Below are 72,089 nucleotides of genomic sequence, written 5' to 3' on the forward strand. Positions count from 1 at the left end.
TAGTTCAGGAGTGAGAAGGAGAGGAGGAAATAGAGTTGGAGAATGTAAATTTTTAGTTTGAGAAAATTGGGATTGACGAGAATGAGATGGAGCAGGCACTTGAAGGTGCTCTTGATAAGAGACTTGAATATTTTCTTAGCAGAGGGGACAGAGCCAGAGCAGAGGAAGAAAATGAAGCTAACTAGGAGATTCATCGAGGTCCAAGGAGACTGTAGAGGTGGGATCATATGCCTGAGGAGAGGAATTAAGTTATTCAAGGAGGAGCATGTTTTCCTGAGGGACAGCAGGAAAGACAGGTGAAAGCTACTGAGATATTTTGAGGCAGTGACAGGAGAACTGAAAGAGTTTTCAGTGGATTATTTTGATATTCTCAGGACACTTCATGAGAATTAAAGAAAAGATGGAATTAGAAGTTTGGGAAAATCAACAAGACCTTCCTGTAGAAAACAGGGAAAGAGTCCAGTAAGGGTGAATACATTTATCATGCTGTGTTGAAAGATCCAGCTGAGGTTGGACTAGAAATATCCACATTCATAGTTTGAAATGGTGATAGTTGGTTTCATTTAGCTACACTCATCAGATCAGAATGAAGAAGCTGTGTGGTTGATTTGATCTAGGGGTGGGTATCAGTGAAGCAGTCAGTGTATGGGGAAGGCCATTATTATGACTGTCAGAATTGCCTAGGTTGAGGACAGGAGTGGGGGTGATGAGTGAGTTGGGGTTTACCAAAGCAAGTTACCAATGTCACTAATGAATGATGAGACATCTCCTGGGAAATTCATGATAATAACAAGGATGTGAAAAAGGTATAGTAATCAGATGGCCTCATCTCTGAGGAAGTAGGGGTGCTGGAAGGGACATTATTGAACAGGGGCTTTAAATAGAAATGGGAGAACAGGAGAATGCCAAAGTGACTATGCTGGAAACAGAGGCCAAAGACACAGACACAGTGGTATAAATATACAGATATATAGTCAATGAGTGGGTCTTTACAGTGCAGTTACATTCAAGGCTCATTCATAGCTTCTCTCCCCCATTTATTGAACAACTGACATCCAGGCTTCTGACATCTGGGCCCAGCCATGAGGAAATCAGGCTAGGTATGGAGGGTGGAACATTTGTTCAATTAGCAAATATTGATTAAAGGCACCAGGTTCTCAGCATTGCCTACTGGCTGAAGATTCAAGGAGGAAAAAAGTATGGATCCTGCCTGTAAGAAGCTCATGGTTAAATCTTGGGCATGTGTTTATGTGCTATAGATTCTCAGCTTTACAAAGATTATGAGGGGAAACTGGAACCTCCTAACAGTAAATCTCTTTCCTACCAAATAACTGGAGTTGGAGATTGAGGTAGGGTTGGGAGAATGCAAGTGAAGAAAGTCTGACTATGTTAGTAAAATTTTGGAATTAAAGAAGCATTTTCTAAAACAAGAATTTTATTACTTTCAAGTAACATAGTATGAAACTTAGACTTATGAATTTCCCAGCAAAGCCGCTGGTTAATTTAATTGATATGAGAATGAAGTTAATTGGGCCTACCAGCACTAGGTGAAAACACTGCTCATAGGTATAAGGAGAATTTCATGGATGGAAATACCCTAAGGAGTAGGGTGGTCAGGCATTCTGTATATACATTCTGTATATCCTGTTAATGGTTTTGTACTGCTTCCTCTACTGGCTTTCTCAGGGCACTGTTAGTGTCTCAAATTCAGCTTTTTTTCAATAAATTATAAAAATTCAGCAGTTAGAGCTATTTATCAAATTTATCTGGGCATCTTGTACTTTTATTTGCTATATTTGGTGGCCCTACTAAAGAGTCATTCAACCCCTACCACCTTCCATTCTTCAGCCTGCTCTGTAGAGTCTCTGCCAAGGCAAGTGGGCATCCACCCCAATGGACATTTCTGGTCCCAGGGATTTCCCAGCATTGAACACAATCTGTCTTCCTGAAATGTTTACCTGCTGCCTCTCACATCACTCTTTGAGACCATATAGAACAAATCGAATCCTTTTTTCCTTAAAGAAGTTCAAATATTGAATTCACTTTGTTGGAGACCACTTTGTGTTACAAACTTCCTATGAACTAAAACCAGTGGTGTGCTGGTAAACTGGATTTAAAAAAAAAAACCCAAAACAAAAAACAAAACTCTAATTTGTGGGATATGCTGTTTTCTGTAGTGAAAATACTCCTATATGACAGCATGACCAATTTCAAACTGCCAAAGTGAAGTCATTGATCTCAGAGTTGGGAAGTGATACATACTTTCTACACTTGAGATCTGTATGAACTAGATCCAGCACACCAATCCCTAAGTTTTCTTTTTATTAACATATTCTTCTGCTTAATTATATTTCACTCTGCTTGGACATTGGATTGTTGATGTTGGTGTTTTGAGGAAAAGAATTCTACAAACATACTGCAGGTAGATTTGATAAGAAGAGGTGACAGATGGCTTTGGAGAATGAAGGAGAGAGTGATAACCAGATAACTCCCAGATTACTGGGTATTGCTACTAATCGAGATAGAAAGAGTAGGTTCAGGGAGGAAAGGTAACTAATTTATACCATCATGAGCAAATATTTATTGAGCACTAATCCATGTCAGGCACAGGCACTTCTGGGTGCTGAGAACCAATACAAGAGAGAATACCACAAATAAAAATCCTTGCTCCTGTGGAGATGACATTTTATCCCATTAAAATTGGCCCCTTGAAGGAAACCTGTGGAAATCTCTTTGGATCCTGAATCTTCTGCCAAGTAACTCCTCTATCCTTTCCAACTTCAAGCCACTAGTACATTTGATAAAGGCCTTTTGAGCACCTTATACCACACCATTAGAAGAAACCTCCTTCCAAATTGATTCCGTATGCTGTCAACCCTTGTAGGAAGCCTTCCCTGATGCTTCTTGCTTCCTCCTTCCCTCCAAATCCAGGTAACTCTATTCCCATAGCAACCCCTGGAGTCATTAGACGTAACCTTGTAATATGTATCTCTTTACTTCCCCACTACATTGTAAATTTCCAGAGGTTGCTTTCTTAGCCAGTTCCATCTTAAATAGATGAAGCAGAGCTATCCATCAGCTTAGCCTTTATCTGAAGTAGCAAAGTCCAAACTAAATACACTTTTAATTTAGAACATTCATTTAAACCAAAGTCACTTTACTTTACATTAATATTTTCCCTCTTATTACATTAAAATAAAACCCCAAACAAAAATATAGCCCCTAAAATCTGTCCTTCAGGAATTTAATTCTAAGTACATACACACAGTTTTTTTAAAAAAAATTATAAAAGTAGTGCTTTTGAACTTCCTAAAATGACTTTATTCATTATTTTTCATTTGGCTTACATGCATGGAGGAGAAATGATAATTAAATGATGGCCCCAAGGCCAAATATTTACTTGGAAAAGAAAGAACACAAACACATCAATTGATGTCATATGTCAGTCATCCCATGACCAACTAGGAGAGAGAATGGCTTTGGTCTAGACACTGGCATCCAGTAGAAATCATCTCTAGAAACTGTTTCATCTTTATTCCTGCTGGTAATGTAGCATGGTGTTCTCTAGGCAAGTTACATCTGCACATGGCAAATCTACAGGACTCTAAAGGGGGTTATTTGAATATTTCTTTGTTTATAGTAAGTGGTTTCAGTAGGACCTGTGAGTTTGCTTAGGTTTTCTGAAGATACCAGAATCGAAGCCTTATACATTCCTTTTGTCCTCAGAACAGATATCACACCCACACTTTCAACATTCCAATAAGTTTTTTTATTTTAATATTTTATTTCTTTTTTTAAAACATCTTTATTGGAGTATAATTGCTTTACAATGGTGTGTTAGTTTCTGCTTTATAACAAGGTGAATCAGTTATACATATATACATGTTCCCATATCTCTTCCCTCTTGCGTCTCCCTCTCTCCCACCCTCCATATACCACCCCTCTAGGTGGTCACAAAGCACCGAGCTGATCTCCCTGTGCTATGCGGTTGCTTCCCACTAGCCATTCTGACTGGTGTGAGAGGATATCTCATTGTAGTTTTGATTTGCATTTCTCTAATGATTAATGATGTTGAGCATTCTTTCATGTGTTTGTTGGCCATCTGTATATCTTCTTTAGAGAAATGTCTATTTAGGTCTTCTGCCCATTTTTGGATTGGGTTGTTTGTTTTTTTGTTATTGAGCCACATGAGCTGCTTGTAAATTTTGGAGATTAATCTTTTGTCAGTTTCTTCATTTGCAAATATTTTCTCCCATTCTGAGGGTTGTACTTTGGTCTTATTTATGGTTTCCTTCACTGTGCAAAAGCTTTTAAGTTTCATTAGGTCCCATTTGTTTAGTTTTGTTTTTATTTCCATTTCTCTAGGAGGTGAGTCAAAAAGGATCTTGCTGTGATTTATGTCATAGAGTGTTCTGCCTATGTTTTCCTCTAATAGTTTATAGTTTTTGGCCTTACATTTAGGTCTTTAATCCATTTTGAGTTTATTTTTGTGTATGGTGTTAGGGAGTGTTCTAATTTCATACTTTTACATGTACCTGTACAGTTTTCCCAGCACCACTTACTGAAGAGGCTGTCTTTTCTCCACTGTATATTCTTGCCTCCTTTATCAAAGATAAGGTTACCATATGTGCGTGGGTTTATCTCTGGGCTTTCTATACTGTTCCATTGATCTATATTTCTGTTTTTGTGCCAGTACCATACTGTCTTGTTTCCTGGAGCTTTGTAGTATAGTCTGAAGTCAGGGAGCCTGATTCTTCCAGCTGCATTTTTCGTTCTCAAGATTGCTTTGGCTATTCGGCGGGGTCTTTTTTGTTTCCATACAAATTGTGAAATCTTTTGTTTTAGTTCTGTGAAAAATGCCAGTAGTAGTTTGATAGGGACTGCATTGAACCTGTAGATTGCTTTGGGTAGTAGAGTCATTTTCACAATGTTGATTCTTCCTATCCAAGATCATGGTATATCTCTCCATCTATTTGTATCATCTTTAATGTCTTTCATCAGTGCCTTATAATTTTCTGCATACAGGTCTTTTGTCTCCTTAGGTAGGTTTATTCCTAAATACTCAATACATCTTTCCTGGGAGATATTCAGAACATTCTTACATTTCTTTTTTTTTAATTTATTTATTTTATTAATTTATTTTTGTCCACCTTGGGTTTTCATTGCTGCGCGCAGGCTTCCTCTAGTTGCGGAGGGGGGGGCTACTCTTCATTATGGTGTGTGGGCTTCTCATTGCTGTGGCTTCTCCCGTTGTGGAGCATGGGCTCTAAGCAAGTGGGCTTCAGTAGCTGTGGCACGTGGGCTCAGTAGTTGTGGCACGTGGGCTGTAGAGTGCAGGTTCAGTAGCTGTGGTGCACGGGCTTAGTTGCTCAGTGGCACGTGGGATCTTCCTGGGCCAGGGCCTGAACCCATGTCCCCTGCATTGGCAGGTGGACTCCCAACCACTGCACCACCAGGGAAGCCCCCATTCTTACATTTCTAATTTTGTTCCAGTTTGATATGTGTTCCCCGAATTGCAATTCTTTGATCCCAAGTAAATGTTTTCTGCTTCATTACTGCCTCCTGGGTTTATGTAGGTTGACAAGGTTTATGGCAAGTAGGAGCAGGGCCAGGTAAAGAGGTAGGAGTTGCCTGAAGTTGAGGTCTCTGAAACATACAATTATCACCCCAAACCTATTTCCCCCAAAGATGGGGTTGAAACCAGTTTATATTCTCAAAGCACCAACCGTCTGGAGAAAGGGTATTCTGCCCTCTCTGCAGAGCTCTGTGTGCACCCTAATCCATAGCATCCTCAGTACCTTCATGGTTGCTCATGGCACACTCTGTGGACCAGTCTTGGGAGATCACAGGGGCAACCAGCTCAGCAAACTTTGTCAGAGGGCAGCTGGGGGTGCAGCCAGGCAGCGTGAGGGGATGTGGTTCATGCTGCGTCTCATTCCGATAGTACATTTCTATGAAGTACTCCCTGGTGAAGGAAGGTAGAGGAACAGGAGGAAAGACCTCTGTTAGTTCTGTGTTGTTGAACTTCCATTGAATTTCTTTCTACTTAGCCTGTACCATGTCAGCTGAAGGACTAGTGGAAGAATTTATGGGAAAGAGTAGATATTAGCCAATTTAGCTGTGGGAAGAGGGGGACTGGGGCAGGTGAGCCAGATTGGGAGGGTGGAAATGGGAGGGCTGGTTTGTTAGATGACCAGGGGCATGCGAGGCAGGGACCGGGATGCTTAGTCAGAGAAGGGGCTGAGGGGCAATGGTTGGGGGAGTTGGGGGTGATTTGGTGAACCTTCAAGTAAGAAGTGGGGCGCAGGTGGGTTGTTGGGTTTTCTTTCTCCTATTCTCTCTCTTTCATGCTTCACATTTGCTCTTTCCTTTTCTTTTTCCTCTCTCAATATTTCTTTCAGTCTTCCCCCTGAATTAATGTATCTTCCCTCTCCTTAACCAGGCCAGAAACATGGAACTGAATAATATATAACATATGTGCTTGAATATATAGCAAGACTTATAAAAATGATACCTCAGAAGGAGGGGGTGGGTGTGTATTCAAGTCCTTACATTTGCTCGTGTTGAGGAGGGCTCTCTCACCACTTTATTTAAAAAAAAAATACACTGTTTAGGGAAGGACCACTGGCCCAAACCAACCTTGTAAAGCTAGTACAAGCTGCCTATGGAAGTCATTTGCCAAAGAGACAGGAGAGAAATTCAAGTATAGTAACCTCACAACTGCAACTTTTGGATGTTGTTATAAACAAGCCTTTCAAATAAATCACTTTAAGAAACCATATAAACAGTAGTAACCACAAATATTCATTTATATGTTTCTAAAAACTTCCCTAATATTATATGAATGAGCACTTATATCTTGGAATAACTTTTTCAATGACAGTATCCTTTATATCATGATAATATGTCAAAGATGACTAACAGTCAATCAAAATTCATGATTCTCTTTACATAGAATAAAGTTACAGCTGAGAAGTGAGTACGCTTCCCAGACTCCCTTGCAGTCAGTAGGCACCAAGTGACTAATTTTAGCTAGTATCGTAGAATGTAAGTAGAAGTGACATATGCCCCTTCGGGGCTGAGGTGCTTGCTAAGCAGATTGTCTTCTCCACCCTCTCATTCTTTCCTACGAGCTCTCTGCAGGTGAGCACAGCACTCTTGAAGACTGTAGGTCCAAAAGATGGAATCCTGGGTCCCCAAATCACCATATGTGAATCACACCATGGATGAGTCACTTCCTATTGGCCAGGAACATCTGCATTGGACTGTTAGATGAATGAGAATGAAATCTCCATTGAGTTAAGCTTCTGAGATTTGAGGTTCATCTGTACAGCAGCCAAAATTACCCTTATTAATTAATATATTTGGAAAACATTTTTAGGGGACTCAAAATTGGCTCCGGTGGTAAAGACACAAGTAAAGGTGCATACAAAGAGTTTGAATAAAAGTGTTTCATAAAATATGAAAGTGAGAAGAAGCACTATTTAACTTAGTGAATTATTTTATATAGTATATGATTTTAAGTTTATGTACGTAACCAAAAATGGAATAGTTTTAGAATATATTTAGCTATCTTTTGTGTGTGTGTGTGTGTGTGTTACGCGGGCCTCTCACTGTTGTGGCCTCTCCCGTTGCGGAGCACAGGCTCTGGACGCGCAGGCTCAGCGGCCACGGCTCACGGGCCCAGCCGCTCCGCGGCATGTGGGATCTTCCCGAACCGGGGCACGAACCCGCGCCCCCTGCATCAGCAGGCGGACTCTCAACCACTGCGCCACCAGGGAAGCCCTATTTAGCTATCTTATCTACAAACTTAAAAGTTTGTATGTTTAAGGTGGATAAAAATCTAAAAATTCTCTTTTTCTCTCTTTATTTTCTCATAGGGATAAAGTGGAATCACCTTACACAGAGGATCCCCTAATTTGCTGGTATATACATATGCCTATATTTGTTAACTTGGGTTCTCCTTGTTCCTAATCTATAAGCAAGCAAGTTTAACTTTTGATACTCCTCTGGAGTGTTAAAAAAAATCTTAATATAACAACAAACTTGACTTCTGCCTGTGAGTGACAGTTGGTTACTTTTTTTTCTGTTGTTCAGTGTCTCTTAGTTGAAAAATACCCCACACTTAATTCATAATATGGATTTATTCAAGGTGGTGAGAGAATGATTCAGTGGGACAAAATGCTTCAGTGACCTAAATAAAAGCAGGCTCAGGACTACCGGGTACAGAAATCAGAGAGGAGGGAGGCTCGAGGAAAGTGGGTAGTTTCTTTTGTCTTATCCCGAAGAGACAGAGCCTACTCCTAGAGCTGATCCTGGAATTTTCACTGGATTTATTAACTCTGTGCCTGAAGCCAGTATTGACAGAGCACTTGTCCACAGTCTTCTCATTCCCATTTTCAGCTCTGTTTGGATTTTCTCCATGTTATGGGATTTGTCTCTCCATTCTGACTCTAGATATTTGAGAGCAAAACTTGCTAAGACCACATTTCAGTTCTATTTCATTGTGCTTGGCACCCAGTTAGAGGTTCAACAAAGGATGAACTTACCTTTCCCTAACTGTGCAGAACTCACTTTCTTTGTAAGCAGTGAAGATCTTGGTAGAGAATAGGTCTCTGTGTTGCTATTTTCCTACTCTACAAATTCAGGTGGCCAGAAACCTATAGCCAGGACTACAATTTGCAAAAAGAAATGCAGGGTGCCTTGTTTAAAAATTATTAAGAATTTCAGAATGGCGACACTGGGTCATTAAACCAAGCACGGGCTCTTCTGAGCACAAGGCCCTGTGTAATTGTAGTCAAGATCGTCCTGACTGCGGCTATGGTGAATGCCGTAAGGGGAGAGCAAAATGCACCTCCCCAGCTAATCCTGAAACAAAAATTTGGAGTCCCTGCCCTAACTTAGCCCCTGCCTTGTTCTTATTCCATCAATAATATTCAAGAGGTCTCTTCCTCCCAACGAGAATGCCGGTGTCACAGCAGGTACAAATTTTTGGTATGACCTTGGCTATAGTGACCAATTCTTCCTGGTTTGCCCTGGTTTTAACAATGAAACTTACATGTTCTGGGAACCTCTCCAGTTCTGGGTAAACTAGGACACTTGGTCTCTCTAAACTTGGCCTTTCTAGTGGGCTTGAGCCAAGCCTTGGTCAGCTGGGGAGGGCCACACCAGATTGCAAAGTGGTGAACACTGAGCAGATGTTGTACTTTAAGAATCCTACCTGACGGATATGTATTGCCAGAAGCTGCATGGATATGTGTTTGACATCTTTAATTGAAAGAACATTATTTATAACCATCAACAAACTTAATTTTTCTCTTGGCATCTTTTACCAGCTTGTGTTTTCCAAGAGAACAGTGTAATGTCCTCATCCTTCTTAGAATACCTTAATCTTTTTTAAAAAATGTAATTTCTGTCACTTAGGGTGGTTCTTTCAAATTTTTCGTCTACTGTGTCTGTACATTATTTCCCAATAAAGGTCGTCATGAAAACAAAGAAAACGGAGGTCATGACTAAGCAAAGATAGTGTTACTCACCACCATTCTTCCCTCTGAATATAAAACCAAACCAACCAGACAGACAAAACAACTCTTAAGTCAGTAACAACAATAATGATAACAAAATCTAGGATCCAGTGATATTAATTTTGAAAAACACCTCTTAGACACTTACCCCTTATCAAAGTACAATTCCGTCAAGTGGCAGGACGCATGGGGAGGAAGGATTCCGTTGTAAACATCTAGCGCCATCTGTAGGGCACTCACAGTAGTGTCATGCTACAGAGATTTGAAACAAACATTTTTGATCTTTATCTCTGGTTCAAATTTACAGTCAACAGACGTGTATCAAGTATTTGTAGAGCACCATGATGGTTTCTGATTCAATTAAATTGTCCATACCTCCAATGACTTAAGAAGTAGAGAGGTAAAGGACAAATTTTGATTGTGCATCTACTGGGTGCTAGGCAGTGAGATTTACATACATATAATTATTTCCTTTCAAAAGATGAAGAAACTGAAACCCAAAGGAATTAAGTTACTTGGGTGGAATTCCCTGGCTTTCCAGTGGTTAGGACTGTGCACTTTCACTGCTGAGGGCCCGGGTTCAATCCCTGGTAGGGGAACTAAGATCCCACAAACCTCATGGCATGTCCAAAAAAAAAAAAAAAGAAAAGAAAAAAAAAAAGAAATTTAGTAACTGGCTTTATGCCATATATCTCCAAAGTGAAAGAAAGTAAAATCCGAGCCAAGCCTTCTGATTTTGTCCTATGCCTTCCCCAGTAGAACATCTCTCTCTTTTAGCCTGTTTCATTGATTTTCATTAAATTTTAAAATAATTTGGCATATATTAATGCTAGATTATATATTTTTTTAGAGATTAGCATCATCTGTGATTTTAAAGTTGGGGAAGAATATATGAAGTTACAAATGTTTAGACAGAATAAAATGTAAGGAAGTAGAGTGTGTAGCTTAAAAAGAATTGTTAAAGGTTTATCTCAGAATAGCTGGAAGGCATGAGACTGGTTTTCAGCCCCAGTTTTGCCACCTATTAGTTATCTAATCTTAAGAAATCCTCAATTTTCATATCTACAAAATGGGCATAACATTTGGTTGCCTAAACTCTATGGCAGCATATACATACTCAAAGGGGTTAGAACTGATTTACTAGAGAAAAAGAAGAAAAAAGGAGTGACAGATTTATGACTTGCCAAAAGTCACACAAGTTAGAACTGGAAACCAGATTAGAAACTAGAAACCCTGAAAGAATCAATTAACTTCAGGCCTGCCTTTATCAAAGAAGCACTGCATTCTGTTCCCTCCATGAGCTCGTTCTCTAGTCTATACCATTTAGAACCCCAGATGATAGACTGCCTGTATCTTTAATAATCTCTTCCATCTTCTTGCAGAATGAAACCATGGCTTTCTCCAGCCAGACCACATCTAAGAAATCCTCTGTCCTGCAGAAGTGGATGGGAGACCGACTTATCCCTCCCTGTCCTGTTTCCCTGCTCATCCCAGACTCAAGGGACACCCATTTCAGTGCATAGTACATCTCTAGACTTCTCCCCCAACAATGCCTCTTTCCCTGGCTCCTGCTCCGAGATGGATGCCTTCTCCAAGATCTCTCTCTCTTTCCTTTCTACACCCAACTGTAGCTCTGACTTCAAGTTGTAGATTTCCTTCCCTTTCCTTCTTATATCCCCTTTACTATCTGAAGTTTCCTCTTGGATGCAGCTGGCATTTCAAACCCAACTGCCTAATGGTATATTCATCTGACCCATGACCACCTCTATTAATGGTTCCACCCTCCTTCCAGTCATTGAGACTTGAAACATTTACCTTCATCTGTGGCTTAGCTTCCAGATCATTGCCCTCCGCCCACATTCCAATTCATCACCAAGTCTGTACACTCAGCTTTCCTTGTAATTCTCCTATCACTTTCCCTCTCCTGTTTCTGTTATGGTTTTAGTTTGGAACAGAAGTGATGTTTCCCTTCTCTGAGGCACCAAAGCACTGGCTTGTATGACACTGCGATTCTGCTTTGCATGGTATTTATGTGCTTACTTTTCTTCTTGTCAGTATTGAACTGTAAATTCCTTGAGAGCCAGAATTATGTATTTAATTTTAAAGAATTTGAACAGGGAAATGATGATGAAGAAGATGAAGGCCCCTCCTGAAAGAACTCACACACTTGAATAAACAGATGCTGAATGGGAACAAAATACTTACTGCAGAATATATAATGAGTTTTCTGTGGTTCAATGGCTGAGTTGCACTCTTCATGTGATAGAGGATTTCTTTGACCAGGACACCTTAAAGAAGATAGATCAACAATTGAGCTGAACCAAATATGGGCTTATATTTTAGTTCATAAGCTTTTTGCTCATTCATACAGAGATTCTCTCTGCCAGGATTCTTAAGACTTAAGAAGAGAGGGCAAGAACTCATTTTGGTGGAGCATCTGCTGTGTGCTAATAGTGTGATTTGTATACATTATTTCACTGAATCCTGACTTCTATCCCCATTTATAAGTGAGGAAGCTGAGGCTCAGAGCCATTAAGTGACTCACTCAGCTGGGGAAGGAGAGCTGGATTGGCATGTTAGGACTTTAGTGTACCAGATTTTGTTAAAACTCAAGTTAGGAGGTTGATGAACTTGGAATTTCAGACAGGTTTTTACAGATAGTTGTTAGCCATTGCTCTTGTCCAGGGCAGGTCTGAAATCACAGGGTGGCATGCACCTCTCTGTCTTCATCCCTCTGGCAGCCACACCTGTGAGAGGCCAGGGGAGAAAGCAGCTCTCTGGATGTCTGCAAGGGTGCAGACTGTCTTCTGTGGACCATTGCTCCAGGTTACTCTGGGTGTCACTATTAGGGGGGCAGCCAGCACTTTTAGTTTTCATCTAAGGGCTCCATCTGTCATCAATAGAGGAAAGCTTTTGCCCTTTGCATTTGTTGCTCCTGAGGTGGTAAAAGGCACACAGACACAGCACAGAGTCTCCATCCCATCAGCAGACACTGGGGCTGAGGATACCTCGTGGTGCAGGTGCTGTCCTGAGGACGTGCTGCCCCAGGGGCTTCCACACCATCCACCGAGGACTCCTTGTGTCTCTGTTGGTCATCTCTCTACAGTGCATGTGGTGTCCTCACTTAAGGATGACCAGTTTTCTTTTGTAATGAGCAGGGCATTGATGTTAACAAAAGATTATGATCCCAGACTCTGTGGTCCACTCAGCAAATCACGCACTGAGCAGCTACGATGGGTGAATCAGACATGGTCCCTGTCCTCAAAAAGCTCATAAAACAGTGAGAAGAGACTGTCTATTGGTCTGTGTACCAATAAGCACAATAAAAGAGGGAGGTGATCTGCTCTTTCCGTGGGTGCTAGGGCTTCCTTGACTAGGAATAGAGGGAACTATAGGCTGCACTTCCCACAGGTCTGCACCTTTCTGCTTCAGGGAAGGTTGCCTTCTGGGAGCCCTTCAGAGCTTAGGCTTGATCTTCGGGCCACGATGGAACTAAACTCTGTGGCCGAGTTTCTGGGAGTCATGACAGCCACCTTCAATCAGCAACTTGTCCCTTGTCAGCAGGTGCCTTTGCAGCAGCTTTCAGTGTTGATGACGGAATAGATCAGCTCTTGGTTCTGGGGTGCTTGTGCAACTTGTCCCAGGAGAAAATAGGGGTAACTATCATAATAATCCACAGGCTCTGGCATGCCAATAGTCATGGTATTTTCTTGTTTGTTTGGTTGGTTTTTTTTTTTTTTGCGGTATGTGGGCCACTGTTGTGGCCTCTCCCATTGCGGAGCACAGGCTCCAGACACGCAGGCTCAGCTGCCATGGCTCACGGGCCCAGCTCCTCCGTGGCATGTGGGATCTTCCTGGACCGGGGCACGAACCCGTGTCCCCTGCATCGGCAGGCGGACTCTCAACCACTGCTTCACCAGGGAAGCCCACTAGTCATGTTTTATAGGAGGGGAAGCTGAGGCTCAGAGAGGTTCAGCAACTTGTCCAAGATCATACAACTTGTAAGTAGAGGGGCTGAGTTTCACTGAACTCAGCATGTCCAGCTTCAAAACCTTGGTCTTAATTATTAGGCCTCACTGTAGCTGGCTTCTAAGTTCCCTGGTGCATCATTTATTAAATCTGCATACATTAGACAGAATATTATTGATTTGAAGACATAAACTTCACTTCTGTCACTATTGGGCTATATCAGGAGTTGGCAAACTTGTTCTATAAAGGGCCAGTAGTATATGCTTTAGGCTCCGTGGGCCAGGTGTTCTGTCACAACCATTCATTCTCAAGTGGAAGCACAAAAGCAGCCAAAGATACTACCTAAATGCATGAGTGTGGCTGAGCTTCAACAGCATTTTATTTACAAAAAATAGGCAGCAGCCTGGATTTGGCCTGCAGGCTGTTGCCTGCCGACATCTGATCTATAGCAAGAAGCAATTTGCATTAACACAAACAGGACCAGCCATATATTCCTAAATTAGCCTTAGGAATTAGCCTAGAGATTTTCTTGTGTGTATGGGGGTGTGTTGTGGGGGAAGGCAATGGGAGCAGGATATTACTGAACAGTGTCACCCTTGAAACCAAGTGATGGAACAGAAGTTTTGGCAAAGGTAAGAAGATGCCAGTCAAAGTCCTGATGTTCCCTTGTGACTCTGTCTCCCAGACTGTACATGCTTTCTCTGCAGGGTTGGGTTCAGGTGCTTCATAACAAGCGTGTAGTTGACAAATCTCTCTTGCCTTGCCAGATCTGAACAATATGCTGAGCTTGTGTCTTGGCAGGAATCACTAAGGAAACAATTTCCTGGCTTATCAATAGCACTGGGCTTCCCCTAGAAAATAGGACAGGTATGCATATGAGTGCCAGTCCTTATAGAGTCCAAGACCCAGAGACCACCTTAGGGAAGGACTCTGATAGACAAATCTAGTTTAGTGAACTCATCAGATGGGGAAACTGAGACCCAGAGAGGGGAAGTGACTTCCTCAAAATGCAATCTCTAGTAGCCAAGGGAAAAAAGTAAAGGAAATATGAAGCAAGCTGCTGGGAAAACCCCCATCTTATATTCGGATACAGGCCCCTGCATTTATTAACAGATTCTAGTCAACCCCTACCTGGCTTTCCCTGCCCTTTTCTTCACCATCTCCTACATCTAGAGAAGTGCTTCTGAAACTTTATTGTACATGTGAGGTATCTAGGGATTTCATTAAAATGCAGATTCAGATTCAGCTAGTCTGGGGTGGGGCCTAGGATTCTGCATTTCTTTCTAGGGGCTTGGCGATGCTGACGTTGCTGGTCCATGGACTGCATCTTTAGTAGTGAGGGGATGAATTCCTGAGCCCATCATGACTAGGTTGGGGAAATGAAGAATCTTGTCTCTACCATCTGATGCATTTGGCCACCATACTGCTGGTTCCTGCTGGTTCAGGAATGAGATCTGGTGCTTATGTGGCCAATGAGGCCCAACTTTCACCCTCTGCATCCTTTGTTGTTTGGTACGTAGGATTGAGTTGGGTCTTGGGCTCTGTTCCTACACACAGTCTGTGTCCTGCCTGCTAATTTTTCCTAAGACACCAGATTCCATCTATGACTCATCTCTGGATGCTCTCCCATCCCCAGGGTCTGGGTCTTGTGGTTCATGTCCTCAGCACAGAGTGAGGACTTGTACATTCTCATCAAGTCTCTCTCTGCACTGTGCAACCAGCGCTCTGTAACAGCAGGTCTGCAACACTATTACATCATTCATGACCACTGCCCTAAATTATTTGTCCCAAGGTACTTTGTTCACCTCATATGAAATTACTCCCAACCATACTGACTTCATACCTCATTAGCTGTTCTAGTTACAGCTTACTTCACTCTTTATATGAGCTTTTGTAGCTATAATTGACTCCTCTCCTGGCTGGTGACTTGAATTCTTTCTCTAGCTCTGCAGCCCTGAGTGAACATCCTCCCAGTCTGCTCCAACCCCCAGGATGCTTTGTCTCTGTATTCTCCTGGGGGTCTGCTGAACTTGTCCAACCTCATGGTGAATAGTGTCTGGCAATTGTTGGAGTCCTGATGTGATTGTACTGTTTTCTTCAAAGTCTCTAGAGTATATGACTCAGAACATCTCCTGTGACTTAAATTTTCTTCATTGTTATGACAGCCTGGCATAATAGACGTCTTTCTCTCCATCTTTAGTTTTAATGTCTACATTAACAACACAGGTTCAGACCTGTCATATCCTCAGGGGTCTTGGCCTGCCACTCAGCTGCCCTCAGAGCCTCAGCATTTATCCCCATCCTGCCTGATCTTGGCTTCTTTCTTCGACCCATCTATCCTGATTACAAGGGCTGGGCTCCTTCATTATGATTAGATGTCCTGTTCTACAGAGGGCCAAATCCAGCTGAGAAGAGGCATCATTGAGAAGCAAACATCTTTCAACACCAATGGAAAAATTTAAGCTGTGTCATAAGCTTGTCAATTGCAATAGGTATTAATCTACAGGGCATAATTAGCCTGCAAAGTAAACTGTATTGACTTTAACAGTGGCTACCGCCAAGGGTTTTAGGAAAACAGGCCACTTTTGCTACACCTCCCACTTGAAAAATTCACCCTATAGGCCACCAGACACAATTGATTTTTATGTGTCTCAGATATAAAATCCATGATTCTTTGATCTGGAAAGGATGAAAAGTATCATTTAGCTTTAGCCCAAAGCTTCTGTTTTCCAGACGGGAAAACTAAGGCTCAGAGTGGGTAATATTAATGATCATAAAAACACATAATGTTTGATAGTGTATTATGTATCAGGTGTTATTTGTGGTAAGCCTTTGGAATACATACATTCATTTTAATCCTTACTACTAAAGAAGTGGGTATTATTATTATCCCCAATTTGCAGAATGGAAACTGGTACAGGGGTGATTACGTGTCTAATTCAAGGTCACATAACTTATTAACGGTGGGACCAGGACTCAGACCCAGATCACTTAACCACAATGCTTCTCTCATTTTTAAAATACTTACCCCCCTGCAGTCTAGATTTCTCTTTCTGCCTGTGAATTCCATAGAGGGACAGGAGGGACAATTCTGATATTTCTTTCAACTTAGTCATGGTGTCCTCTGTGGCCCAGGAGGGTAAAGTGAAATTGTGAACACCCTGTAGCAAAGACAAAGGAAGAAAATGTATATTTTTATTTCTGACTGTCCTCTGTATTGACTTTTTAATCCCCCTTCCCCCACAAAAAGTACTGAGTCCAGCCTTTCTTGGGAGAGAGGGAGATTTCATGAAAGAGGAGACCAAAGTGAAGTAGCCTACAGAAGAATTAAGTGAGAGAGAAGTAAAAAAAAAAAAAAAAAAGTAATGTGGCCACAACTTGGAATAGCTCAGATCAAACTGTAGTAAGGGAAAAAAAAACCCAAGACTTGAACCAGAAAGTGGGTTATTGTTTTTATTGAAGACTCTTTTATAAGACTAACAAATCTTCCTTGAAACAGATGCTGATGATAAAGTGAAAATATTGGGAATGTCGCGTGTGCTTGGGTCAATGAACTCTAACATAGAGGGGTGCAAACTGTGTCATTTGCTATCAAGATGGAACTATGAAAGTAATTCTCGTCCCCAGACACTCACAATGACCTCAAAATCAGAGGTGTATAGGAGTCTTGTGGCTGGTCAGAATTTTGCCCCAAGATTCAGTGAACTGGCTGGGAAAACAGGATTATAGAGTTTTCCTTTTGGCCAGCAGGTGGAGAATGGTGATTGAGAAAAACATCATGAAGCCCTGAAAAAATAGTAATTTATCTAACTAAAAAGCTTATTTCACATGCATTGTATAGCAAAAGAGAAATTCTTTCCTGATAAAGCAATTTTAATAGCCTGGCTTAAAGTTAGCTTGCTTATTTCTACATACAGAAATCAGGTAATTTTTTTTCTTCTTCTTTCTGTACAACACTATTGCTATTTTCATTAAAGTCTATTTAATGAAGTGGAGCCCAGCGTTCCTGAGTGACTGAAAAATAAGTTAAGTGGTAAGGCACAGAAAAAGCAATTTTGCCTAAATTTTCTTTTTTTTTTAAGATTTTTTTTGATGTGAACCAGTTTTAAAGTCTTTATTGAATTTCTTACAATATTACTTCTGTTTTATGTTTTGGTTTTTTGGCCATGAGTCATGTGGGATCTTACTTCTCCAACCAGGGATAAAACCCACACTTCCTGCATTGGAAGGCAAAGTCTTAACCACTGGACCACCAGGGAAGTCACTGCTTATAATTTTCTAAAGGGTGTATACATAAATAAGAGAGAGAAGAAGTCAGAATTTTCAAGTTAATATAAAGAAGTCTTGACTTATGTTTCAATGTCAAAGGAAGTCTAAATAATACATCTGTATAAAAGCAAAAGAAAATGTATTCATCTGTTTCAAAATAGGCATAAATCATAAAATCAGATGGTAAGTTAATCTTTGATATTTTTTCTTTTACCTCACAAAATAAAGGGTCGTAGACTTTACTCCAAATTCCAAAAAGGTCCTGGTCATGGTATCCTGTAAATTTTGGCAAGATTTCTATAAAATCCTGAAACACACACAGAGGGAAAAAATTTTTACACCAGGGTTTCTCGACTTGGGCATTATCGATATTTGGGCTGGATAATTCTTTGCTGTGGGGCTGCCCTGTGCACTGTAGGATGCTCAGCAGCATCCCTGGCCTCTACCCACTAGATGCCACATCATCCCTAGTCCCTCAGTTGCAACAACCCAAAATGTCTCCAGACATTGACAAAGGGTCCCTGTGAGGCAAACTTGCCCCCATTGAGAACTGCTGTTCTTCACATGAAAGTGCACCAGTAATACTGGCTAAGTGCACCAAAGATTTTTACAAATGCTAATTGATCATTTCTTATTATTACATTAAAAATGTGGGCACCTGCTGGCTTACTGCCACATGTTCCTGGTTTGTCCTGGAATCAGACTGAAGTGCACTGCATCAAATTCATCTTGGAAGTAGGTGAAGTATAACTCACATGTAAATGAGTGGAAGGTGAGAAGGGAAAGCATGTCTCAGACCAAAGCACCCCAGGAAGACACAACAGAAACTGGGTCTGGTATCTGGCTATAAATGTGGGATTTGGATGGGATGCAAACATTTCTCTAGGTTCTGTATTATTTTTGGATTGTCATGGTAATGAGACCCATTGGTCAGCTGTCTGCATGATGAATTGGTAGCAATTTCTGGGAAGCCTTTGGAAGATACTGTTTGTCTGATGAATAAATTTTCTAGGAAAATATAATTTGCTAATATTAACCCAAATGGATTTCCATAAAATAAACAGAAATAATTATTAAAGAGCCCACAACCTCCCCCAACAAAACAGAACAAAACAAAACAAAAGCTCCATGGCCAGGTAATTTTATTGGGAAATTCTACCAAGCTTTGTGCTATTTTAACTGACCTGGAGCATAATAAGAGAAAGAAAACTTCCAAAAAATTTGTATAAGCATTGATACTGACAAAGACTGACCAGAAAAGAAAACTATTGTCCAAAGTTACTTTGAATATCCGTGTAAAACGTCTAGGTAAAATATTAACAGATAATTCAATATCATACTAAAACAAGGGGGGCTTGAATCTAGACATGTAAAGATAGTTCAATAATAGTAAATCTATAAATATAATTAATCTTATTAATTGATCCAAGAGAAAAATAACTTGATTTTACTAAAAATGTTGAAAAGACCTTTAAAAAAATTAAACACCAATATTGACAAAAACACTCAAGAAAATAGGAAAGATAGCTAATTCCTTAACTTGATAAAAGTATGTCTATTTGGTCCAAAAGCCAGAATGCTTAATAGGGAAATACTTCTAAAATCAGGAGTAAGACAAGGATACCCACTACCAATACTATTATGTAATAATGGACTGTAAGTACTGGCCAGTACAAATAGGCAAAATAAATCAGAGGTATAAATATTGGAAAAGTAGACGTAAGCCATGATTTTTCTGCAGATCTTATAAGCCTGGAACAAACTTAACAAAAAATATAAAGACCTATATGAAGAAAACCTTAAAACAATCTTGACGATAAGAACAAATAGGAAAATGTATCATGTTCTTGGAAAGGAAGACTCAACAAATTTGCAACAAAGTTGCAAATTCTCCCTAAGTTAATTTATATATTTAATATAACCCCAACAGAAACACTGAAAAGTTAAATGAAAACATACCCATGAAAACTCAGAAAAAGTAGAGAATGAGGGAGAGAATATGTAATATGCTTTAAATATTAAAGCATATAAAATTTGTAATAATTATAACTGTGGTTTTGGCTAATAAAATGAAAGAATAATTAAAAAGAAAAAAATTCTAGAAATAGACCTTATACATATGGGAATTTTAATATGTAACAGCTCAAATTAGTGGGGAAAAGATGAACTACTCAATAAACAGTGATAGAGCAATTAGGTAATATTCTGGAAAAAACTTCAGCAGGATACATACCTCACACGTAACACCAGTATAAACTGTAAATGGGTCCAATATGTAAATGTAAAAATGAAGCTATAGTAGAATTATAAGAAAGCATTGCAGACTTCCTTTATAACCAAGGAGTGGCTAAGGCTTTTCTAAATATGACTACAAATATACAAACCATAGATGGCTATATCAGCACACTTACAACCATGTGGCAAAAACGCTGTAAACAAATCAATAGGCAAACAATAAAAAGAGGGCCATTTGTATCCCAGGAAAAAAAAAAGTTAAGAGAGAGAAAGCTCCTAAAACTTTATAAAAAGAAGAAAACCAATAACCCAAAAGAAAAATGGTGAAGGGATATGAACAGAATAGGAAATACAAATGGCTTTTAACTAGACGAAGATACCCAAAGCTCACTCATCGTAAGAGAAAAGTACTACAGCACAGTGTTCTATAATAGTAATGATACTGATCTTTCTTGTCTCATTCCTGATTTTGGAGGGAATGCTTCTAGTGATACCATCTTTCACTTACAGATTGGCAAATATCCTCATAGTTGTCTACACACTGTTCGGAAGGCTGTGGAGAAACAGGCACTCTTATGTATTTCTGATGGGAGTAGAAATTGGTATAACCTGATTGAAGGGTAATTTGATAATATTCAAATTGTCCCAGAATTTCCACTATTTCTGCATACCACTAAATAACACATTTTTTAACCTTATAAGGATGCAGCCTCTTTTGGAATTCCTCTGATTTCAAAGTCTTCCTCTCAAGTTCTTGAAAACGAGAGCAGTTCCTGAAAGGCAGGTATAGCAACTGAGGAAAAAGAGAAATCGTAAATTTTGTATTAGTCAAAAGAACTAAAGAAGCTGCAGCCATTAGGTATAAAGTGACCTGAGTAAAAGATTCAAATGTGTTTTGAGCTGCATGGAATTCTAAAATTGAGGAAAAAGAGATCAATGATCGTCTGGTCTTAAATAGTAGGATATATACCCAGAACTCAAAATCTATCTTTTTCATTTCATGAACTTGCCTAAATAGAACTGTGCTATTGGTAAATATTCACACTTCCCGTTTTTTCCTGTGAAATGATAACAATTATCTTGCTTCCTTCCAGACCTCTTTCATTTCTAGCACTAGATGTACATCTATGTGCATGCGTGCACACACATACACACACACAAACACAAACACAAGTACAGAGAAGTGAATTAGAGGTTCCAGAAAGAATCTTAAGAGATCGATTCACTGAAATACGTTCTTGCAAAGTTGCAGACTGTTAAAATAAGGGAACATGATAAACACATAGAAAAATATATTTGAAAACCTATTATGAGGACAAAATAATCATCCAAAAATGAGTTTAAATTTGACAATCTTTTGTAGTTTTAATTATAATCTATAGGCTGGTGACTCCCAAGTTCATTTTGTTGCTCTTACTTTCCATCTGAGCTAGTCTTGTATTTTCAGCCTTTGGTGGATATCACCAGTTGGATGTTCTCTTCATCCTCAAATTTGACATGTACAAACCTGAACTCCACTTCTTCATTTTTAACAATTTCCTTTTTGTAATCTCTCTACTTTTGCCAATGACGAAATTTATCATCCTGCTTCATAGACTAATCACTTTTGCCTGTCTACTTTCAAAACACAGTTGACCTTGAACAATGCAGAGGTTATGGCGGTTAACCCACACACAGTTGAAAATCTGAGTGTAGCTTCACAGTCTGTATCCACTGTTCTGCATCTGGAGGAGTCGACCAACTGGGGATCATGTAGTACTGTAGTACGAATTTATTGAAAAAATTCACATATAAGTGGACCCGTGTAGTTGAAACCCTCGTTGATCAAGAGACAACTGTATATCCAAAATAGACCCCTTTTCTTTACTTTCATTGTCCCCTCCCAGTCCAGACCACCATAATCTGTGTTTCAACTACTGTAAGAGCTTCCTATGTGATCAATTTGCATCACAATTCATCCTCCACACAGCAACTACACTAATCCTTTGTATTTTATTTTTGTAAATGCTAGTATCAGTATTTTAAAACCATCAATCAGATCATGCCATTCTGTAGTTTATAACTTTCACTGGCTTTCCATTTTACTAGGAATAAAATCCAAACTCATGCCCTAGTGACCTTTTTGTCCTGCCTTCCTACTGCTGCCCCCTCACTCACTCCTCTCCAGCAACACTGGGGGCCTTCTTGCTGTCCCCTGAACACACAGGCTGGGGGTCTCTGTGTTCCCTGCCTGAGACACTCCCCCCACTCCAGCTCTTCTAGACATCCTGCCCAGCCACTATCACATTACCTTGTTTTATTGCCTTCAAGGAACTCACTGCCATTTGAAATTATTGTATTTATTTTCTTCTTTATCATCCTATCATTCCTATAAAATATAAACTCGAGGATATCCAGAGTCTTGTCTATCTTGTTCACTGCTGAGCTGTCAAAGCCTAGAACAGGGTCTGGCATATTAGTACCTACTCAAAAACCATTTTATTTTTGTAAGTTGCTTCCTTGTGTGTCGCCTTGTCTTCTGTGTCGCCTTGTCTTACCTCGCCTTCCTTCCCCTGATGTCTTTACCATCTAATTTCAGGCCTTCACGTCCTCACTCCTGCATGACTTCAACAGTTGTTTTCAGAGAGCTCAGTATTTTCCCTCCAAGCCACTGTCAGACAAATGCCCCAAAGCACTGCTCATTGTGTGTGTGCACAGTACTGAGGGAGGTACACAGTTTTTCTATGTCCCCTGCTTTACATCTAAATTTCCCACCCTGGCTTTCACAATTTTCCACAGGAGAAATGACACTGTTGAGGGGAAAAGCACAGAACTATTAATTTAAAGGTCTAGGTTTTAATGAATTACTTAACCTTTCTAGACTTTCGTTTTCTCATCTCACATATTGAAAGAATCAGGCTGAAAATGTAATAATCACCTAACCGTCTGTCCAGAATTTTGCAGGTTACAAAGTCATTTCCTTTTCTTAACTGAGGTGTTTTTCACAAATCCCTGTGAAGAATTTAGGTGGGTACTGTTGTTCCCATTTTACAGAAAAGGAAACTGAGGTGCAGGGAAGTTACTCAAGGTCAAGTATCTGAAGTGGTAGGTGGCTCTCAGACTCAGGTTTTCCCAGCTCTAAATTCAGCCCTCCATCTACATCACGCTGCCTTTGTCTCAAGATTCCTTCTGGCTATTAAATTTGGATTCTCTAACCTGTGCCCGACCACTTATTCAGTCTTATTTTCATTCTTTCTAAATATGAACTCTGAACATAGACGGACAAGCACTCTACCTTGACTCAAAGCTAAGCTTTTGGGCTGTGCTGCTCTCCTTTCCTACCCTCCTCCAAGATCTGGTTCAAGTTCTCACTCTGTCCATGAAGACTTGAATGACTGCCCTGTGGTAGCTCCGAGTATGTCTTATTCTCTGAATTCCTCCAGCATGTGCAGCTTGTTCTTGAAATCGTTGTCCTCCACTTGCATTGTATTCTACACACTTCACAAGTGTGAATATTTTTTCATCAAATGGATTATAAATTAGGGAAGAAAACTGGCCTCATATTTCTCTTCTATTTCTGTATAGCAGTTAGCAAAGTTCTAGGAATAACTTTGGTTGATTGATTGATTTTGTTAAATTTTCTAGTTGATGTTAGAGAGAATTGTTTTCATCTTAGTAGGTAGCAGGAAGCCACAGGTAGACAATCTTACTTGTTTCTTTCTCCCTCTTCCTCACTCTCCCTGTTTTTCTTCCTCTTCTAATAGCACCTGCATTCTCTTTACTATGTAATTTAATCATTATCTTTCAAGATTAAAGGTTAAACAGCTACCCTGGTCTATATTGGCTAAATTTGGTGCTTCCTTCCAGTCTTTGTAGAAAAGGCTGTGGTCAAAGTGAAATTTTTTCTTTTTGGAAGAAAATATTCACAAGCTCCTAAGAACACTGATAATCATAATGATTCCTTCTGATTCTTTGATGGAAAGAGGCATAAATAAATCATCCTATCTTTTCAGGAAACAGCAGAAAATTTGACTGGAGTAGATTTACTTAGAGTGAGGTTGACCGGGTTAAGCTCTTTCTACAAAGCAAGTGGGAAAAATTCTTAAGTCACCAGTTTTGGCAATTGTCAAATTTCTTGGTAACCCACCCCAGAGCTCTCTGAGCAACATTCTAGGTCTGGTAGTCATGCTAAGCCTCAGTCATAAAGAGAGGAGATGGTCATGTTATAATGTGACTGCAGGGGAATTAGGAAGGGTTCCTTGTCCCAAACTATTTCCTTCACACAGTCCTAAATTCCACATCCGGAAGATTAGTTAGACTTATTTATTACTATTTTAAAAAATAGCAATACCTCTGAAAAGATAAAAGAGTTCTTGGTCAGTCCCACCTAGTGTAAATAAATTTGAGAGTTTCTCTCAAACAACCTCATTTAGGCAACTTGGTTTATGGTACTTGTTCTCAGACTTGGCTGTCCACTAGAATCATCTAGGGAGATTTTTTAAAAATATTGATGCCTGGGTCCCACCTTCAGAGATTCTGATTTATTATGGCATGTGCCCGGGGCATCAGGATTTTAAAAAATTTCCAGGTGATTCTAACAGGCAGCTAACTTTGAGAACCACTAGTTTACACTAAAGGAAACTGCTCTGGAATGAGATCAGCCTGGTTCTAGTCTCAGTAGTGATGTTTATCAGCTGTGTGACTTTGGATCTATTTTGTTTGACTTCTCGAGCACTTTTTTCCCTGGCTGGAAAAGAAGGACAATAATATTGTCCATTCAAGATTGTTATGAAAGGTAAATATGATGACACATATAGCGTGTTGGGCACTAATTACATAATCAGATCTTTCTTTTTTACCCTGCCTAGGAATGGGGATTGCCAAAAGTTGAAAGACTAGCAAAACAAAGTGGATAATAAAGCTCTAAAGAGAAATTCTGTTCCTACTCCCTTCTGTTAGGACTTTCTATGTCCTTTGCACCTTTATTTAGGAAAGAATTAAGACTGCACAGCCCATGAAGTGTCCAGACTCCCAACTCCACAAGTCCTGAGCAGCCTGCCTTCCTTCTTCCAGAACCAATGAAATCCCCGTTTTCCATAATACTGACCCGATCTTCAGAAACCGGGACTGTGTGCACTGGGATGGGCTGCCAGGGTAGGCTGGGATTCCAGACGCTGATACCTTCTGGGGGAAATAGGGCTGCAAGGTTTGTCATAGCACTCATCAAAGCCCGGTCAATATCCGTGCTTCGAACAAAAACCTAGAGTGGGAAAATCAAAGGAGAATCCAATAGAGAGGAACTGCGGGTTTTTTTTTTCCTGTGGAGCTAATAGTGTATTTCAGAAAGGGCAGAACACCTACACCAAAATATTAGCAGACACTGTGGTAGCATCATGATCATAATACCTATTATGGAAGAGATAATATTATGAGCATGCCATGGCATAAAGCAACCTGGTATGCCAACAGCTGAATTGACAAAAGAGACCAATCAAGTGGTGGCTACTTGCCAAACCTAAGTATTTACTGTAGGTGTCCATGTTGAACTTACTTATATTCATACATTTTTTTTAAGGAGTACATTTGTAAACAAGACATCTGACTTTTATAAGTTCCTTGAGAAACAGGGAATTTTTACAAATACATTATGCTAAACTATTTCAAGGGGCAAGGTTCCCACTATTAGCTTCCCAACTTACCTGTTCATGTTTATAGGACTTGTTCAAGAATTTTTCATATCGTTTCCTTATATATTGTCCAAGTTCATAATGCTGCTCCATGCCCAGCTATGGGAACAAATAAAAGCAAAAATTAGTGAAAGTAAGTTCTGTGAAGCTATGTGTCGATCAAAACAGGCAATTCTATACAATTTTCCTACAATTACTAGTCACTAGGGGTGACTTGATCATGATCAGAAATTGTTGAGGCTAAGCATTAGTGCTTCTCTTTCCACAATCAAAACACATTTTACACTTTTTAGATCCCAGGTAACTGTGCAAAACACTTTCCCAGATATGAGTAAAGTAGTTATATGGTTTCAATAATGTAACAATCCCACAGAGTTTCCCATGAGACTCATCAGTAACTTGGTGAAATCCAACCAACCTGAGTGAGTTGGCCAAATCCTTGTGGCCATGAGGATTCCTTAATGGGGTCGTTAGGAAAGGTTTCGATGGGACTTCGGTCTCCATGCCTAAAAACCTGAAAATAGATTGAGGTAGTAATGTTACAAACTTAACTTAGGTGTTTTGCCTCTGCTCATAATGATAGATTTTTCTTCTAAACCTCTGGTTCTCCACCTTGGCTATTCATTGGAATCACCTGGAGAGTTTTAAAAAAATTCTGAGGACTGGATCCCACCCCTTGTGATTCTAGTTTAATTAGTTTGGGATGCATCAGGGCATTAGGATTTTAAAGACCTCCCCAAGTAAATCTCAGGTTAAGAACTGCTGTTCTAAGTTCAGTAACACGTTCTAAAGGCTCATCATCTTGTTATTCACATTACATGAAACACAGGAAAACTGTTAGTGAACTGTTATTGTTTCAGGTAATGTGAATAACAAGAGGATGAGCCATTAGCAGTCAGGCGACCCACGCATGGAGACCGGTTGACACATCAGACAGGACAAGAAGGAACACAAAGCTTAGCAAGATCACTTTATTGTCGAAAAACTCTGATGAGAAGTATTCCTTCCTGAATTATGATTACAGTAATAATAGTGTTAACATTTTGACATATCATAATAGTGGCTTTAAAATGCTACATACAATTTGTGACCATCTTGAGCCAATGATTTATTAGTTTTTAGGAGGTTAGAGATAAAGGACTTGCCAGTGGAAGATTAAAAAAATCTAATTTTCAACAATTTAAGATCCTACTGAATTTGTATGCATGTCATCATGCTTTTTTTTTAACACCTTTATTAGAGTATAATTGTTTTACAATGCTATGTTAGTTTCTGCTTTATAACAAAGTGAATCAGCTATACATATACATATATCCCCATATCTCCTCACTCTTGCATTTCCCTCCCACCCTCCCTATCCCACCCCTCTCGGTGGTCACAAAGAACCTAGCTGATCTCCCTGTGCTATGCAGCTGCTTCCCACTAGCTTTCGGTTTTACATTTGGTAGTGTATATATGTCCATGCCACTCTCGCACTTGGTCCCAGCTTACCCTTCCCCCTCCCCATGTCCTCAAGTCCATTCTCTACATCTGCATCTTTATTCCTGTCCTGCCCATAGGTTCTTCAGAACCTTTTTTTCTTTAGATTCTATATATATGTGTTAGCATATGGTATTTGTTTTTCTCTTTCTGACTTACTTCACTCTGTATGACACCTCACTCAGTTTCGTTTCTTTTTATGGCTGAGTAATATTCCATTGTATATATGTGCCACATCTTCTTTATCCATTCATCTGTCGATGCATACTTAGGTAGCTTCCATGTCCTGGCTATTGTAAATAGAGCTGCAATGAACATTGTGGTACACGACTCTTTTTGAATTATGGTTTTCTCAGGGTATATGCCCAGTAGTAGGATTGCCGGGTCACATGGTAGTTCTATTTGTAGTTTTTTAAGGAGCCTCCATACTGTTCTCCACAGTAGCTGTATCAATTTACATTCCTACCAACAGTGAAAGAGGGTTCCCTTTTCTCCACACCCTCTCCAGCATTTATTGTTGGTAGTTTTTTTTTTTTTTTGCGGTATGCGGGCCTGTCGCTGTTGTGGCCTCTCCCGTTGCAGAGCACAGGCTCTGGACGCTCAGGCTCAGCGGCCATGGCTCACGGGTCCAACCACTCCACGGCATGTGGGATCTTCCCGGACCGGGGCACGAACCCGTGTCCCCTGCATCGGCAGGCGGACTCTCAACCACTGCGCCACCAGGGAAGACCTGTTGGTAGATTTTTTGATGATGGCCATTTCAGACTGGTGTGAGGTGATACCTCATTGTAGTTTTGATTTGCATTGCTCTAATGACTAGTGATGTTGAGCATCCTTTCATGATTTTTTGGCAATTTGTGTATCTTCTTTGGAGGAGTATCTGTTTAGGTCTTCTGCCCATTTTTGGATTGGGTTGTTTGTTCTTTTCATATTGAGCTGCATGAGCTGCTTGTAAATTTTGGAAATTAATCCTTTGTGAGTTGCTTCATTTGCAAATATTTTCTCCCATTCTGAGGCTTGTCTTTTCATCTTGTTTATGGTTTCCTTTGTTGTGCAAAAGCTTTTAAGTTTCATTAGGTCCCATATGTTTATTTTTGTTTTTCTTTCCATTTCTCTAGGATGTGGGTCAAAAAGGATCTTGCTGTGATTTATGTCATAGGGTGTTCTGCCTATGTTTTCCTCTTAAGAGTTTTAGCATGTTGCCTTACATTTAGGTCTTTAATCAATTTGAGTTTACCCCAGGAATGCAAGGATTCTTCAATATATGCAAATCAATCAACATGATAGACCATATTGACAAACTGAAGGAGAAAAACCATATGATCATCTCAATAGATGCAGAGAAAGCTTTTGGCTTGTCCTCACGGTGAGCCTCAGCCGCCCCCCCACCTCTGCAGGAGACCCTCCAACACTAGCAGTTTCCTTTACACAAGTTGGAAAGATGACTACTCCCCAAATTACAGCTAAAACCATATGACAGCTTGCTCAATCATCTTCAGTCTCCATTGCCTACCAATATACATCAGAAATACATCTACACATGGAACAACTCCTACAGAACACCTACTGAAAGCTGGCAGAAGACCTCAGACCTTCCAAAAGGCAAGAAACTCCCCACATACCTGGGTAGGGCCAAAGAAAAAAGAATAAACAGAGACAAAAGAATAGGGATGGGACTTGCACAAGTGGGAGGGAGCTGTGAAGGAGGAAAGGTTTACACACTGCGAAGGCCCTTCACGGGCGGAGACTGCGGGTGGCGGAGGGGGGATTTTCAGAGCTGCGGAGTAGAGCACAGCAACAGGGGTGCGGAGGGCAAAGTAGAGAGATTCCCGCACAGAGGATCAGTGCCGACTGGCACTCACCAGCCCGAGAGGCTTGTCTGCTCACCAGCCGGGGCAGGCGGGGCTGGGAGCCGAGGCTTGGGCTTCAGTCGGAGCGCAAGGAGAGGACTGGCAGCGTGAACGCAGCCTGAAGGGGTTAGTGCACCACGGCTAGCTGGGAGGGAGTCCGGGGAAAAGTCTGGACCTACCGAAGAGGCAAGAGACTTTTTCTTCCCTCTTTGTTTCCTGGTGCGTGAGGAGAGGGGATTAAGAGCGCTGCTTAAAGGAGCTCCAGAGACGGTTGCGAGCCGCGGCTAACAGTGCGGACCACAGAGACGTGCATGAGACGCTAAGGCTGCTGCTGCCGCCACCAAGAAGCCTGTGTGCGAGCACAGGTCACTCTCCACACCTCCCTTCCAGGGACCCTGTGCAGCCCGCTACGCCAGGGTCCCAGGATCCAGGGACAACCTCCCCGGGAGAACGCACTGCGCGCCTCAAGCTGGTGCAACGTCCCTCAGGCCTCTGCCGCCGGAGGCTCGCCCCGCATCCGCACCCCTCCCTCCCCCAGGCCTGAGTGAGCCAGAGCCCCCGAATCAGCGGCTCCTTTAACCCCATCCTGTCTGAGCGAAGAACAGACGCCTTCCGGCGACCTACACGCAGAGGCGGGACCAAATCCAAAGCTGAACCCCGGGAGCAGTGCGAACAAAGAAGAGAAAGGGAAACCTCTCCCAGCAGCCTCAGGAGCAGCAGATTAAAGCTTCACAATCAACTTGATGTACCCTGCATCTGTGGAATACCTGAATAGACAACGAATCACCCCAAATTGAGGAGGTGGACTTTGAGAGCAACATTTATTATTTTTCCCCTTTTTGTGAGTATGTATATGCTTCTGTGTGAGATTTTGTCTGTATAGCTTTGCTTTCACCTTTTGTTCTAGGGTTCTATCCCTCCATTTTGTTTGTTTTTTTACTTTAAAAAAATTATTTTTCTTAATAAATATATTTTAATAACTTTATTTTATCTTACCTTATTTTATTTTATCCTCTTTCTTTCTTTCTACATTTTCTCCCTTTTATTCTGAACCATGTGGATGAAAGGCTCTTGGTGCTACAGCCAGGAGTGAGTGCTGTGCCTCTGAGGTGGGAGAGCCAACAGCAGGACACTAGTCGACAAGAAACCTCCCAGATCCATATAATATCAAGCGGCGAAAATCTCACAGAGATCTCCATCTCAACAACAACACCCAGCTTCACTCAACGACCAGCAAGCTACAGTGCCGGACACCCTATGCCAAACAACTAGCAAGACAGGAACACAACCCTACCCATTACCAGAGAGGCTGCCTAAAATCATAAGTCCACAGACACCCCAACACACACCAGCAGATGTGGACCTGCCCACCAGAAAGACAAGATGCAGCCTCATCCACCAGAACACACAGGCACTAGTCCCCTCCACCAGGAAGTCTACACAACCCACTGAACAAACTTTAGCCACTAGGCACAGACACAAAAAACAATGGGAACTACGAACCTGCAGCCTGCAAAAAGGAGACCCCAAACACAGTAAGATAAGCAAAATGAGAAGAAAGGAAAACACAGAGCAGATGAAGGAGCAAGATAAGAACCCACCAGACCTAACAACTGAAGAGGAAATAGGCAGTCTACCTGAAAAAGAATTCAGAATAATGATAATAAAGATGATCCAAAATCTTGGAAATAGAATAGAGAAAATGCAAGAAACATTTAACAAGGACCTAGAAGAACTAAAGGTGAAACAAGCAACGATGAACAACACAATAAATGAAATTAAAAATACTCTAGATGGGATCAATAGCAGAATAACTGAGGCAGAAGAACAGATAAGTGACCTGGAAGATAAAATAGTGGAAATAAGTACTGCAGAGCAGAATAAAGAAAAAAGAATGAAAAGAACTGAGGACAGTCTCAGAGAACTCTGGGACAATATTAAACGCACCAACATTTGAATTATAGGGGTTCCAGAGAGAGAAAAAGAAAGGGACTGAGAAAATATTTGAAGAGATTATAGTTGAAAACTTCCCTAATGTGGGAAAGGAAATAGTTAATCAAGTCCAGGAAGCACTGAGAGTCCCATACAAGATAAATCCAAGGAGAAACAGGCCAAGACACATATTAATCAAACTGTCAAAAATTAAATACAAGGAACACATATTAAAAGATATTAAGACATACTAAAAGAGCAAGGGAAAAACAACAAATAACAGACAGGAGAATCCCCATAAGGTTAACAGCTCATCTTTCAGCAGAAACTCTGTAAGCCAGAAGGCAGTGGCAGGACATATTTAAAGTGATGAAGGAGAAAAACCTACAAAGAAGATTACTCTACCCAGCAAGGATCTCATTCAGATTTGATGGAGAAATTAAAACCTTTACAGACAGGCAAAAGCTGAGAGAGTTCAGCACCACAAAACCAGCTTTACAACAAATGCTAAAGGAACTTCTCTAGGCAAGAAACACAAGAGAAGGAGAAGACCTACAATAACAAACCCAAAACAATTAAGAAAATGGGAATAGTAACATACATATTGATAATTACCTTAAATGTAAATGGATTAAATGCTCCCACCAAAAGACACAGACTGGCTGAATGGATACAAAAACAAGACCCATATATATGCTGTCTACAAGAGACACACTTCAGACCTAGAGACACATACAGACTGAAAGTGAGGGGATGGAAAAAGATATTCCATGCAAATGGAAACCAAAATAAAGCTGGAGTAACAATTCTCATATCAGACAAAATAGACTTTAAAATAAAGACTATTAGAAGAGACAAAGAAGGACACTACATAATGATCAAGGGATTGATACAAGAAGAAGATAAAACAATTGTAAATATTTATGCACCCAACATAGAAGCACCTCAATACATAAGGCAAATACTAACAGCCATAAAAGGGGAAATCGACAGTAACACATTCATAGTAGGGGACTTTAACACCCCAGTTTCACCAATGGACAGATGATCCAAAATGACAATAAATAAGGAAACACAAGCCTTAAATGATACATTAAACAAAATGGACTTAATTGATATATATAGGACATTCCATCCAAAAAGAACAGAATACACATTTTTCTCAAGTATTCATGGAACATTCTCCAGGATAGATCATATCTTGGGTCACACATCAAGCCTTGGTAAATTTAAGAAAATTGAAATTGTATCAAGTATCTTTTCCGACCACAACACTATGAGACTAGATATCAATTACAGGAAAAGATCTGTAAAAAATACAAACACATGGAGGCTAAACAATACACTACTTAATAACGAAGTGGTCACTGAAGAAATCAAAGAGGAAATCAAAAAATACCTAGAAACAAATGCCAATGGAGACAAGATGACCCAAAACCTATGGGATGCAGCAAAAGCAGTTCTAAGAGGGAAGTTTATAGCAATACAATCTTACCTTAAGAAACAGGAAACATCTCGAATAAACAGCCTAAGCATGCACCTAAAGCAATTAGAGAAAGAAGAACAACAAAAAAAACCCCAAAGTTAGCAGAAGGAATGAAATCGTAAAGATCAGATCAGAAATAAATGAAAAAGAAGTGAAGGAAACGATAGGAAAGATAAATAAAACTCAAAGCTGGTTCTTTGAGAAGATAAACAAAATTGATAAACCATTAGCCAGACTCATCAAGAAAAAAAGGGAGAAGACTCAAGTATATAGAATTAGAAATTAAAAAGGAGAAGTAAAACCTGACACTGCAGAAATACAAGAGATCATGTGAGATAACTACAAGCAACTCTATGCCAATAAGATGGACAACCTGGAAGAAATGGACAAATTCTTAGAAATGCACAACCTGCCAAAATTGGCTCACGAAGAAATAGAAAATATGAACAGACCAATCACAAGCACTGCAATTGAAACTGTGATTAAAAATCTTCCAACAAACAAAAGCCCAGGAGCAGATGGCTTCACAGGCGAATTCTATCAAATATTTAGAGAAGAGCTAACACCTATCCTTCTCAAAAATCTTCCAAAATATAGAAGAGGGAGGAACACTACCAAACTCATTCTACGAGGCCACTATTACCCTGATAGCAAAACCAGACAAAGAAAACTACAGGCCAATATCACTGATGAACATAGATGCAAAAATCCTCAACAAAATACTAGCAAACAGAATCCAACAGCACATTAAAAGGATCATACACCATGATCAAGTGTGATTTATTCCAGGAATGCAAGGATTCTTCAATATACGCAAATCAGTCAATGTGATACACCATATTAACAAATTGAAGGAGAAAAACCATATGGTCATCTCATAGATGCAGAGAAAGCTTTCGACAAAATTCAACACCCATTTATGATAAAAACCCTGCAGAAAGTAGGCATAGAGGGAAATTTCCTCAACATAATAAAGGCCATATATGACAAACCCACAGCCAACATCGTCCTCAATGGTGAGAAACTGAAAGCACTTCCACTAAGATCAGGAAAAAGAGAAGGTTGCCCACTCTCACCACTCTTATTCAACATAGTTTTGGAAGTTTTAGCCACAGCAATCAGAGAAGAAAAGGAAATAAAAGGAGTCCAAATCAGAAAAGAATAAGTAAAGCTGTCACTGTTTGCAGATGACATGATACTATACATAGAGAATCCTAAAGATGCTACCAGAAAACTACTAGAGCTAATCAATGATTTTGGTAAAGTAGCAGGATACAAAATTAATGCACAGAAATCTCTTGCATTCCTATACACTAATGATGAAAAATTTGAAAGAAAATTTAAGGAGACACTCCCGTTTACCATTGCAACAAAAAGAATAAAATACCTAGGAATAAACCTACCTAAGGAGACAAAAGACCTTTATGCAGAAAACTATAAGACACTGGTGAACGAAATTAAAGATGTTACAAACAGGTGGAGGGATATACCATGTTCTTGCTTTGGAAGAATCAACAATGTGAAAATGGCTATACTACCCAAAGCAATCTACAGATTCAGTGCAATCTCTGTCAAACTACCAATGGCATTTTTCAGAGAACTAGAACAAAATATTTCACAATTTGTATGGAAACACAAAAGACCCCGAATGGCCAAAGCAATCTTGCAAAAGAAAAACAGAGCTGGAGCAATCAGAGTCCTGGACATCAGACTATCCTACAAAGCTACAGTAATCAAGACAGTATGGTACTGGCACAAAAAGATAAATATAGATCAATGGAACAGGATAGAGAGCCCAGAGATAAACCCATGTCCATATGATCACCTTATTTTTGATAAAGGAGGCAAGGATCTACAATGGAGAAAGGCAGTCTCTTCAATAATTGGTGCTGGGAAAACTGGACAGCTACATGTAAAAGAATGAAATTAGAACACTCCCTAATACCATACACAATAAACATTGTACTTTTTTGATTGCACATTTAATCTTTGGGAAGAGTAGTTTATACTTTTGCAACCTTGGTTTTTTGATTCTACTATGCTTTCTGAATAGAATACCAAAGCAAACACAAAGCTATTTTATAAGCAAAAGGTAAGGAAAGAAAAAATAAATACAAGATGATGTCTGCACTGATGTCAGCAAAAATTTTTAATACAGCGGAGGGCTGCATAACACCTTGGATTTTCTGAAATTTCCTGCACTTGTCACTCTTATTACCTGGCTAAATTTCTCCATTGGAAAGAAAGCCAATAGGCTGCTCTTTTTAAATCCTGTTAAATAGTTCAGCAGACACAGAAGTGTCCTTAGAACCATCTCAGACTTTAGTCATCTTTGAGATGGGATTCCAGGAAAATGAGGGAGGCTTCTAAAACCTGGATGATGTCTCTGGTGTCTGAATAAAACTTATCTTTTGTCCCCCTGAACTGGTGAGAAATTGAAATCTCAGTAGAACAGGCTATGGCAAACAGAGGGACAATGGTGTGGTGAATCTTAAGAAACTATTTTGGTCAGGTAAGGAATTATTGTTATAAATAGTCACCTCATGGCTGGAAGAAAGGCTGCATACTCTCTGATGAGCACGTACAGTTACTAGTCACTAGGGGTGACTTGATCAGGTATTGTCGAGGCTAATCATTAGTGCTTCTGTTTCTACAATCAAAACACTTTTTACACTTTTTGGATCCCAGATCTGAGTAACTAAAGTTATTATATGGTTTCATTGAATTATAAAGCCCACATTATTTAGTTTCCAGGGTTTCTCAACCTCAGCACTGTTGACATTTTGGCTGTGGGGGCTGTCCTGTGCATTGTAGGATGTTTAGCAGTATCCAAGGCCTTTGCCCCATAGATGCCAGTAGAATTCCGCAGTTGTGACAATCGAAAAGTCTCCAGACATTGCCAAATGTCCCCTAGGGGGCAAAACCACCCCTAGTTGAGAGCCACTGAGTTAGCCAAAGAGAAGTTGAATGAGAGACATTGTAGTAAAATAATTTACAACACTTCCTACCAGCCTATAACCACTATAACCCCTCAATACTTTTTGAAGGCTTGCTTTGTCCTAGAAGCTGTGCTAAGTGTTTCTCATACATTTAATCCTCTTATCAATTATACAAAGCAGTTAGTATCATTATCTTCATTTCACAAGCCAGGAAACTGACTTAAGTGACCTGCCCAAGGTCACACAGTATATAAGTGGTAGAGCAGAGGTGAAAACACAAGCTGTGTGAATCCGACACCATCTTCTGAACCCATGCAGAGGCTCGCTTCTCTCTGCTCAAACATACCCCTCAGTGTCCCACCAGTGGACGATCTGGAATCTGGGGCTTTTTTATGAACTAAGATTGGAAGCTGTGTGTGTGTGTGTGTGTGTGTGTGTGTGTGTGTGTGTGTGTGGCGGGGGGAGGGTTATGTTGCATCAGAGGAAACCAAAACCTTGATGTAAGAAGCATCCCCAAATATTATTTAAAAGATAAAACTGAGGTTATGCAACTAAATGACAGCATGGCCTGGGGAGAAAAACAAGTGCCGTCCCCTTAGAGGAATGTTTTAAAGAGCAGAGCTGGAACAAAACCATGGGACATGGGCAAGCTTTCCTGCTCTGTTTTTACAGGTCATTTCCATAGGTTTTCATGGTTTCTGAGGTAGTGGCTCAAACATGCTATGAACTCTATGGAAGGGGTGTTCCACAGAAACACTTAATAAACCATCTCCCACATCCAGTGCTAGAAATCAAAATGTGTGTGTGTGCTCACACACCTGTGCCTTCAAGCACACATAGGTAGTATTCTTGAGCTTCTGAAATATCTCCAGTTTACCTGGAGCCTTTGGACTATGCCCAGGCATTTTTTTAAGTCTGTGCAGGGCAATCTTCTTAACTGCTTTCCTGCCATATTTATAACCTCTGTTCTCAGTCCAGCAATCACACTCCAACAAATCCTTTAGAAATCTAGGACTATATTATTAGCAGTAAGACTATTTGCAGTACTGGTGGTAATTGCAAAAGGAAGACATCCAAAATAATAACAACCCCTTATGTTTGTGCTACCCTTCATGGTTTTGTACAACCTGCCATCTCTTTTAATTCTTACAACTCTGTGAGGACAGGTCAGCACTATTGCTGCACTGAAAAAATAAGGAAACGGAGGCTCAGAGAGATAGAGTTAGCCGTGCAGATCTCCTACTTCCCATGAATGCTAGCCCATTGTTTTCCCCACCACATCACATTCACTTCACCCTTTTAAATCACAGGTAACTTTTTAGAAAGAACCACGGTTTGGTACCCATGTGACTGATCCTGCTCCCTCGAGCTTGCTAACCAGCTTTGGTGCACTGTGTAGGATGTGGAGACCCTGATGACTGCAGGACATGATGTCCAGTCCCCCTTCCCTGGCAGCAGTCAAGTGCTCTTTTAAAAATGTTAATCAGTATAGTCTCTTGATTGCTTAGAACTCTCTAATGTTCTCTCATTCTTTTACATTTTTCTTTTGCAGAAAATTAGAAAGATATAAAAAAATAGAGATTTTTATAATGAGCCCCTATGAATTCACCATTTGCTCCAACAATGACCAACTCATGTGTGGCCAGTCTTGTTTAATTTATTCCCTCTCACTGTCAGATATTATATCATTTCCCATTACTCTTTGCATAAAATCCAAAGTCCTTACAGTGGCTCACTAGACCCTACCTAATATAGCCCTGCCCAACCACCATGTTCTCCCCTTACATTCTTGCTAAGCACACTTAGCCAAAGGACCCTCTGCTGTTCTATCCAATACATTGTGTTCCAGCCTCAGAGCCTTCATATTCCATATGCCTGGCATGTCCTGCTTCTGCATCTCCTGGCACTTTCACTCGGTCACTGAATTCAGGTCTGTCCTGAAAAGGCAACCTCTGCAGAGAGGTGTCTCTTGACCACCCAGTATCAAGTAATGCCTGCTCCATCTCTTTCTCATCACGTGGTTTCATTTTTTTTCCTTGATATTTTCTTTTTTTTTTTTAAATTGTGTGTGTGCATGTGTTTTTAAGTATCTGGCTTCCTCTCCCCATAAACTTTTTTTTTTTTTTTTTTTTTTTTTTTTGCGGTACGCGGGCCTCTCACTGTTGTGGCCTCTCCCATTGCGGAGCACAGGCTCCGGACGCGCAGGCTCAGCGGCCATGGCTCACGGGCCCAGCCGCTCTGCAGCATGTGGGATCTTCCCAGACCAGGGCACTAACCCGTGTCCCCTGCATCGGCAGGCAGACTCTCAACCACTGCGCCACCAGGGAAGCCCCCCATAAACTTCTTGAAAGCAGAATCTTTGCCATCATGGACACCGCTTTATCCCCAAAACAGTGTCAGACACACAGTAAGTACACACACAATGTGCTTTGTTTTAATGAATGAATCAATCTTGGGTTGGGTCCAGCTACCTCTAGGTACATAATGGCTTTCTTTCCAATCTTCTCATTTCACAAGGGCTTTGAGTTTTCATCCCTACTTATCATCAAGGTGTGCTGTGTGTGCTCCTTTTTTCCTTCTTTATTTCACTCTCTTATCTTTCCCTTTATCCCCTGCATTTGTGACTTTGCTTCTAGAACAATGAGTCTGCTTCTAGATTAGATGGGAGTCCAATAAACCATCATGGTGTCCTTCCAGGTTTGGAATTCAAGACACATCACTCAACTTTGGGATGATTCTGGAAATTCTAAAAGGGACCTTCGCTCATGGCATTAAACTCCACTCCTTATTTTGTTAGGTATGCTCATGAAAAATCTCTTGATGCACAAACCTTGCCACGAATTAAAGTTTATTTTATTTTCTTCTTTTAGGAACTGAGAAATAACTCTGTTAGTAAAGAGAATTAAAAAGTGAAAGAGTTGGGTAGAAATGAATGAGTCAAGTAAATGAATGCCACTTCAGAGGTAAGAAGGGAAGCTGACTAGCTGTGAAAGGACTCAGGGTAGGAATATGCCCTGCACTCACCATGAGGAAGATCGAAAGGCCTGGCACGCTAATGAGAGGTATCCAGGGCATAGGAGAATACAGAGGCCTGCAGGAGAGGGGAGGGATGAAACTATGTGTTATATTGAGTGGAACTGCATGACATCTCAGAAAAGCTCTGGGCTTGAGTCGGTTAGACCTGAGACCAACACCTTGCCAGATGATCCTGGGAAAATGATTTAACTTAAACTTTTGCATGTCTCGACTTCCCTCACTGTAAAATGAGAAAATCATTATCTCCTATGCAGGAGGATCACGAGAATTAAATGTGTAATATATGCAAAGCCATCATCATAGTACTGAACACATAGGATGCACTCAGTACATGAGATTTGTTATTATGTGTGTTACTATTATTATTATTTTTTTTTATTTTTTGGCAATATGCAGACCTCTCACTGTTGTGGCCTCTCCCGTTGTGGAGCACAGGCTCCGGATGCGCAGGCTCAGCGGCCATGGCTCATGGGCCCAGCCGCTCCGTGGCACGTGGGATCCTCCCGGACCAGGGCACGAACCCGTATACCCTGCATCGGCAGGCGGACTCTCAACAACTGTGCCACCAGGGAAGCCACTGTTACTATAATTTTGGTTGTTGTTATTATAAATATTATTCAGGCCTTAACTTAGATACTTGCTGTATTCCTTTCCTGCTGCCAAAAATGGGCAGCATATTAGGGCAAATAAGAACTACCCGTTGAGCAAAGGGAAATATTTCTCCTTCAGGAAATATTTCTATTAATTTCTAATCATCTCTCCCCCAGTTTTATTTCCCTGACTGAAAAGAAAAACTAATTCTTCCTTTGGATTTAGGGCGCTTTGAAAGCTTTCAAGAGCCCATGGTGGCAAGCTCGCTGACTGAAATGACATGAGCCCAATATAATGTCCCTGATCAGTTCACCACATTGAAAATTTGCAAAATGCATTGGCATAAAAGTGGGAGAGGCCTGTGAATGTAAACTGAAGTGACCTTCTACTTGTCCCAGTAGAAACCCTCAGTGCACAGTGGTCTGTCCAGCAAATGTCTCTGAAAGACCTGTATGTCCCCATGGATGGCTTCACTGCTCTTTGGCCCTGGCGATTAGGGAGCCACAATGCAGGGGAGAGAGATGGAAGGGCTGTTTGTGAGCTGAGGCAAGAACCCTGGTTTTTGTTTTCCAGGGAAGAGTTTTATCTGGTACGGCTTCTATAAGCCAGTCCAGAAGTTGGAGATGTGCCACCAGAGAGTTACAGCACCAAGTATACCACAGCTCCTTTCCATTACTGTTATGTAATAACAAGACAATGTCACATGCCTTACTGTGTCATTAGGAGGATTCAAAATACAAAATACAAAGAGCCTGGCATCTAGTGGATGCTTACAGTATAGTAGCTGTAACTGTAATTCTTATTTTAATACAAGTGAAAAAGAGGTTTATAGGACTTGAGAAGTTTCTGTCTGTGTTCAAAGGTACTGTTCAAACAACAATGAAGATGAAGACAAATAAAAGGGCAATCAATAATCTATTCTAGCCAAAAGTTAAGAAGGACCAGTAAATCAACCAATTAGTAAGTCAAACAATGGTTGAAATGAATAAAATCTGTTTAACTTCTTGTCACATTTTAAATATATATATATTTTTCCAGATTTTATTGTGCCAGGGGCCAAAAGCTGGGAAGAAAACTCATCAATTTTAAATGAAAAAAGACATGAAAATACTTCATCCTTTGAGAATAAAAAGAATGAATAGAAAAAATTGACATTTTAATTAACTGGTTATGTGAACATTATAAACAACACACGAGATAATTGTGTGACTGTATATAGTCAACACAACACAATGGTTACAATGTTTTAGGCATTTACCATATAGGCTTCTAAGTACTTTTGTGTATTAAATCAGTTAAGCCTCACAATAACTCCATGAAGCACTATTATCCCCATTTTACTGATGAGGAAACTGAGACACAGGTAGGTTAAGTTACTCATCCAAAGTCACACAGCTTGGAAAAGGTTGAGCTGGCATTCAAACCCTGGTGGTCTGATTCATGAACCTGTACTTTAACCACTGTGCTGTATGGTGTTGTGTAATACATAATATTATAAATTTCTTTGGTATTTATAGCCCTTATTTTATTTCTTCTTCTTTTATTTATTTATTTTTGGTGGTGCCACGTACCTTGCAGGATCTTAGTTCCTCAACCAGGGATTGAACCCTAGGGCCCCAGCACAGAAAGTACTGAGTACCAACCACTGGACCCCCCAGGGAATTCCCTCTCATATTTCTTTTTAAGAAGTTCAAATGTTAAATGCCTTTCATGTACCCTATCTCATGGCTTCATCATTTTTCCAACAGAAAACAGGGTTATTTTGACTTCTTTCTCTTCCTTAATATCCACAGTCAACCCACAGGGATTCTTCTGCCCTCACAATTTTTAAAAGAAACTCTTTTTTTCTTTTCCAATTCTACTGCTTTCTGATCCAACTCAGGTCTTCACTGTGCTTTTCCTGACCTGTGGTAGTATCCCCTCTCTATTCTCCCCTCCAGCTTCTCCCCTCCTCAAGCCGTACTTACATACAGATGTGTGTCTCCCCCAAAACAAAATACATTAGAATTCACAAGTGGGGGAGACTTGAGTACAAACAAGGTAAGCTGTTAGCCTGTGGTTCTAGAGGACATGATAACTATCTAATACCTTAAGTTTTCTTTGCTGAAAAATAATGAAGGATCAACTAGAACCTTAAGGACATTAAGTAAAATAAGCCAGTCACAAAAAGACAAGTACTGTATGATTCCACTTACACAAGGTATGTGAAGTAGTCAAATTCATAGAGTCAGGAAGTAGAATGGTGCTTGTGGGGGCTGAGGGGGAGGAGGCTGGGGAATTGCTGTTTAATAGATATGAAGTTTCAGTTTTGCAAGATGAAGGGAATTCTGGAGATGGATAGTTTTAATGGTAGCACAACAATGTGAATACACCTAATGCAATTGAACTGTACACTTAAAATGGTTAAAATGGAAAATTTTATGTCCTGCATATTTTACCACCATTTAAAAAATGTATAATTAAGTCTCACCTAGATTTTATCCAAAAAGTTGGAAAGTTTCTGTTTTAGACAGGTGACTAACAGCAGCACCTTACATTTGTATCATGGTTCACACTTACATATGTATATCATGCCATTTGAACCTAAAGACAACTTTGTGAAATAGAAATTATAGTTATGATCATTATCCCCAACTTTAAGTTTAGGAAATTTGAGGCTCAGATGGATTAAATGACCTGTTCTCAATCCTATACCTGGTAAATTATGCTAGAACTTGAATTAATGAAAGTTCGGTATTTTCCTAGGTATGGCTTTGAACTTTTATTTTAACACATAGCATTAGAAAATTGGTAACAGTATTAGACTGCCAGCCTGAGCAGTAAATTGTCATTCTGTTGCTTTCCTTGGAGGATTGAGGAGAAACCCAGAAGGTCTGCCATCCCTGAAAGTGTGTGGTGGCCAGAACAATTTGAGTTTACCTAACCACAGTATGGAAGTTACCCATCCCAGTATAGAGATGATGTGCTGAAGATTTGGAGGCTATTTGCATCAAGGATATTCTATTACTTGAGCAGAAATTTTGCATGGTTAACCACGAAGAATGAGACTTTGTGACATCATCCCTTTCTTTGTAAAACCCAGGTAGAATGAGAAGGAATTATTCTCTTTGAGATCACCTGAACTTGTGGTTTTTCCTGGCTTAGGGGAGAGAGAATGCTTTAAAATGGCATTTCCCCATTTATGGGTGGAATAATGATGTATGGGATTACTTTTTAAAAGTCCATTAAGAGTGCATCAGCATATAGATGAAACAAGGTTGGCCATGAGTGATAATTACTGAAGCTGGTTGATGGGTACCTTGAGACTCACCATACTTATTATTCTCTCTATAAATTATAAAACAGCAATTCTCTAAGGGTTTTCTATGAGACGTTATGGAAAAAAAGAGGAGGTGTATTCTGTAGTCAAAATTTAGGAAATATAATTTACTAGATCCTTTCCTTGAAAGCCACAGTAAATATTAGACTATTAAAGACTCTGAAAAGTTCTGCCTTTAAGAGACCTTTAAAAACATTTTAACCCACGTCAATCTGATTTGACTATTGAAACACCTGTTAACAACTTGTCAAACTAGCATTCCAATGGATGCACACTGGTGAACCTCTTTCAAAAGAGCATGTGGTGACTGTGTTCATGAGAGAGAACAAGAACCGGACTCCTGCTCTTTCTGCCAAGAACAGTTTTTCAGAACCGGGGAAGCTTTGTTTTCTTTTTTGTATCACGGTAGAAAAGCAAGGAAACCACTTGCTGACTATGAGTGAAGCCAATACACAGGATGGAGAAGCCTCAGCTTCATGTGCTGGGTTAGGCACACGCAGCAGGAACAGAATGTGTCTAGTGATTAAGGGCAGGCTTCTGGGATCATACAGCCTGGGTTCAAATCCTAGCTGTGTGACCATGAGCAAGTTGCTTAATCTCTTTGTGCCTCAATTCCTTCATCTATAAAACAGGGTTAATAGGGTTAATAAGGTTTTTACAAAAATGTTATAGAATGGTTTCCAGATTTAGCAAACAAAAATGCAGCATACCCAAATGTTGCATGGAAACATACACATACTAAAAATTTATTTGCTGTTTATCTGAAGTTCAAATTTAACTGGGCATCCTGTGTTTTCTGGTAACCTTATTTTATAGGGCTGTTGGGAGGATACTGTAACATAATCTATTGAAATTTCAGAACAGTGCCTGGCACATAGTAAAAAATTAAGTAACTATTGGTTATTGTCATTAATATTATCACTTTAATCAGAGGTACTTTCTTTTATTCTTGTTCTCCTAATAATTTTCTAGGGAATTTCCTCGATATATAATTAAACCATTTATAGTCAGATATTCTCTTTAATCAGTAAAAAGAAGACAGTGGTATCTTCCAGCCAAGAAAGATGTATTAAGTTGCCCTTAATCTACCACTAATGGAAGAAATTTGAGGTAGGAAAAATTGTTAACATTAGTCATGTGTGGTAATTGTTAAATTTTTTTAGCTCCTAGAGAGTTACCTTTGTAAGGTTTTTCTTAGGTATTAACAACTTAGTATTAACTTGTAGTCCCTGAACACATGCTAACTGAGAGTGTAGAGGGAGAAAGGAAACCCACAACAGTTTGGTAGCTAAGGGAAGTCAGCCTGATGTTGTAAAACATGGAGGAAAGAATGGACCAGATGCTGTTAGCTGAGAGTTCACTGTAATATCCCAAAAAGGATTTCCCCTCAACCAGCTTGTCATGGTGTTGACAGTACAATTCCTGCAGAGTCCCTACACTTGCTTAATGCACATGTTTGCAAGGAACACACTGATATAAGTAAAAGTGTAACTTACATGGATTTCCCTATATAAAGTACACAGTGTTCTACAGCTTTTTTTTTTTCCAACACAGAAGCCTGACAGCTGGTGAATCATTCATAAATAAATTGATGATATATTTCTCTGGTCTCTCTCTCTCTCTCTCTCTCTCTCTCTCATTGCTGGTCTCTCTCTTTCTCTCATTGTTGACTCATAGTAAAGATTTATTGGACTAAAAATCATGATTTGCATAAACATATGGTTATGAAATTTTTCTTTAGAAGGTAAAGAAAGGAGTCCTGAGTACAGCAAGCTAAGAAAAATAAAAACTTCGTGTTTAATTTTTAAGTAAAAGTTGACTTTCCTTGAAATTATAAAAATAAACTTTGGATATTCTTTCAGAAAGAAAATGTACTTATCAGCATACTTTCACTCTACCAAATGAAAAAATGTGATGAAGAAAAAGAGATCAAGAAAGCCTGCAAATTTCAAGGAGAGAGTCAGAGGCAGAGACAGACAGTGAGTAAAACAGAAAAAAGAGAAATAGAGAAACAGAGAGAATCAAAGACCACACAGAAAGTGAGAGATATAAAGGAATTAATTCCAAGACAGTAAAGTAGTAAATCCCCTTTACTTTGCAATCTCTCTCCCTATCTATTTTTTAAGGCGATGCCAACAGTATATTTTCTTTCCTTGACAACATACAGTAGCTGCCCCATCCCCCCTTTCCTAACTTGTCACACATACCATGGGTTGGGAAAAACATGATTTTAATGGTCAACCAAATCTATGCTTCAGGAAGTCATCCTACAACTCGAGTTTAGTTTTACTTTAATGCTTCAAAGACTGCTTATAAATATATCAGGAAAAAGGGAAAGGGCTACTTAATTTAGAAAATGACTGTTTTTTGGCTTGCCAACACATAGTCATTAAATTGAATGAAGCCAGTTTAGCTTCTGGTGCTAAACAGACCTAGAGGAGGTGTCTCCTGGCCTCGAGTAGCTATCAAAAGGGATCTACATTCAAGGCATTGTAAAGTAAGTGAATAGATAAATAACATTCGTAAAGTAAAAAATAACCAAACCAAACGGGCTTTTGTCAGGACATGTTCGCTCTTCATTATGAGGAAGTTGCAAAACTTGCATATTCAGCTTTCTGAGTTTGGTCTTCAGGAGACTACACTAGGGTAAAATGAAACCTGACACTTGATTTTCAGACCCTGCTGGTAACAATTTTATAGGAAAAGCAATGAGGAAAGTCTACTCATCAATGTCACAAACCTCAGCTCCTTGGCTCCTACACCTCGGTCCAGCCAGAAGGAAAGCAGGAGGCTAAGGCGAAGGCTTGCTGCCCTGGCCACAAGGAGGGTGGCAGCTCTCATTCTGGGGTGAGCTGCTTCTGGCTGGAGTTGGGACGTGCTGCTTCCAGGGCAAAAGCCATTAGAGGGGAAGCTATTTAACCAAGGGATTGAAAGGGAAGTGGGAGGAGCCAAGACTCGTGAATAGTAAAATCTCCAGGTGGCTTGGGGTGGGGTTTGGCCTGTGTCTGGTCAGATCATTTTTGGACTGGGTGTTAGAGCTTATGGTCTTCTGGATTTAAGTTAGAACACTAAGGCCCAGAAAGGGGAGAGCTGTTGCTCAAGGTCACAGAGCACATTACTAGATATTTCTTTTTTAGTTTATCTTTATCCTTTGTTTAGATGGAGTCTGATACAATGTTTGTTTTGTGGCTGTCACTTGGGAAAGGGATAGACCCTAAGTTTGGACACCTCAGGCCAGTGATTCCTAATTTTTTTGGCAATCCAGAATTATAGGGAGAGAAGTATGAAAGGAACTGCAGATAATAACATATATTGGGTGTATTCTCCAAGCCAAACATGGCGTCCTTTTCTAAACTCTCATGTAGCCTATTTTTAAGTAGAAGAAAAATAAGAGCAACTTTATTTTGAGAATTTTTAGTCACACTTTGAGATATTTGGGGCTCATCTGAGGTATCTCAAAATTAGGATTACAATTACCTTACCTAACCTGACACAGTTAACAAACAACAACAAACACACACTAACCTACAGCCCTGTACTATTAGTCACCAACTCTGGCCGGGAGTCTTACAGTCTGGGCAAGTTACACCCTTGCTTCTCCAGCTGTGATCTAATCAAGGATGTTACAAAAGAGGATAATCCGGACTGAGAGAATTTAGATTTCCATTTTCTCCCCGACCTGTCAGCCCCATATAGGCTAAAACAGGATTTTTTGTGCAAAGCTGCCTGTCGGGATGCTCCCACCTCATCAGAAGAGGGAACAACCCATTCTCTGGTACACTGCACTTGGGAGACCTCTGTTGTTATGTGATCACAGGGTGTCCTAGAATGTGGTACATAGGAGAGCTGTTGCTTTTTCCAGTGTGGGGAAATATGTGTGGAGAAGGAATGCATGTATGGTTGGGGTTTGATATTTAAGGGGACTTGTGACCCTCTATTTACCATCACATTCTCCACCTGCCAGTCCCCACTGTCATTTTTAATGGGGGAGATATTGAGGAGAAGAGTGTAGGGAAAAGGGGATGAAAACTAAGAGGTTGTCCAGGGCAGAGATGAAGTCACCACTTGGATTCCTGTTACATGTACCAGGCAACCTGAGAACGGAAGCTCCACCACCTACTTACCATCCACACAGGCTTAGTTCTGAACCAGGTGCTTTAAATTGTGTCAGATACTTGATTCTGTGCAATGTCTTATTTTCTCAAGAATCAGCCGGCTCCTTGTTCTCCTATCTTCTTCCTTGTCTCACCCTTTGATTGATACCTGGCAGTATTCTGGCTATAGCTTTAGTGCTTCCTGATAATGGTTCTAACCTATCTGTGCCATCTTGTGCTAGGTTGGATAAACCTTACTTCTGACACAGACCCTACTTTTTCTGTGTCACATCTTCTGAACTTCTTTTAGCCTTCCAAGTATGAACAACAATAACAGCAACAGCTTTTTATAGAGAGTGCCAGAAAAATGTTACTTGAATTGAACACATAAGTGAATGGCTTTTACTTCTACTCTATTTCAGTCATCATCCTAACTTCTACTTTGATCATCAAATTATAAAGGGAGACAGAGATCATTAATGTAGTTCTGAATACCATGAAGTTGAGGCTGAAAAGTCCTCTAAATTCATATGGATCTCATTTTAGGATCTTCTTTGGTCTCTTGAACCTTGAATTCATAAGGCCTTTGTAAAGACCTAAAATGTCATCGGGAATGAATATATGAATATGATATTATCGAAAGTGAGACTTGAAAAAATAGTGGGGTGTACTTATTGACATCCCAATGAACATGGCAATAATTTTAGTGTCAATAAGTAGCAGAACTTACTAGTGAAATCACTTTTGTCCTTCGTGGTACTCCTTTTGTCATATGTAAAGTGTTCAACCTCTAATTGGCCCAGTGTTAGGAAGTTCCATAAGCGGAGCAGATTGGGCTCATCAGAAAGCAAACTTCCAGGTGGAGATTTGCATGGGGGAAATTTATCAGGGAGTGCTCTCAGGATCAAAAACAGTAGGTGGAGGAGAAATAAACAGGACTGGGAAGAGAGAGAGGGCCTCAGTTGACGCTGCTAGTAATTCTGAAGCTGTGATGGCCTTTTGGAGTTGTCCTGAAGTGGGGAAAGTAGCCAGGCCTTTAATCCCTGCATTAGCCAGTCATGGGAGGCAGGCTGTTCCTGGCAGGGAGTGTGACAGTGGGTTAAAATGACCCTCTTCGGGAGGAGATTCTAGATGGCGGAAGAGTAAGACGTGGAGATCAACTTCCTCCCCACAAATACATCAGAACTACATCTACATGTGGAACAACCCCTACAGAACACCTACTGAATGCTGGCATAAGACCTCAGACCTCCCAAAAGGCAAGAAACTCCCCACATACCTGGGTAGGGCAAAAGAAAAAAACAGAGACAAAAAATAGGGATGGGACCTGCACCAGTGGAGGGAGCTGTGAACGAGGAAAGTTTTCCACACACTAGGAAGCCCCTTCACTGGCGGAGATGGGGGGTGGCGGAGGGGGGAAGCTTTGGAGCCACAGAGGAGAGCGCAGCAACAGGGGTGTGGAAGGCAAAGCGGAGAGATTTCAGCACAGAGGAATCGGTGCCAACCAGCACTCACCAGCCCGAGAGGCTTGTCTGCTCACCCACCGGGGCGGGTGGGGGCTGGGAGCTGAGGCTCAAGCTTTGGTCGGGTCCCAGGCAGAGGACTGGGGTTGGCTGCATGAACACAGCCTGAAGGGAGCCAGTGCACCACAGCTAGCCAGGAGGGAGTCCAGGGAAAAGTCTGGAACTGCCTAAGAGGCAAGAGACGTTTTCTTACCTCTTTATTTCATGGTGCGTGAGGAGAGGGAATTAAGGGCACCGCCTAAACGAGCTCCAGAGACGGGCGCGAGCCGGGGCTATCAGCGAGGTCCCCAGAGACGGGCATGAGACACTAAGGCTGCTGCAGCCACCAAGAAGCCTGTGTGCAAGCACAAGTCACTATCCACACCTCCCCTCCCAGCAGCCTGTGCAGCCTGCCACTGCCAGGGTCCCATGATCCAGGGACAACTTCCCTGGGAGAACACATAGCCCACCTCAGGCTGTTGAAAGGTCATGCTGGCTTCTGCCGCCACAGACTCGCCCTGCATTCAGTGCCGCTCCCTCCCCCGCCCCACCAGTCAGAGTGATCCAGAGACCCCTAATCAGCTGCTTCTTTAACGCCGTCTTGTCTGGACCGGAACAGACACCCTCAGGCGACCTACACTCAGAGGTGGGGCCAAATCCAAAGCTGAACCCAAGGAGCGGAGCGAACAAAGAAGAGAAAGGGAAATCTCTCCAAGCAGCCTCAGCAGCAGCAGATTAAATCTCCACAATCAACTTGATGTACCTTGCATCTGCGGAATATCTGAATAGACAACAAATCATCCCCAATTGAGTCAGTGGACTTTGAGAACAATGATATTTTTTTTCCTTTTTCTCTTTTTGTGACTGTTTATGTGTATGCTTCTGTGTTTGATTTTGTCTGTATAGCTTTGCTTTTACCATTTGTCCTAGGGTTCTGTCTGTCCGTTTTTTGTTTTAGTATAGTTTTTAGCACTTGTTATCATTGGCGAATTTGGTTTTTGGTTTGGTTGCTCTCTTCTTTCTTTTTTTTAATTACTTAAAATTTTATTTTTAATAATTATTTTTTATTTTAATAAATTTAGTTTATTTTATTGTTTTCTTTCTTTCTTCTTTTCTCTCTTTTATTCTGAGCAGTGTGGATGACAGGCTCTTGGTGCTCTGGCTGGGCATCAGGCCTGTGCCTCTGAGGTGGGAGAGCCGAGTTCAGGACTGTGGTCCACCAGAGACCTCCCAGCTCCACGTAATATCAAATCGCGAAAATCTCCCAAACATCTCCATCTAAACTCCAAGACCCAGCTTCACTCAATGACCAGCAAGCTACAGTGCTGGACACCCAATGCCAAACAAGTAGCCAGACAGGAACACAAACCCACCCATTAGCAGAGAGGCTACCTAAAATTATAATAAGGTCAGAGACACCACAAAACATACCACCGGACATGGTACTGCACACCAGAAAGACAAGATACAGCCTCATCCACCAGAACACGAGCACTAGTCCCCTCAACCAGGAAACCTACACAACCCACTGAACCAACCTTAGCCTCTGGGGACAGACACCAAAAACAATGGGAACTACGAACCTGCAGCCTGCAAAAAGGAGACATCAGACACAATAAGTTAAGGAAACTGAGAAGACATAGAAACACAGAGCAGATGAAGGAGCAAGGTAAACACCCAGCAGACCAAACAAATGAAGAAGAAATAGTCTACCTGAAAAAGAATTCAGAGTAATGATAGTAAAGATGATCCAAAATCTTGAAAACATAATGGAGAAAATACAAGAAAAGTTTAACAACAACCTAAAGAACTAAAGAGAAAACAAACGATGAATAACACAACAAATGAAACTAAAAATACTCTAGAAGAAATCAATAGCAGAAAAACCAGGGCAGAAGAATGGATAAGTGACCTGGAAGATAAAAATGTGGAAATAACGGGCTTCCCCGGTGGCGCAGTGGTTGGGAGTCCACCTGCCAATGCAGGGGATGCGGGTTTGTGCCCTGGTCTGGGGGAATCCCACATGCCACAGAGCGGCTGGGCCCTTGAACCATGGCTGCTGGGCCTGCATGTCCAGAGCCTGTACTCTGCAGTGGGAGAGGCCACAAAAGTGAGAGGCCCGTGTACTGCAAAAAACAAACAAACAAAAAGAGTGGAAATAAATACTGCAGAGCAGAATGAATAAAAATGAAAAAATTGAGGACACATTCAGAGCCATCTGGGACAACATAAAATGCACCAACGTTCAAATTATAGGGGTAACAGAAGAAGAAGAGAAAAAGAAAGGGACGATGATTACCTTAAATATAAATGGATTAAATGCTCCAACAAAAAGACATAGACTGGCTGAATGCAAAAAAAAACAAGACCCATATATATGCTGTCTACAAGAGACCCACTTCAGACCTAGGGACACATACAGACTGAAAGTGAGGCGATGAAAAAAGATATTCCATGCAAATGGAAATTAAAAAAAAGATGGAGTAGCAATTCTCATATCAGACAAAATTGACTTTAAAACAAAGACTATTACAAGAGACAAAGAAAGACATACATAATGATCAAGGGATCAATCCAAGAAGATGATATAACAATTGTAAATATTTATGCACCCAACATAGGAGCACCTCAATACATAAGGCAAATACTAACAACCATAAAAGGGGAAATTGACAGTAACATCATCATAGTAGGGGACTTTAACACCCCACTTTCACCAATGGACAGATCAACCAAAATGAAAATAAATAAGGAAACACAAGTTTTAAATGATACATTAAACAAGATGGACTTAATTGATATTTATAGGACATTCCATCCAAAAATAAAAGACTACACATTCTTCTCAAGTGCTCATAGAACATTCTCTAGGATAGATCATATTGTGGGATGTCAATTACAGGAAAAAAGTGTGTAAGTTATACAAACACATGGAGGCTAAACAACACACTACTTAATAATGAAGAAATCACTGAAGAAACCAAAGAGGAACTCAAAAAATACCTAGAATCAAATGACAATGAAAACACAATGACCCAAAACCTATGCAATGCAGCAAAAGCAGTTTTAGGAGGGAACTTTATAGCGATACAATCCTACCTCAAGAAAAAAGAATCCTCTCAAATAAACAACCTAACATTACACCTAAAGCAATTAGAGAATGAAGAACAAAAAAACCCCAAAGTTAGCAGAAGGAAAGAAATCATAAAAATCAGATCAGAAATAAATGAAAAAGAAATGAAGGAAACAATAGCAAAGATCAATGAAACTAAAAGCTGGTTCTCTGAGAATATAAACAAAATTGATAAACCATTAGCCAGACGTATCAGGATAAAATGAGAGAAGACTCAGATCAATAGAATTAGAAATGAAAAAGGAGAAGTAACAACTGACACTGCAGAAACACAAAGGATAAAGAGAGATTACTACAAGCAACTCTATGGCAATAAAATGGACAACCTGGAAGAAATGGACAAATTCTTAGAAGTACACAACATTCCCAGACTGAACCAGGATGAAGTAGAAAATATGAGCAGACCAATCACAAGCACTGAAATTGAAACTGTGATTAAAAACCTTCCAACCAACAAAAGCCCAGGACCAGATGGCTTCACAGGCGAATTCCATGAAACATTTACAGGAGAGCTAACATCTATCTTGCTCAAACTCTTCCAATACATAGCAGAGGGAGGAACACTCCCAAACTCATTCTGTGAAGCCACCATCACTCTCATACCAAAACCAGAAAAAGATGTCAGAAAGAAAGGCCTACTACAGGCCAATATCACTGATGAACATAGATGCAAAAACCCTCGACAAAATAGTAGCAAACAAAATCCAACAATACATTAAAAGGATCATACATTATGATGAAGTGGGGATTATCCCAGGAATGCAAGGATTCTTCAATATATGCAAATCAATCAATGTGATACACCATATTAACAAACTGAAGGATAAAAACCATATGATCATCTCAATAGATGCAGAGAAAGCTTTTGACAAAATTCAACACCCGTTTCTGATAAAAAACCCTCCAGAAAGTAGGCATACAGGGAGCTTACCTCAACATAATAAAGGCCATATATGACAAACCCACAGCCAACATCGTGCTCAATGGTGAAACACTGAAACGATTTACACTAAGATCAGGAACAAGACAAGGTTGTCCACTCTCACCACTATTATTCTGCATTGTTGTGGAAGTTTTAGCCACAACAATCAAGAGAAGAGAAAGAAATAAATAAAAGAAATCCAAATCGGAAAATAAGAAGTAAACTGTCACTGTTCGGAGATGACATGATACTATATATAGAAAATCCTAAAGATGTTACCAGAAAATTACTAGAGATAATCAATGAACTTGCTAAAGTAGCAGGATACAAAATTAATGCACAGAAATCTCTTGCATTCCTGAACACTAATGATGAAAAATCTGAAAGTGAAATTAAGGGAACACTCCCATGTACCATTGCAACAAAAAGAATAAATACCTAGGACTAAACTTACCTAAGGAGACAAAAGACCTGTATGCAGAAAACTGTAAGAAACTGATGAAAGAAATTAAAGATGATACAAATAGATGGAGAGATAACCATGTTCTTGGATTGGAAGAATCAACATTGTAAAAATGACTATACTATCCAAAGCAATCTATTGATTCAGTTCAATCCCTCTCAAACTACCCCTGGCATTTTTCACAGAACTAGAACAAAAAATTTCACAATTTATATGGAAACACAAAAGACACCAAATAGCCAAAGCAATCTTGAGAATGAAAAACAGAGCTGGAGGAACCAGACTCCATGACTTCAGACTATACTAGAGAGCAACAGTAATCAAGACAGTATGGTACTGGCACAAAAACAGACATATAGATCAATGGAACAGGATAGAGAGCCCAGAGGTAAACCCACGCACATATGGTCACGTTATTTTTGATAAATGAGACAATGATATACAATGGAGAAAAGACAGCCTCTTCAAGTGGCTCTGGGAAATTGGATGGCTACATATAAAAGAATGAAATTAGAACACTCCCTAACACCATATGCAAAAATAAACTCAAAATGGATTAAAGAACTAAATTTCAAGCCAGAGGCTATAAAACTCTTTGAGGAAAAAATAGGCAGAACACTCTATGACATAAATCACAGCAAGATCCTTTTTGACCCACCTGTTAAAGAAATGGAAATATAAACAAAACTAAACAAATTGGACCTAATGAAACAATAGATTTTGCGCAGCAAAGGAAACCATAAAGAAGACAAAAGACAACCCTCAGAATGGGAGAAAATATTTGCAAATGAAGCAACTGACAAAGGATTAATCTCCAAAATTCACAAGGAGCTCATGCAGCTCAATGTCATAAAAAAAAAAAAAAAAACCCAAACCAGAAATGGGCAGAAGACCTAAATAGACATTTCTCCGAAGAAGATATAGAGATTGTCAACAAACACATGAAAGAATGCTCAACATCATTAATCATTAGAGAAATGCAAGTCAAAACTACAATGAGATATAATCTCACACCAGTCAGAATGGCCATGATAACAAAATATACAAACAATAAATGCTGGAGAGGGTGTGGAGAAAAGGGAACCCTCTTGCAATGTTGGTGGGAATGTAAATTGATACAGCCACTATGGAGAACAGTATGGACGTTCCTTAGAAAACTGAAAAAAACTACCATGTGACCCAGCAATCCCACTGCTTGGCATACACCGTGCAAAAACCATAATCCAAAAAGTCATGTACCACAGTGTTCACTGCAGCTCTATTTACAATAGCCAGGGCATGGAAGAAACCTGAGTGTCCATCAACAAATGAATGGATAAAGAAGATGTGGCACATATATACAATAGAATATTAGCCATAAAAAGAAACGAAATTGAGTTATTTGTACTGAGGTGGATGGACTTACAGTGTGTCATACAGAGTGAAGTACGTCAGAAAGACAAAAACAAATACTGTATGGTAACACATATATATGGAATCTAAAAAAGAAAAAACAGTCATGAAGAACCTAGGGGCAGGACGGGAATAAAGAAAAGACTTACTAGAGAATGCACTTGACGACACGGGGAGGGAGAAGGGTAAGCTGGGACAAAGTGAGAGAGTGGCATGGACATATATACACTACCAAATGTAAAACATAGCCAGTGGGAAGCAGCCGCATAGCACAGGGAGATCAGCTCAGTGCTTTGTGACCACCCAGAGGGGTAGGACAGGGAGTGTGGGAGGGAGGCGCAAGAGCGAAGAGATATGGGGATATATGTATATGTATAGCTGATTCACTTTGTTATAAAGTACAGACTAACTCACCTTTGTAAAGCAATTATACTCCAATAAAGATGTTAAAGAAAATAAAAGGTATCAATGTGCACATTTCAGAGACTTAAGAAAAACAAAAAACCTCTCTTCTCCAGTGGCAGTTCTCAAAGGAATTGACAGTTGAGTGATGTCAGACAACAAATTCCCGAGAGCTGGGGCAAATTAACTCTGTAGGTCATGAAGGGATATCTGGATGGTGTCGCATACAATCCATTACAATGAACAAATATTTGTAGGGAAAAAAAATTCACGATCCTTGGTAGATAAAGAGCTATAAAATCACCAAGTGAGCCTCTGATAGCAAGAGTCTGGGTTGGAGTGGAGATCCATCAATAGGTATATTATTTGTTCCCAGGTAGGACTGCTGTGTTAAAACTCTCTGACTTGCTACATCCTTACGATTCTATTATTTGGTTCTCAGTGCCTTATGGAATGTTGGGCATGCAATAATATTGACTGATGATATTGATATAAAGGGAAATATTTGTAATCGAGCCTTGTTAAAATGTTAGCTTATTTGAGGCAAAATTTTATATAAGATTTGTTTAGAGTAAAAGTTCACCCCTCAACTGATTATTTTGTGGTCTTGTGTGTGTATATGTCTGTTGGACCTTGTCATAAAATAACTATTTTTTTTACATCTTTATTGGAGTATAATTGCTTTACAATGGTGTGTTAGTTTCTGCTTTATAACAAAGTGAATCAGTTATACATATACATATGTTCCCATATCTCTTCCCTCTTGCGTCTGTCTCCCTCCCAACCTCCGTATCCCACCCATCCGTGTGGTCACAAAGGACGGAGCTGATCTCCCTGTGCTATGCGGCTGCTTCCCACTAGCTAGCTATTTTACGTTTGGTAGTGTATATATGTCCATGCCACTCTCTCACTTTGTCACAGCATACCCTTCCCCCTCCCTATATCCTCAAGTCCATTCTCTAGTAGGTCTGTGTCTTTATTCCCGTCTTACCCCTAGGTTCTTCATGACATTTTTTTCTTATATTCCATATACACGTGTTAGCATACAGTGTCTTTCTCTTTCTGACTTACTTCATTTTGTATGACAGACTCTAGGTCCATCCACCTCACTATAAATAACTCAATTTCATTTCTTTTTATGGTTGAGTAATATTCCATTGTATATATGTGGTCACATCTTCTTTATCCATTCATCCAATGATGGACACTTCTCTGGGCTATTGTAAGTAGAGCTGCAATGAACATTTTGGTACATGACTCTTTTTGAATTATGGTTTCCTCAGAGTATATGCCCAAGAGTGGGATTGCTGGGTCATATGGTAGTTCTATTTGTAGCTTTTTAAGGAACCTCCAAGCTGTTCTCCATAGTGGTTGTACCAATTCACTTTCCCACCAACAGTGTAAGAGTGTTCCCTTTTCTCCACACCCTCTCCAGCATTTATTGTTTGTATATTTTGTTATGATGGCCATTTGACTGGTGTGAGATGATATCTCTTTGTAGTTTTGACTTGCATTTCTCTAATGATTAATGATGTTCAGCATTCTTTCATGTGTTTGTTGACAATCTCTATATCTTCTTTGGAGAAATGTCAATTTAGGCGTTCTGTCCACTTTTGGATTGGGTTGGTTTTTTTTTTGTTATTGAGCTGCATGAGCTGCTTATAAATTTTAGCAATTAATCCTTTGTCAGTTGCTTCATTTGCAAATATTTTCTCCCATTCTGAGGGTTGTCTTTTGGTCTTGTTTAAGGTTTCCTTTGCTGTGCAAAAGCTTTGAAGTTTCATTAGGTCCCATTTGTTTTTTTTTTTTTTAATTTCCATTTCTCTAGGAAGTGGGTCAAAAAGGATCTTGCTGTGATTTATGTCACAGAGTGTTCTGCCTATGTTTTCCTCCAAGAGTTTGACAGTTTCTGGCCTTACATTGAGGTCTTTAATCCATTATGACCCTATTTTTGTGTATGGTTCTAGGGAGTGATCTAATCTCATACTTTTCCATGTACCTGTCCAGTTTTCCCTGCACCACTTTCTCCACTGTACATTCCTGCCTCTTTTATCTAAGATAAGGTGACCATATGTGCGTGGGTTTATCTTTGGGCTTTCTATCCTGTTCCCTGGATCTATCTTTCTGTTTTTTGTGCCAGTACCATACTGTCTTGATTACTGTAGCTTTGTAGTATAGTCTGAAGTCAGGGAGCCTGATTCCTCCAGCTCCATTTTTCGTTCACAAGATTGCTTTGGCTATTTGGGCTCTTTTGTGTTTCAATACAAATTGTGAAATTCTTTTGTTCTAGTTCTGTGAAAAATGCCAGTGGTAGTTGAATAGGTATTGCATTGAATCTGTAGATTGCTTTGGGTAGCACAGTCATTTTCACAATGTTGATTCTTCCAATCCAAGAACATGGTATATCTCTCCATCTATTTGTATCATCTTTAACTTCGTTCACCAGTGTCTTACAATTTTCTGCATAGAAATCTTTTGTCTCCTTAGGTAGGTTTATTCCTAGATATTTTATTCTTTTTGTTGCAATGGTAAATGGGAGTGTTTTCTTGATTTCATTTTCAGATTTTTCATCATTAGTGTATAGGAATGCCAGAGACTTCTGTGGTATCCTGCTACTTTACCAAATTCATTGATTAGCTCTAGTAGTTTTCTGGTAGCATCTTTAGGATTCTCTATGTATAGTATCATGCCATCTGCAAAGTGACAGGTTTACTTCTTTTTCGATTTGGATTCCTTTTATTTCCTTTTCTTCTCTGATTGCTGTGGCTAAAACTTCCAAAACTATGTTGAATAAGAGTGGTGAGAGTGGGCAACCTTGTCTTGCTCCTGATCTTAGTGGAAATGGTTTCAGTTTTTCACCATTGAGGACAATGTTGGCTGTGGGTTTGTCATATATGGCCTTTATTATGTTCAGGAAAGTTTCCTCTATGCCTACTTTCTGGAGGGTTTTTTATCATAAATGGGTGTTGAGTTTTGTCGAAAGCTTTCTCTGCATCTATTGAGATGATCATATGGATTTTTCTCTTTCCGTTTCTTGTATGGTGTATCACATTGATTGATTTGCGTATATTGAAGAATCCTTGCATTCCTGGAATAAACCCCACTTGATCATGGTGTATCATCCTTTTCATGTGCTGTTGGATTCTGTTTGCTAGTATTTTGTTGAGGATTTTTGCCTCTATGTTTATCAGTGATATTGGCCTGTAGTTTTGTTTCTTGGTGACATCCTTGTCTGGTTTTGCTATCAGGGTCATGGTGGCCTCGTAGAATGAGATTGGGAGTGTTCCTCCCTCTTCTATATTTTGGAAGAGTTTGAGAAGGATAGGTGTTAGCTCTTCTCTAAATGTTTGATAGAATTCGCCTGTGAAGCCATCTGGTCCTTGGCTTTTGTTTGTTGGAAGATTTTTAATCACAGTTTCAATTGCAGTGCTTGTGATTGGTCTGTTCATATTTTCTATTTCTTCGTGAGCCAATTTTGGCAGGTTGTGCATTTCCAAGAATTTGTCCATTTCTTCCAGGTTGTCCATCTTATTGGCATAGAGTTGCTTGTAGTTATCTCTCATGATCTCTTGTATTTCTGGAGTGTCAGTTTTTACTTCTCCTTTTTAATTTCTAATTCTATATATTTGAGTCTTCTCCCTTTTTTTCTTGATGAGTCTGGCTAATGGTTTATCAATTTTGTTTATGTTATCAAAGAACCAGCTTTTAGAGTTATTGATCTTTGCTATCTTTTCCTTCATTTCTTTTTCATTTATTTCTGATCTGATCGTTATGATTTCTTTCCCTCTGCTAACTTTGGGGTTATTTTGTTCTTCTTTCTCTAGTTGTTTTAGTTGTTAAGTTAGGTTGTTTATTTGAGATGATTCTTTTTTCTTGAGGTAGGATTGTATTGCTATAAACTTCCTTTTAGAATGGCTCTTGCTGCGTCCCATAGGTTTGGGTCATCGTGTTTTCATTGTCATTTATTTCTAGGTAGTGTTGGATTTCCTCTTTGATTTCTTCCGTAATCTCTTGGTTATTATGTTGTGTATGTTTTAGCCTCTCTGTGTTTGTATTTGTTACAAATTTTTTCCTGTAATTGATATCTAGTGTCATAGCATTGTGGTTGGAAAAGATACTTGATACTATTTCAATTTCCTTAAATTTACCAAGGCTTGATTTGTGACCCACGATATGATCTATCCTGGAGCATGTTCCATAGGCACTTGAGAGAAGGTGTACTCTGCAGCTTTTGGGTGGAATGTCCTATAAATATCAAGTCCATGATGTTTACTGTATCATCTAAAGCTTGTGTTTTCTTCTTTATTTTAATTTTGGATGATCTATCCATTGGTGAAAGTGGGATGTTAAAGTACCTTTGATTTGTTATGTCGATTTTCGATATGATTGTGTTATTGTCGATTTTCCCTTTTGTGCCTGTTAGCATTTGCCTTATGTATTGAGGTGCTCCTATGTTTGGTGCATAAATATTTACAATTGTTGTACCTTCTTCTTGGATTGATACCTTGATCGTTATGTAGTGTCCTTCCTTGTCTCCTATAATAGTCTTTGTTTAAAGTTTATTTTGTTTGATATGAGAATTGCTACTCCAGCTTTCTTTTGATTTCCATTTGCATGGCATATCTTTTTCCATCCCCTCACTTTCAGTCTGTATGTGTCCCTAGGTCTGAAGTGGGTCTCTTGTACACAGCATATATACGGGTCTTGTTTTTTTTAATCCATTCAGCCAGTCTGTGTCTTTTGGTGGGAGCATTTAATCCATTTACATTTAAGGTAATTATCTATATGTATGTTCCTATTATGATTTTCTTAATTGTTTTGTGTGTATTATTGTAAGTCTTTTCCTTCTCTTGTGTTTCCTGCCTCGAGAAGTTCCTTGAGCATTTGTTGTAAAGCTGGGTTGGTGGTGCTGAATTCTCTTAGCTTTTGCTTGTCTGTAAAGATTTTAATTTCTCTGTCGAATGTGAATGAGATCCTTGCTGGGTCGAGTAATCTTGGTTGTAGGTTTTTCCCTTTCATCACTTTAAATATGTCCTGCCACGCCCACTGGCTTGCAGAGTTTCTGCTGAAAGATCAGTTGTTAACCTTATGGGGATTCTCTTGTATATTACGTGTTGTTTTTCCCTTGCTGCTTTTAATATTTTGATAGTTTGATTAATATGTGTCGTGGCATGTTTCTCCTTGGATTTATCCTGTATGGGACTTTCTGTGCTTCCTGGACTTGATTAATTCCTTCCTTTCCCATATTAGGGAAGTTTTCAACTATAATCTCTTCAAATATTTTCTCAGTCCCTTCTTTTCCTCTTCTTCTTCTGGGACCCCTATATTTCAAATGTTGGTGCTTTTAATATTGTCCCAGAGGTCGCTGAGACTGTCCTCAATTATTTTCATCTTTTTTCTTTATTCTGCTCTGTGGTAGTTATTTCCACTATTTTATCTTCCAAGTCACTTATCCATTCTTTGGCCTCAGTTATTCTATTGATTCCTTCTAGAGAATTTTTTTTTTCTATTTTTATTCTTGCTTTTTTTTTTTCTTTCCAGAGAATTTTAAATTTCATTTGCTGTGTTGTTCATCATTGTTTGTTTGCTTTTTTGTCCTTTTAGGTCCTTGTTTAACGTGTCTTGTATTTTCTCCATTCTATTTCTAAGATTTTGGATCATCTTTACTATCATTATTCTGAATTCTTTTTAGGTAGATTGCCTATTTCCTCTTCATTTGTTTGGTCTGGTGGGTGTTTACCTTGCTCCTTCATGTGCTGTGTGTTTCTCTGTCTTCTCATTTTGCTTATCTTACTGTGTTTGGGGTCTCCTTTTCACAGGCTGCCAGTTCATAGTTCCCATTGTTTTTGGTGTCTGCCTGCAATGGCTAAGGTTGGCTCAGTGGGTTGTGTAGGCTTCCTGGTTGAGGGGAGTACTGCCTGTGTTCTGATGGATGAGGCTGGATCTTGCTTTTCTTGTGGTTAGGTCTGCGTCTGGTGGTGTGTTATAGGATTTCTGTAACCTTATCATGATTTTAGGCAGCCTCTCTGCTAATGGGTCCGTTTGTGTTCCTGTCTTGCTAGTTGTTTGGCATAGGGTGTCCAGCACTGTAGCTTGCTGGTCGTTGAGTGGAGCTGGGTCTTGGCGTTCAGATGGAGATCCCCGGGATGTTTATGTCGTTTGATAATTTTGTGGAGCTGGGAGGTCTCTCGTGGACCGATGTCCTGAACCTGGCTATCCCACCTCAGAGGCACAGGCCTGACACCTGGCCAGAGCACTAAGGCCCTGTCTGCCACATGGCTCAGAATAAAAGGGGAAAAAATATATATATATAAAATAAAGTAATTAAAATAGAAAATAAAAATAATTATTAAAAATAAAAAAATTTTAAAGTAATTTTTAAAATTTTTAAAAAGGAAAGAAAGAAAGAAGGGAGCAACCAAACCAAAAAACAAATCCACCAATGATAAGAAGTGTTAGTAACTATACTGAAAAAAAAAAAAAAGGACAGAGAGCACCCTAGGACAAATGGTAAAAGCAAAGCTATACAGACAAAATCACCCAAAGAAGCATATACATACACACTCACAGAAAGAGATAAAGGAATAATATATATATGTTGTTGCTCCCAAAGTCCATTGCCTCGGTTTTCGGGTGATTCATGCATTGTCTATTCAGGTATTCCACTGATGCAGGGTAAATCAAGTTGATTTTGAAAATTTAATCTGCTGCTCCTGAGACTGCTGGGAGAGATTTCCCTTTCTCTCCTTTGTTTGCAGAGCTCAGTTCTTGATTTGGCCTAGCCTCTGTGTGTAGGTCACCTAAGGGTCTCTGTTCTTCGATCAGACAGGACGGGGTTAAAGTGGCAGCTGATTAGGGGGCTCTGGCTCACTCAGGCCAGGGGGAGGGATTGTTACGGACTGCAGGGCGAGCCTGTGGCAGCAGAGGCCAGCGTGACATTGCAACAGCCTGAGGCACACAGTGTGTTCTCCTGGAGAAATTGTCATTGTCCCACAGTGTTGCGCTGCACAGGCTCCCAGGAGGGGAGGTGTGGATAGTGACCTATGCTTGCACACAGGCTTCTTGGTGGCTGCAGCAGCAGACTTAGCATTTCATACCTGTCACTGGTGTCCGCGCTGATAGCCACGGCTCATGCCTATCTCTGGAGGTCATTTAGGCGGTGCTCTGAATCCCCTTTCCACACGCATCCCGAAACAATGATCTCTTCCTTCTTAGGCAGGTCAGAGGTTTTCCCGGTCTCCCTCCCGGTTAGCTGTGGCTACTAGTCTACTTCAGGCTGTGTTCCTGCAGCCAACCCTAGTCCTCTCCCTGGGATCTGACCTCCGAAGCTTGAGCCTCAATTCCCACCCCGCACCCGCCCCGGCAGGTGAGCAGACAAGCCTCTTGGGCCGGTGAGTCCTAGTCGGCACTGATCCTCTGTGAGGCAATCTCTCCGCTTTGCCCTCTGCACCCCTGTTGCTGCGCTCTCCTCTGTGGCTCCAAAGCTTCCCCCTTGCCACCCCCATCTCCGCCAATGAAGGGGCTTCCTAGTGTGTGGAAACTTTTCCTCCTTCACAGGTCCCTCCCCCTCGTGCAGGTCCCATCCCTATTCTTTTGTCTCTGTTTTTTCTTTTTTCTTTTGGCCTACCCAGGTCCGTGGGGTGTTTCTTGCCTTTTGGGAAGTCTGAGGTGTTCTGCCAGCATTCAGTAGGTGTTCTTTAGGAGTTGTTCCATATATAGATGTATTTCAGATGTATTTGTGGGGAGGAAGTTGATCTCCACGTCTTACGCTTCAGCCATCTTGAAGGTCTCCCCTAACAAAGATTTTGAAGCAAAAAAAAAAAAAAAAAAGCTCCAACTAGCAACTGCCCATGAACACACTTGAAACAGATGAAAAATGGAAAGCCTCAGCAAGGAAATCAGAAGTCTCAGCAGAAGACACCGCAGTGGCCAGGACGGGTCACAGAGCCTTCCCTACCAGGAAGGGGGGAAACCAGTCTTGTCTCTTTTTGAAGACTTCTCTTTCTTCTTGGGGTCTCCATTCCAAGGAATCAGGAAGCTTACATTGAGTCCAATCATCTTGGTGGACAGGTGTGACTTTCTTTTCCAAGCTGGTGCGACCTTGTGTAGGCCTTTTCCCCCTGCTTCTCTGTGGTTTCTTTATGTTTGATCTTGGACATCCCTTATAACTCCATTTAACTTAGTTATTAAGTTCTTAAATTAAAAGTGGATGGACACGGGGGACCTGGGTTGACAGGAAGTCTTGGAGACAGTTCTAAGAGGACGAAATTCTTAAAGAGAAAGTGAGAATAGGCTTGCATCCCAGAAGCCTACTGGGAAGGAAGTGGATAGGCTCAGGAGAGGTTAGAAGAAGGAAATGCTTTTTGTAAGTGCTGAAAATCTCACTGTCTCATTGTTAGTGGCCTTATGTAGAGTTCCATCTTCCACATTTGTCTGGGACTGATGGGCTCTCTCCTTCTAGACAAAAATGTAACAAGGGAATGGAAGATGTCACTACCAAGTGGGTCCTCTAACCACCATGCTCAGGAAAAGAGCATGGAAGGCTTCCTATACCCAGAAGCAAATTTTTGGATGCCAATCATCTTGAATATTGGCTAAGGAAGATAACCTTCCTCTGACCCAGGGTAGGACTGGCTGGAGGCTGAGGCAGCGGGATAGACTAGGGAAATTTAGGGCTGATTAGAAGGAAGCACAATGAACGACATAGGGCAGAAAGAGCAGATGTGACCAGGAGTGGTAAGCATCTGGTTTGGATTGCAAAGGATCACCTTTTAGACACTTCCTCCTCCAACCTCCAGAGCTTCAATTAAACCATCTGACTCATGATGTGAAAACCCACGTAATTCAGCTGCACCATCAACAGCAGCAGCAGAGACCACTGGCTCTGCAGGACCACTGCTGATGCAGTTTATATTCTTTTGGTCTCTAACTAATGAGAAAACAAAAAGTCTCAACAGGTATTATTTAAATCCCTGTGGAGACTCTCTCATTGTCTAAGGCAATGGTTCTTAAAGTGTGGTCCCTGGACCAGCAGTGTTAGCGTCACCCGAGAAATGGTTAGAAATGCAAATTTTCGAGACCCAGCCCCAATCTACTGTATTAGACACTCTGAATCTTAACTCTGAGTTTTATAAGTGCTCAACACCTAGCAATTGAAAACATATCACCCCCAAAGTTCTGTAATCCTTATGCCCCTTAGCTTTAACCAGGTTACCCTTTTAGAATTTCTAGGAATTTTGGGGGGGCATATTTCACCCCTCTCACGTAGCATACAAAGGAATAAATTGAACAACCTCAGTGTTTCTCTCCTCACCTATTTTTAGAGCTCTTAGCACATAAAATGAAAATAAAAGACTTTTTTATTAAAGAAAATCCATAGCAAATTGGAAAGCAGCAGATGCCACATTAAGATCAACATCTTGCAAACGGTATATCCTTATGGGATCACAGATATTTTGTCAAATTCATGGAAAGAGAAGAAAACAGGGTAGAGAGGAGTAGGTGGTGAGTCAGCACCACCTGCTGCTCAGCCTGTGTACATTCCTAGCAGGTGCCCTCATTACTCATCCTTGATAAGGGTGCTTCTCACCCTGAGCACAAGGACTCTCCCAGCACACCTGCCTCTGACTTCCTTGTGTTCCATCATCTTCTGTTGCCCCAAGTACTGGTCATATTTTCTCTCCATTTGTAAAGCCCTTCACCTCAGTGCCCCTTCACCAGTGCCCCAAGTACTGGTCATATTTTCTCTCCATTTCCTCCTTCTTTTGTGGGATTGCCAGTACCTTCCTGTCTATGCTGGGCCAAGGTAGAACACATCTTGGCCCTTCCTACCTCTACTGGCCACCTGAAGACATGTCCCCCGCCTACTACCTTAATTGTGGTACTCATAAGAGAGAGCTATCTTCACTCACCACTTACATACTCTCTTTTAGCTGAAGAAGGACTCAATTCTAATAACGCCTTTCAGGTTGCTAGATTTACCAAATAGAAATATTTGAATTTCAAATAAACAATGAAATATTTTTTGTAGTGTAGGTATGTCCCATGTAATACTTGGGACATACTTATACTAAAAAAGTATTCATTGTTTATCTGAAATTCAAATTTAACTACGTGTCTTAAATTTTACCTGGCAAGCTTACTTCCAGGGAACAGGGGTTCCCATTTCATTTGCTTAACTCAGGAGAGTCACTTCCTATCAGAAAGGAACAAAAATAAGGACAGGCTTACCTGCACACTAGCCACATATTGCCACATATTGATTAAATATTGAAATGACAATATTTTTCATATATAGGATTAAAATGTATTATGCAAATTAATTTCACCTGTTTCTTTTACTTTTTAAATGTGGCTGTAGGAAAATCTAAAATTTTATATGGAGCTCACATTTGCAATTCACATTACATTTCCAATGAACAGCTCTGGCTTAGAGTCAAAGCCATGTCAGGGAGACCTAATAATTACCATCAGGCCAGAAGCCAGGTGCCAGCCTGCCCAGAAGGAGTTAGATTCTCCTCATTAGAAGCATGTGTGGCTGAAATGGTTGGGGATGCACAGAATCCTTGAGCGTAGTTTATGTGCACAAAGTTGTAGTTTTCATTGTTTTTCTTTTCTATTCTGACCAAACCTTGGTGGTTTTTGAGTGATTCCAGAACAAATAGGATTAGGATTGATGTTTCCTATTAAGTATATTTGCAGTTGAATTATGACATTAGATTGAGACACAGTGGGAGGAGGCAAGATGGGGCTGATTAAAGATGGTTAGCTGGGAAATGTTCTGGTTCCTGGAAGCTGTGCTGAGTTGTTCTTGTTTACTCCTTCTTTTTCTTCTTTTGGTTTTATGGTTGCAAATTGGTGGTGGCAGGACAGCTCTAATTATATTTGCTAGAGGCAAATGAAAATTTCATCAGCCAATCTCTGTGAGTCTCTTCACTTCTGAAAACTATTTACAGAACTGGGTTCCTGGAAGTGGCACTTTTTTTAAAAAATAACACAATATTTTAGGGTCCCAAAGTTTAGATCTAGGACTTAAATTCTCTTTGATCTCCCACTTTCTTCCTCCCCCAACTGCCTAAGCTCCTTCTGAAGTTCTTGGGAAGTAAAGAAACAGTAGTGAGAGCAAAGCAAATAAAAATTCTAGACCTTATGGAGAGCAAGGGTTTGGTCTATGGTCAAACAACTTGACCTTTACCAAGTTCCATTTGAAATCTATAGGTCCACCATGTCAAACTGAAGAATCAGCTCTCAGCTGCAGGATCCACCATCTGTCCATTTCCACTTTTTCTTCTTAATCTCACTACCCACTGCCCAGTTTTCCACACTGCCCTCCACAGGCCTTGTTACCTGGTTCTATGATATGCTATCCAAGGTCTCAGGCCAGTGGGAAGGAGTTGCTGTCACATTTAGCAGCTGGCAATCTAGTGAATCTAGTGGTTATTTCATCTAATCCTGTAGACCTCCCCCAAACATAGGTCTTCTTGTTTGCATTGCTGTCATTATTTTGAAGACTTTGTAGTACATGTGTGACATGTATTACTTACTGTAAGAGGAGCTGATAGCACTGGTGTAGGGGCTATGTGCCAGATTCAATTTTGAGAGAAGAACATCTCACTTTCCTTGAAGTCTTGATATCTCAGACCCAAAGGAGACTGAGACTGTGTAGAAGGGATGGTGGGTGCTGACAAGGAAATTTGAAAGTGCGAGAAAGTATTGCTACTAGCTGCTCTCTTTCCCTCATGGGGAATCCTAGCTTGTCTAGAGGAGTCTGAGGCAATGGCATCTGGCGTGGAGTTCTGTCAAGTGAAGCTGGTGATTTGCCAGAAACTCACCATCTACTGGTCATTGGTCCTTGTCCTGGATGAAATGGAAACTGGAGATGTAATGTAACTTTCTAAATATAGGTGTCAGGATAAATAAAAACAAAACAAAAAATTCAGAAGTCTCAGGCTCAGCCCATCATCCCATATTGCCAAGTGTCAACTATTAGACTCTTCCTTTGCCTTATTTACTGCCTACTCATAATCATGTTACTCATGATTATGTTTCTGTGCTATCGTGGGTTTCATCCATAAAGCAGTGCATTTTAACATGTAAAATCAGAGCCAGTAAGGGGAGGGACAAGGTCTGGATCTTAGCTTCATATGTTGTGATGGTGGTTGGAGATAGTCAGCAAGACAGGAAAGGAACAGGACCCAATGGCACTGCAAACTCCAGTCCTGCTTGAAGCATGAAGTGGTGGAATGCCCCAGCAGCTACAACAGTGACTACAAATATAGATAGGTGGTTCCGGTTATGTACTGCAGTAAATTAAACCATCCCAAAGTGTGTGTCAAATTCTGTGTGTCAGGAATTTGGAAGGAGCATGATGGAGATGGCTTGTCTCTGTCTACATTGTCTGGGGCCTCAGCTGGGAGGATTTGACGTCTGAGGATGACTTGACAGCTAGAGCTAGAATGACTTAAAGACTTGATCACTCACATCTTGTAGTTAAACTTTAGCTGGGACTGTTGGCCTGAATACCTACACGTGACCTTTCCATATGGCAGCTTGGGCTTCCTCACAGCATGGTGGCTGGGATCCAAAAGCAAGAATACCAAGAGAAGCAGGTGGAAGCTGCATATCCCTTTCTGACCTAACCTTGGGAGTAACACATCATTACTTCTGCCATACTCTCCTGGATACCTCTACTCTCCTTTAGAAGTTTCAAGTCCCTGGTCAGAATCATGTAGCGGGGACACAGATACCACTTTTCCATGGGAGGAGTGATAAAGAAATTTGGGGTCATGCTTAAAAACACAATATTCTCTGACCACAATTGTTTACATTCCTCCCATGTGCAAAATATATTTACTCCTCCCAAGTCCCTACAGAAGTCTCACCCCATTATGAAATCAGGTTCAGCCTCAAGGTCTAAGTGCAAATGAGGTTCCCTGGGTCTGGTTCCTCAAATCCGGCTCCTTGAGTACTAATCTTCTCAATCTGAAGACCTGTGAACTGAAGAGATTATCTGTCCCACTGTAGTGGGATAGGCATGGGGTAACTGCAATTGACACTCCCATTCCAAAAGAGAGAAAACAGGTTGCACACAGCAGCCACTGAAATTCTCAAATTCTGAAATCCAGCAATTCTGCAATCCAACAAGGCACATTTGACTAGTTTCTTATCAGGGCTCAATACTACTATCTGGGAATATTAATTCCGTGGCCCTTGACTCTGCTCTCTGGGCTCTTAGTTTTACCCTCAGAGTTACGTTTCCTTGTCCTCAAGAAATAGACTCACAGGTAATGCAAGGAGTTTGGAGAAGGGAGGCAGCTGACACCTGGGCTACTTGTCCATAGGGAGCAGAGCTTTGGCCCCTGGGTTTGGTTTTGGAGCAGGGATCTGGCCGTTCCTGGGCATAGAGACTGGAGATACAGTGAGACATTCAGCCCTGGTCCTTCTTCAGGGGACTAGATAGAAATTAGTGTCCAACATCCCTCACACAAAGTGAGGTAGAGTGGAGGATCCAGGTCGATGGCAGAATATTATTGTAAGACAAAGAGTGAAGCTATTTCAATCCATATGAAGTAGGTTAAATCAGCAAAAACTTTATGCTTGCTTTTTTCCCCAAACTTAATTTGCTTCCTAAAAGTTAATCAGGGCCCTTTGAGAGCTGTATTCTTCACAGTAATATTAAAATAATGCATTAACTTGCTGTTTCCAGGTGACACAGTAAAGGAGCTTTAACCTGAAGTAGTTTTCCTTCAGAGCTACTAGGATATTTTAATTACCTCCTTACAGTTTATATTTCACATACTCCTAAATAGTATCGAGGCAGGATACTTAAAAGAAAACCAAGATTATCAAAATGAAAATAAAAGATCAAAAACTATGTAAACTGTATGCTAAAAATTAGAGTTAATTTATCATTAGTGATTAAATTTGCTCTGAGCTTCATTCCAGAAAAAGCTTTAACACAGCTATGTCTGACATACCTTTGAAAATGTACAAACAGCTATTTACTTCCAGTTCCTTTAAAGATGAAATTTCTCTTAGTGTATTTAGAGCATTGTTTAGAAGTTTATTCTGAATAGAATGTTTGAAGTTAGAGAGGTCTTGAGAGGTCATCAATTTCGGTTCTTTCTGTCTACAGATGAAGGTTGGAAGATCTAAAGAGATTCAGGGCTTTGCTCATAGGTCAGACTGATGGAGCAGAGCTGGGGTTGACTGCTAGCTCCATATTCTTCCCCTTATACCATAGAGGAGAAATTCTTACCTCTGAAGTTTTCAGAGTTATTTCTAAATAAAGTTTAACGAGAAAAAAATTAAAACTATATATTTGCAGTAAGAAATTATGATTTGTTATACACTGGTCTTATTTCAGATATAAAGGGACTCTAAAGAAACATGAACCAGCATGGCTGGACAGTGGTGAGTACCAAGGGACTGAGGTAGTGGAATCAAGAGAGAGCAATAAGGGTGAGATTGTGCAGGGAGGCCCCAAGGAAGCCAGAAGTTATTCTTCCAGTCACTGACTTGCAGGGACGCTCCAGAGAAAATGAGAGATTGAGTCTGGATGCCACTACCCTCCACTGAGGTGAAGGGCTTTACAAAGCAGAATTTGATCAGGTCCAAGAATTTCATCTTCGGTAAACCAGCTGGATCTGCGGCGGCAGCAGTAGCAGCAGTACCGCGTGGCTCTGGGAGCAGCGACCCGGAGGGAGCAGGAGGCGACGCTGGCTGCAGGGACCCGGTGACAGCACAAGAGATACTAGGTTTTACAAGTTTGCAATATGCATGAGTATAAGCTAGTCGTTCTTGGCTCGGGAGGAGTTGAAAAATCTGCTCTGACTGTACAATTTGTTCAAGAAATTTTTGTTGAAAAATATGATCCTATATAGATTTTTATAGAAAGTAAGCTGAAGTAGATGCACAACAGTGTATGCTTGAAATCTGGTATACTGCGGGAATGCAACAATTTACAGCAATGAGGGATTTGTACATGAAAGACGGACAAAGCCAAAAAAAAAAAAAAGGGCTTCCCTGGTGGCGCAGTTGTTGAGAGTCTGCCTGCCGATGCAGGGGACACGGGTCCGTGCCCTGGTCCGGAAAGATCCCACATTCCGCGGAGCGGTTGGGTCTGTGGGCCATGGCCACTTGGCCTGCGCGTCCGGAGCCGGTGCTCCGCAAGGGGTGAGGCCACAGCAGTGAGAGGCCCTCGTACCGCAAAAAAAAAAAAAAAAAAGAAAGAAAAACGGACAGAGCGTTACATTAGTTTATTCCATCACAGCAGAGTCCACATTTAATGATTTACAATGTCTGAGAGAACAGATTCTTCGAGTTAAAGACACTGATGATGTTCCAATGATTATAGATGAAAGAGTTGTAGGAAAGAAACAAGGTCAACATCTAGCAAGACAATATGCCATCTTAGAATCCTCTGCAAAATAAAATAAATGCTAATGAGATCTTTTATGACCTAGTGCAGCAAATTTACAGAAAAACTCCAGTGCCTAGGAAGGACTGCAAAATGTCATCATGTCAGCTGCTTTAATATACTATTGATAAATGCATTGCAGCTCTGAGCCAGGTCTGAAGAACTGTTGCTCACTTCAATGGTGCCAGCATTCCAACTTTGTTAAACCTACCAACATGTTAAATTTTCTGTGGCGGAGCACTTTAAGAGGCAGGTGAAAGCTACTACATCAGTTTGCACATTCTAATCACTTTCCAGTATCACAAGAGAGATTTTTTACTTATATAATAGTCCTAGAGTATGCAGCTGGTAAAACCAGAGGCTACAATCCAGTATTACTGCTAAGAGAAATTTTTCATCCACCAATGTTGTATATGTATGAAAATGGTGAACACATCCCATACTTTGTATTGGAGAGTATAATAATGTAAATCCTAAAAGCACCACTATTTTACCATAATAAAAGAAAGCCCAAAGAGCTCCTATATAGACTACTCCAGATAACTTTGCTTCTTTGATACTTGTAGTTTATTGTAATTTTTTTAAAGAAATTCAAGGTGATTATCATTGTATTTTACTCACTTACCTTGTATTGTAATCGCTTTGATTAACACAGCTATACAGTTTTTTTAATTAAAAGAACTGTGGAGATAGTGATCTTGTCTTTAAAATATGATAGTCCTTTCAGTAAAATGTCTTAGATTAAAGACGTTGCTTTTAATATCTGTTGGGAAGAAAATGTCCAGACTTTTCAAATCTTTTATTATATGTTTCTTCTTTTGTTTACATAGGGAACAACATTTATAGTTGTGTGTACAGTGGGGGTCTACAACAAGAAGTGTATATATTCAAATAATTTTTTAATTTTTGTAAATAATGTTCAGGCTTCTGCAGCTGGAGAGTCTCACTGTGACTCCCCTGCTTGCTCATGCATAAGTGTATTTGCAATACCAAATAAACAGGTTTAGTATTTTTGCCTGTTAGTGATTGTTTCACATGTGTAATGTTTTGGTTGAGATGTTAAATGGTGAACGAGTACTGTGGATGTGAATGTGGGAAGTAATTTTAATCATGTGTAATTAGTCACAAGGCCTAAGCTGCAGTAATTATTGCTATTTTATTTAACAATACCTGTTGCTTTGTATGCATTAACATTTGGGTGTACAGATTGTGTGTCTAATCCAACAGGTAGCCACAGTATTTAAACTGACCAACCTAATGTTACAACTACTTTGAGGTGGCCAAATGTAAACTAAAAGCCTTAGTGAGAGGCCCGCGTACCACACAAAAAAAAAAGTGGTACAATTTTGTGTAACTTAGCATCAGTAGTTCAATAAATTTGGGTTGCCGTGCAAGAGCTTGCGTTTATTAAAAAAAAAATAAAAAAGAATTTCAGCTTCTACATGTTGTTTGCTGACGTTTCCTCCAGTAACTAGTTAGGATTCAAGCAGAAAGGTAGGACCATGTAAGTGATATAAAGGATTTATTGCAGGGACAAGACCTCATGCAATTGTGGGAGCTGGTTGAGCAGTGTATGTGAGTCTGCTGTCCTGTGTCTGTGCTGGGCCTGAGGTCACTGAGGCCTGCAGTCCAGAAGGGAAGATGAACGTGAAGCAGGGGCAAGAAAGGACAAACTAGAATCACAAAGACAAACTGGAACCCACAGCAGTCTCTCAATGTCTCCAAACCTCCAACCTCAACAATGTGGGTGACCTGCTGGCACACTACACTCTAATGCTGCTCATGAACTTGGCCCAGGATTCAGAAAGTTAAGGAGAAGCTCCAGTGGGAAGTGGACAGAGTTGTGAGCCTGGGGCTGCCCAAAGCCAAGGTGGGCCATGAGATTGGTGAGTGTGAGTGGACTGTAGCTGCACCTGCCCTGAAATACGTCACTTACACTTTCACGCCTCCTGCAGCTTTCCTGTGAGTGCAGCCCTAACCCAGAACCATGCAGGGAAGGGAATTCTGGGAGATGTAGTTCCATCTTAGCTAAAGAGACTTCATACCCACCACCACCTCTATGAATTAAATTATCCTCCTTATCCTCCCAAAAACCTCATATTCAGTGTGCTAGCCAAAGGGTTAGCAGGTTGGCTATTTTTTGGAGATTTTTAGGAAAGCTTAGCGAGGGGGCATGTTTGTCAGCAAAGACAATATTTCATGAAACAAATTAGCAGAGGCATTCATGGAAGGTCACACTGAAAGCGGTGTACACAGTAACTTTTAAGGACCAAACTTTCACATAAATGAGGCACATCTCTACCTGAAATTGTAACTTCTGAATTAGAGCACTGCAATCTGAATAACTTGAAAGTATTTTGTAAAAGAGCTCTTGTTTCACTTAGAGAATAAACTGAACCTTGGGAAAACCTAGATTTGATAGACAGAAATAGAGAGGGAAAGGAAAAGAGAAAGGGAGAGAGAGTTTG

At 40.3% G+C, this 72,089-nt stretch overlaps 1 protein-coding gene and 1 pseudogene across 6 annotated transcripts; one reads left to right on the top strand and one right to left on the bottom strand.

Annotated features, from left to right (window-relative positions):
* Positions 1–3,746: 3,746 nt before the first annotated feature.
* On the bottom strand, positions 3,747–45,228 carry ACP3 (acid phosphatase 3). Of its 6 annotated transcripts, none has more exons than XM_033417867.2 (10): positions 45,023–45,226; positions 26,082–26,177; positions 25,676–25,762; positions 25,084–25,236; positions 20,692–20,790; positions 17,977–18,069; positions 16,522–16,654; positions 11,730–11,812; positions 9,673–9,776; positions 3,747–5,965 (listed from the first exon to the last, which is right to left on the bottom strand). In XM_033417867.2, exons 1-10 carry the CDS (start codon positions 45,134–45,136, stop codon positions 5,776–5,778), a joined length of 1,152 nt encoding a protein of 383 aa, XP_033273758.1. In that variant the 5' UTR covers positions 45,137–45,226; the 3' UTR covers positions 3,747–5,775. The 6 variants fall into 6 exon arrangements, with proteins under 6 accessions (XP_033273758.1, XP_049565832.1, XP_049565836.1 ...); XM_049709875.1 differs by lacking the exon at positions 45,023–45,226 and adding an exon at positions 38,374–38,696; XM_049709879.1 differs by lacking the exon at positions 20,692–20,790 and having other exon boundaries at positions 26,082–26,178; positions 45,024–45,228.
* Positions 45,229–68,211: 22,983 nt separating this feature from the next.
* Positions 68,212–70,171, top strand: LOC101271588 (ras-related protein Rap-1b-like; annotated as a pseudogene).
* The last annotated feature ends 1,918 nt before the right edge of the window (positions 70,172–72,089 follow it).

This window comes from Orcinus orca, chromosome 5, assembly GCF_937001465.1.
Source record: "Orcinus orca chromosome 5, mOrcOrc1.1, whole genome shotgun sequence".
NCBI classification, from domain to species: Eukaryota; Metazoa; Chordata; class Mammalia; order Artiodactyla; family Delphinidae; genus Orcinus; species Orcinus orca.

Coding starts and splice junctions, on each gene's coding strand:
- ACP3 (XM_049709875.1), bottom strand. CDS start 38,625: ATGATTTTCTCATTTTACAGTGAGGGAAGTCGAGACATGCAAAAGTTT. Junction 25,237..25,675: donor AGTCCTATAAACATGAACAG/GTAAGTTGGGAA, acceptor TTCCCACTCTAG/GTTTTTGTTCGAAGCACGGA. Junction 5,966..9,672: donor GAATTGTACTTTGATAAGGG/GTAAGTGTCTAA, acceptor TTCCTTCACCAG/GGAGTACTTCATAGAAATGT.